This window comes from Symphalangus syndactylus, chromosome 12 (assembly GCF_028878055.3).
Source record: "Symphalangus syndactylus isolate Jambi chromosome 12, NHGRI_mSymSyn1-v2.1_pri, whole genome shotgun sequence".
NCBI lineage: Eukaryota > Metazoa > Chordata > Mammalia > Primates > Hylobatidae > Symphalangus > Symphalangus syndactylus.
The window spans coordinates 137,719,222-137,789,986 of NC_072441.2; the positions used below are offsets into that span (position 1 = coordinate 137,719,222).

The following is a 70,765-nucleotide window of genomic DNA, read 5'->3' on the forward strand; positions in this document are numbered from 1 at the left end:
CTCCGCCCGGCCACCCACCGTCTGGGAAGTGAGGAGCGCCTCTGCCCGGCCGCCCCGTCTGGGAAGTGAGGAGCGCCTCTGCCCGGCCTCCCATCGTCTGGGAGGTGAGGAGCGCCTCTGCCCGGCCGCCCCGTCCGGGAAGAAGTGAGGAGCGCCTCTGCCCGGCCGCCCCGTCTGGGAGGTGAGGAGCGCCTCTGCCCGGCCACCCACCGTCTGGGAAGTGAGGAGCGCCTCTGCCCGGCTGCCCCATCTGGGAAGTGAGGAGTGCCTCTGCCCGGTCACCCATCGTCTGGGAGGTGAGGAGCGCCTCTGCCCGGCCGCCCATCGTCTGGGAAGTGAGGAGCGCCTCTGCCCGGCCACCCATCGTCTGGGAAGTGGGGAGCGCCTCTGCCCGACCACCCATCGTCTGGGAAGTGAGGAGCGCCTCTGCCCGGCCACCTATCGTCTGGGAAGAAGTGAGGAGCGTCTCTGCCTGGCCGCCCCGTATGGGAAGTGAGGAGCCCCTCTGCCCGTCCGCCCCGTGTCTGGGTAGAAGTGAGGAGCTCCTCTGCCTGGCCGCTCCGTCTGGGAGGTCTACCACGGAGGCCAGAAGCAATGTGGGGGCTGGACGTCGTGGCTCACGCCTGTGGTCCCGGCACTCTGGGGGGCGAGGCGGGTTGATCACTTCGGGCTAGGAGTTCGAGACCAGTCTGGCCAACTTGGCAAAACATGAAGAATACAACAGACAAACCAACCAACCAACTCAATGACAACAAAACAGGTCCACCCTGGAGTCATACTCTAATTTTTTCTATTTTCCTCCCTTTCTGATCCTTTATCCCACTTTCTTTTTCTTCCTCTTCCTTCTCCCTCTTCTTTGTCAAATAGAGGATTGAGTTATTATCACTGATCCATATAAAGTCCCTCTCTCATTTATTTTAACTCCCACCCCCATTTCTATTCCCCGACTTCCCATGTGCAACCTTCCTAATATGTTTGATACGCATCTTTTTGTTTGTATGTATTTTTAGAAAATGTTTATTGTTTTTGTATGCAAAAAAAATTAATAAAAAAAAAATTAGAACATCAATAAAGCCATTCCTCATTGTAAAAAAAAAAAAAAAAAAAAAAAGGGACAGAAGCAGTATGACCTTTAAAAAAAAAAATAGCTGGGCGTGGTGGCAGGTGCCTGTAATCCCAGCTACTCGAGAGGCTGAGGCAGGAGAATCACTTGAACCAGGGAGGCAGAGGTTACAGTGAGCCAAGATTGCACCACTGCACTCTAGCCTGGGCAACAAAGTGAGACTTGTCTTAAAGGAAAAAAAAAAAAAACGCAAAAACTAAAGCATTAGAGTTTTGTGTTCAGTCATACACTCAGCACCCATGATGTGCCAGGCTCTGTTCTAAAGCCCTGGGGTACAGGCATGAATAAGGCTGACATTTGTCTGCCCTCATTGAGTTTACAGTCTGACGAGGAAGACATTAAACAAACAAAAGTATGCAAAGTGAAGAAGCAGTGTAACTCTCAGAAGACAACTTAATTTCCTTTTTCCTACTTCTTGAGGAGGGACAGCACCTCCTGGTTGCCCCCAGATATCATCTACAATGAAACCATGAGAAGAGCTGCAGGGTGGGGGCTGTGGTCTAGGTAAAAAAGGCCCATTCTCCAAACATAAATTTCCAGCCTCCCTTGAGGTCTATACCACCAATTATTCCAATAAAGTCATTTTCTGCTTACATTTGTCTAAGGTTGGTTTTTTGTTTGTTTATTTTGTTTTGTTTTTTTGTTTTGAGACAGAGTCTCACTCTGTCGCCCGGGCTGGAGTGCAGTGGCGCAATCTCGGCTCACTGCCAGCTCCGCCTCCCGGGTTCACGCCATTCTCCTGCCTCAGTCTCCGAGTAGCTGGGACTACAGGTGCCCGCCACGACACCCAGCTAATTTTCTTGTATTTTTAGTAGAGATGGGGTCTCACCGTGTTAGCCAGGATGGTCTCAATCTCCTGACCTTGTGATCCGCCCGCCTCTGCCTCCCAAAGTGCTGGGATTACAGGCGTGAGCCACTGCGCCCGGCCTAAGGTTGGTTTTTGTTATTTGTAACCAATAACCCAGACTAGTACAGCAACCATCTCAGACATCTGCGGACCAGAGAAAAGTCACTAAAAGACAATCCAATGCCTGTGCCTTGGGGCTGCAACCAAACCTGGAACCCTTCTGATTTGTGGCTTCCGTTTAGCACAAAGCAGGGCACACAAGCTGTCTCAATGAAATCTGGTTGGCTGAGTCCCTCAGTAAGTCAGTTAGTTCACAAATGTCTGCCAGAAGCTGTTCTAGGTGCAGAAATCACAAAGCAAATAGGAGCAGGTTTCTGCCTTCAAGATGTCCCACATGCAGCACAGACCCAACGTATCTAAAACGGAAGGCTGTCATTTTCCCTGCCTTCCCAACCCATGTAACAACTCACATCCGTGCCCCATGCTCCAACCACACTGAATTGCTTGCCCTTCTCACTTCCGTCTGCCACCAGTGAGTAGTTTGGTGTTCTTAGACCACAGGGGTGGGAGGGAAAGAGAGAGACAGCAGGCAATCAGGCTGGGGTAGACAGACACCAGACCTTGATGCCAGGTGGAGGAATCTAGATGCATTGGCTGCTGTCCCAAGTTACTCTCTGGCCTAAATCTCAGACTGGCCGTATAGTTTAATTTTTTCTCTTCCACCAAAGGTCATCTGTGTAGAAGATGACACAAAGGGGGACCCAGCACGGTGGCCCGTGCCTCTAATCCCTGCACTTTTGGAGGCTAAGGAGGGAGGATCATTTGAGCCCAGGAGTTCGAGGCTGCAGTGAGTCATGATCGAGCCGCTGCACTCCAGCCTTGACGCTGAGTGAGACCCTGTCTCTTAACAAAATATATTTAAAATTTAAAAAGAAGATTATACAAAGGGGTTATCTATCATCTTGGCCAGCAATGCAGGGCAAAACTTGAAACAACTTGGTCTGGCAGTATTTTCCAGATGCCAAATCCTCATTCTCTTTTCTCTGCTGTACAGCTCCCACAGTGTTTTGTGTGAGATGAGAGGGAGCATGGCGGGTCTCAGCCTGGCTTTGCCCTGGGAAAAATTCCTCATTTCTGCACCGCCTCCCCAAAGTGGGGGCTAAGCCAGCGCCGTCTGCCTCTCCGCCTAGCCCGGGCCCCTTGCCTAGATGCCCTATTTCCCTAAAGTCTCACAACAACTCCGTGAGGTAAGCATTACCATACCTTCATTTTACAGATGAAACTGAGGCTCAGGAAGGTTACGTTTCGGGCTATAAATCCCGGAATCTTCGCTTCGATGCCGTCCAGGCTTGGGCCACCGAGCTCAAGAAATGGGCCGACGGGTGACCAGACGGACGCCGGGACCAGCCCAAGTTCAGGGCTGAGGGCCGCCAGGTGGCGCGTTTCCCTCCCCCTACCCCCCGCGGCGGCTCGGGCGCACCTGAACCCAGAGGGGCGCGCCGGGAAAAGTAGGCGCGCAGGGTGGGGCAGGGAGTAGCCCTAATTCCCCAGCTCGGAGTGGGCAAGGAGCATGGTTTAGCTCAGCCGGCTGGCACCGCCAGGCGGCCGCCGGGCCGCATCACCCCTCCTCCTGTTTGAGCTCCCCAGCGTGCAATTTATTTGGGGGCTACCGGGGATAGAACGGAGCAGGCGAGCGCTGCCAGGAGGTGGGGCCGGCCCCACCTGTCGACTGCCCATAGTGGGCAGGGAGAGGGCGGGGTTTGTCCCATAGGGCCCGCCCCCTAGTCCCCGAGTCCCGGGCGCGCGACGAGATATAAGGCAGTCAGGAAACAATGCGCCAGCAGCTCGCGCTCCCGCGCCGATCCCGAGAGCGTCCGGGCCGCCGTGCGCGAGCGAGGGAGGGGGCGCGCGCGCGGGGGGCGCGCTCGTGAGTGCGGGCCGCGCTCTCGGCGGCGCGCATGTGCGTGTGTGCGGGCTGCCGGGCTGCCCCAAGCCGGCGGGGAGCCGGTCCGCTCCAGGTGGCGGGCGGCGGGAGCGAGGTGAGGCTGCGGGTGGCCAGGGCACGGGCGCGGGTCCCGCGGTGCGGGCTGGCTGCAGGCTGCCTTCTGGGCACGGCGCGCCCCCGCCCGGCCCCGCCGGGCCCCGGGAGCTGCGCTCCGGGCGGCGCTGGCAAAGTTTGCTTTGAACTCGCTGCCCACAGTCGGGTCCGCGCGCTGCGATTGGCTTCCCCTACCACTCTGACCCGGGGCCTGGCTTCCCGGGACGCGAGGACTGGGCGCAGGCTGCAAGCTGGTGGGGTTGGGGAGGAACGAGAGAGCCCGGCAGCCGGCTGTGCCGAGGGACCCGGAGACGCCTCCTTCGCCCTGCCGGCACCCGGTCAGCACGTCCCCCCTTCCCTCCCGCAGGGAGCGGACATGGACTACGACTCGTACCAGCACTATTTCTACGACTATGATTGCGGGGAGGATTTCTACCGCTCCACGGCGCCTAGCGAGGACATCTGGAAGAAATTCGAGCTGGTGCCATCGCCCCCCACGTCGCCGCCCTGGGGCTTGGGTCCCGGCGCAGGGGACCCGACCCCCGGGATTGGTCCCCCGGAGCCGTGGCCCGGAGGGTGCACCGGAGACGAAGCGGAATCCCGGGGCCACTCGAAAGGCTGGGGCAGGAACTACGCCTCCATCATCCGCCGTGACTGCATGTGGAGCGGCTTCTCGGCCCGGGAACGGCTGGAGAGAGCTGTGAGCGACCGGCTCACTGCTGGCGCGCCCCGGGGGAACCCGCCCAAGGCGTCCGCCGCCCCGGACTGCACTCCCAGCCTCGAAGCCGGCAACCCGGCGCCCGCCGCCCCCTGTCCGCTGGGCGAACCCAAGACCCAGGCCTGCTCCGGGTCCGAGAGCCCAAGCGACTCGGGTAAGGACCTCCCCGAGCCATCCAAGAGGGGGCCACCCCATGGGTGGCCAAAGCTCTGCCCCTGCCTGAGGTCAGGCATTGGCTCTTCTCAAGCTCTTGGGCCATCTCCGCCTCTCTTTGGCTGAAGCTGCCCATGTAGCCCCCAACCGTGTCTGTCTGGCACGTGGGTGTGTTGGTAAACAGTTTGGAGAAGTGGCATAGGAGCCAGCGTCCCTTTGATGATTATTGGAGCCCCAGGGGACAAGGGATATGAGGTGAGGGTTGGCGCTTAGAGAGGACAATACTGGGGTTGGACTGTAAGGGATTTCTGTCCTAAGGAGTCTGGAAGGGGGTCCCTTAAGGGACACTCCAAGCCTGAAGTTTTTTTGCTGCTGCCTCTTTCCCTAGGAAATTCACATTCCCCTAGGGGGAGAAGAAGCCGAGAGCCTTTTGTGCAAAGCCAAAGCCTTCATCCTTTTAAAAACCTAGGTTTCCAGTTGGCTTTACTTTAAAATGCCAATAATAAATGCCCTCTTCTCGTGCCTCCCCACCACCACTTACCACTTGTGCATCCCTGAGACAGGGAGGGAAGAATGAACACTCCCCATTAACAGATGGAAAAACTGAGGCTTAGAGAGAGACAATCACTACAAGTCAGCTCCAGCTTTCTGCCATCTAGCCAGCCCCTCTTCCCCAATGCTCCATCCCAACCAGGCACCTCTTCCTTGATGTTTGGGTCTTTGTGGTAGCTTATCTTAGAAGCACTACACCTTGCCTTGCTGTTTGTCCTGAGATGGAAAAGTGTCCTTCTCACTCCCCCTCAATACATCTCCAGCGTCAGCTGCTCCCTGGCATTCAACAAATATTCACTGGCCCCTACTTTGTGGCAATCTGTGGGCCACGTGCTGGGGTCAAGGCCGTAGAGCTCCAGGCCCTCCTCTCCCATCCTTGATGCAAGTGCAAACCTCGCTGAGGGCAGACTGGGGCATCCTGTGCCACTAAACTACATTGTTCTTATTCTGGCGTCTTAGACCTCCACACCGATGAGAAATACTGGAGAGGGTATTTTTGTAGAGTGTAGACTGAGGCTAGTGACAAATCAATCAGGACCAAGAAAGCTCACTGTAGCTTTTAGGAATAACTTTTACACGACCATTTGATAGGGAACTGGGGAATGGGGTATGGAAGTTTTCATACACTTGAGAGAAAAAATAGGATAACAAGAAAAATTAAAAGTCTTTTTTTTTTTTTTTCCTGGTCCACTGTGTTAAGGTCATTTTTAACCAGTTTGCTTTCTACACCAAGAGTTTATGTTCGTTTAATGGCTGGAAAGAGAATCTTGAGATCAAAAAAACCAATAAAGATGTATCTCTACAACGGCTGGTGGAGCGGTAGAGTGGAAAGAGCATTGCTTTGGAAGTTGGACATTTTAGTTTGAGGTCCAGAACGTTACAAAGGTGATATGTGGACTTGGCTGATCTGGGCCTCAGTTTCCCCATTTGCACACGATGGGGTTGGACTTGATTGTCCTGCTGAAGACATTTCCTTGTCTGGGTAGAGTAAGACACTACTCTCTGAAAGGGAGAATGGTGTCTTAAATTATTTCTTTCTTAGAATCTTCCTGAGCCACGAGGCTTAACACTGAAAATTAAAGGTTTGGGATGTAGGGAAGCCTGCTGAATCATTTTCTGACCTACCCTTTAACCTGAACCTGTTTGTGAGCTTCTAGTTCACTCACAGGCCACATGGCCTGGAACAAAATGCAACAGATTGCAAACAATGAGGCGGGGGGTGGGGAAAGTGATTGGCAGCAGAGCTCACCCAATAGGGGCTAGGGGCTGGGTAAGACAGCATTCCAAACACAGCGTAATCAGCCAATCATGGGCTTTGGGGCCAGGAGGGCTGAATGGTCAGGTTTTATTAATGGAGAAATAATGCGATTGTCCACACAATGGAAGCCTTCCTGACAAAGGGGCTCAAGCTTCCTGATATGCAAAGAAGCTGAGAACGGAGCTCTTCCGTTGCGAGGCCGAGATCCATTAAGGTGGACTTCTGTGTGGAGGCCGCAAAATGTGTGGAGGAGGAGGAGAGTTTTCTCCCAATTGCCCCTCTCCTGGTTAGGTTAACCTAAGAGACCTTCAAGCCAGTGAATAAGAAGGGCATGTCCAGGTGTCTCCAGGTCTCTGGTGTTTTGAGCCCCATATCTGGGACATTCTGCTGCCCAGTCTCTGCCTCTGGTGCAGGTAGTTTGGAAATGGTCGCTTGTACCTTTGTGAAGTTCCTGCAGCTTCGCCGACCTATGATTACAAATCTAACCAGGGAAGGAGGTGGGGCAGGGGACCTATAAATGATGGATGACTTTAGAAACCCATTGAACCCAGGAGCAAAATGCTCCTAAGGGAAACCCCTTCCCTCCCCTCTGTGGGTGAAGAGGGATGGGTTGTAGCCCTCCCTTCTCTGAATCTTCAGCTGAAAGGGATGGCAGAATAGAGAGGTGGGGGAATAATAGGATTTATAACTTGTGAAAAGTAACAATTCCCCAAGTGCAGGCTGTGCTGGGCAGGAACAAAGGGCAGCTCTGCCCACAGACCCCTCATTTACAATTCTGATGGGGCATGAAAGAGCCCGACTGGGGAAGATCTTTATAGCTAAACTTTGTCCCAGGCCGGTAGCTCTTTCTCTCCATCCCCTCTGTGGGGGAGGGGAGAGCCTTTGCAGACTGGGGGCCATTGGCTTGGGTCTGCCTTTTGTTCTTATCTAAGCCTTGCTGTGCAAAAGGAAATTGGAGAATATTTTCCTTCTTGCTAATGTCCCCTCCTTTCCTTCACTGTGCCCTTACCCCATTACAAATGAATCAGCTTTCTGCTCACCTCAATTTGTATATATCTAAATTGGAAAAATGTCACCTACCTTCCCAAGCACCAGCGTAGACAGCTAAAGCTGTAGGGTCTATGTTTGTGTTTCTCATGGGATGTGTTTCTTCTCTTGATCTCTTTTCTTGGACAGAGAATGAAGAAATCGATGTTGTGACAGTAGAAAAGAGGCAGTCCCTGGGTATTCGGAAGCCGGTCACCATCACGGTGCGAGCAGACCCCCTGGATCCCTGCATGAAGCATTTCCACATCTCCATCCATCAGCAACAGCACAACTATGCTGCCCGTTTTCCTCCAGAAAGCTGCTCCCAAGAAGAGGCTTCAGAGAGGGGTCCTCAAGAAGAGGTTCTGGAGAGAGATGCTGCAGGGGAAAAGGAAGATGAGGAGGATGAAGAGATTGTGAGCCCCCCACCTGTAGAAAGTGAGGCTGCCCAGTCCTGCCACCCCAAACCTGTCAGTTCTGATACTGAGGATGTGACCAAGAGGAAGAATCACAACTTCCTGGAGCGCAAGAGGCGGAATGACCTGCGTTCGCGATTCTTGGCCCTGAGGGACCAGGTGCCCACCCTGGCCAGCTGCTCCAAGGCCCCCAAAGTAGTGATCCTAAGCAAGGCCTTGGAATACTTGCAAGCCCTGGTGGGGGCTGAGAAGAGGATGGCTACAGAGAAAAGGCAGCTCCGATGCCGGCAGCAGCAATTGCAGAAAAGAATTGCATACCTCAGTGGCTACTAACTGACCAAAAAGCCTGACAGTTCTGTCTTACAAAGACACAAGTTTATTTTTTAACCTCCCTCTCCCCTTTAGTAATTTGCACATTTTGGTTATGGTGGGACAGTCTGGACAGTAGATCCCAGAATGCATTGCAGCCGGTGCACACACAATAAAGGCTTGCATTCTTGGATACCTTGAAACCCAGCTCTCCCTCTTCCCTGACTCATGGGAGTGCTGTATGTTCTCTGGCGCCTTTGGCTTCCCAGCAGGCAGCTGACTGAGGAGCCTTGGGGTCTGCCTAGCTCACTAGCTCCGAAGAAAAGGCTGACAGATGCTATGCAACAGGTGGTGGATGTTGTCAGGGGCTCCAGCCTGCATGAAATCTCACACTGCATGAGCTTTAGGCTAGGAAAGGATGCTCCCAACTGGTGTCTCTGGGGTGATGCAAGGACAGCTGGGCCTGGATGCTCTCCCTGAGGCTCCTTTTTCCAGAAGACACACGAGCTGTCTTGGGTGAAGACAAGCTCGCAGACTTGATCAACATTGACCATTACCTCACTGTCAGACACTTTACAGTTAGCCAAGGAGTTGGAAACCTTTATATATTATGATGTTAGCTGACCCCCTTCCTCCCACTCCCAATGCTGCGACCCCGGGAACATTTAAAAAGCTTGGCCTCTAGATTCTTTGTCTCAGAGCCCTCTGGGCTCTCTCCTCTGAAGGAGGGACCTTTCTTTCCTCACAAGGGACTTTTTTGTTCCATTATGCCTTTGTTATGCAATGGGCTCTACAGTACCCTTTCCCACAGGTCAGAAATATTTCCCTAAGACACAGGGAAATGGGTCCTAGCCTGGGGCCTGGAGATAGCTTGGAGTCCTGGCCCATGAACTTGATCCCTGCCCAGGTGTTTTCTGAGGGGCACTTGAGGCCCAATCTTTTCTCAAGGCAGGTGTAAGACACCTCAGAGGGAGAACTGTACTGCTGCCTCTTTCCTACCTGCCTCTCATCTCAATCCTTGAGCGGCGAGTTTGAAGTTCTGGAACCATGCAAATCTGTCCTCCTCATGCAATTCCAAGGAGTTTGCTGGCTCTGCAGACACCCTTGGGCCCCTTCCAGCCTGCCATGAATTAGATCTCTTTCCTAGAATCTGGGCCTTTCTGAAGTTTTGGGGAGAGCTGTTGGGACTCATCCAGTGCTCCAGAAGGTGGACTTGCTTCTGGTGGGTTTTAAAGGAGCCTCCAGGAGATATGCTTAGCCAACCATGATGGATTTTACCCCAGCTGGACTCGGCAGCTCCAAGTGGAATCCACGTGCAGCCTCCAGTCTGGGAAAGTCACCCGACCTAGCAGTTGTCATGTGGGTAACCTCAGGCACCTCTAAGCCTGTCCTGGAAGAAGGACCAGCAGCCCCTCCAGAACTCTGCCCAGGACAGCAGGTGCCTGCTGGCTCTGGGTTTGGAAGTTGGGGTGGGTAGGGGGTGGTAAGTACTATATATGGCTCTGGAAAACCAGCTGCTACTTCCAAATCTATTGTCCATAATGGTTTCTTTCTGAGGTTGCTTCTTGGCCTCAGAGGACCCCAGGGGATGTTTGGAAATAGCCTCTCTACCCTTCTGGAGCATGGTTTACAAAAGCCAGCTGACTTCTGGAACTGTCTACGGAGGACAGTTTGGGTGTAGGTTACTGATGTCTCAACTGAATAGCTTGTGTTTTATAAGCTGCTGTTGGGTATTACGCTGGGGGGAGTCTTTTTTTTTATATTGTATTTTTGTATGCCTTTTGCAAAGTGGTATTAACTGTTTTTGTACAAGAAAAAAAAACTCTTGGGCAATTCTCCTGTTGCAAGGGTCTGATTTATTTTGAAAGGCAAGTTCACCTGAAATTTTGTATTTAGTTGTGATTACTGATTGCCTGATTTTAAAATGTTGCCTTCTGGGACATCTTCTAATAAAAGATTTCTCAAACATGTCAGAGTGGGGGCAGCTTATGCCACCTGAGTCCTCCTCAACCACAGAAAACTATTTCAGGGTAGCCACAAGTGATCCAGAGGGCTGCACTTCTCTAACCATGTTGCTAACCTGGTCATTCCACTCTGGGTTCCTGAAATGCCATTTCAGACATGTTGAAACAATGTAGGCTCAGTACTCAGTGAACACGGAATTCTCTTGTGAATTGCAAAGAGTGCTGAATTTGTACTTTAGAAGGCTTGAAATCCTGGCTCCACCACTTCTGCAGCCTTTAGCTTTATCTTTCTGAGTCCTAGTTTCCTTATCGGTAAAATGGGGATAAATGCTACTTCACTGGGTTCTTGCAGGTATTAAATGAAGTGGTAGACTTTAAGCTGCTTTCTAAACTATAAAGCCTTATACTCTTTAGGATGGTGTTATCTTAGTGGTATGATGACCTTCTGCAAGATGTCTTTTAAAATTTTTTTGAGAATTTATGTTGCAATGTACTTTTTTCTTACAGAAAGATAGTTTTAAAATTCTTTCTCCTGGCTGGGTGCAGTGGCTTATGCCTGTAATCCCATCACTTTTCGAGGCTGAGGCAGGCAGACTGCTTGAGCTCAGGAGTTCGAGACCAGCCTGGGCAAAATGGCAAAAACCCATGTCTACAAAAAATACAAAAATTAGCCAGGCATGGTGGTACACGCCTATAGTCCCAACCACTCAGGAGGCTGAGGTGGGAGGATGGCTTGAGCCTGGGAGGCAGAGGTTGCAGTGAGCCAAGATTGTGCCACTGCACTCCAGCCTGGGCAAGAGAGCCAGACCCTGTCTCAAAAAAAAATTCTTCCTCAATTAATGAAAGAAAGTTTAAGCTTCATTTTCTTCCCATAGTTCTCATAAACTTGCTGTAAATGCAAGACAGGGGAATTCAGTAATAGCTGTTCCTCATAGGGCACTGCTTATGTCTGAACACTCTGCCATATCAACCATGTGTCAGGGCTACAGATGAAGAAACTGAGGTTCTAAGAGTAAACAAAGCTATGCAAATTCACAAGCGTGTAATTCAGTTGTGATTTGAAACCAGCTCTGCCTATCTCCAGAGCAGGGGGTCTTAGTCACTACATTATGATGATTAGCTTGTTTGTTAGCACGGGGTATGTGGAGAAGGTAAACGTGGAATTCCATCATTTAACTGCTCGTTGGAACCTCTCTCTTTGGGGCTATTGTGCCTGCCACTTATTGGGATGAAATGGAGCAAATGTCCCATGATCAGCAACTCTGAGGCATATGTGTGCTGGGTGGGATAGTGTTGCTGCAAAGGGGCCCCATCTGGGACTGAAAAGAAATCAGTTGCTGTTCAGGATGGTCATGAGCATCCTGGTGAAAGAAGCCTCCACTAACTCCTCCTTACAGATGGGACTTAGGTTGGTATTGCCCACCCGGATTCCTATGGAGCCTCAGTAAGGTCAAAAAGCTCCTCTTAATTCCTCACATTTACAAAATGACCCTCTCGTGACCCTCCAACCTGGTAAGTAAGCAATATCTGCCTGATGGTACTAGAGCCCAGAGAGTTTCCTTGCTCAAAATCACATAGCAAAATCAGGATTCCAAACCCAGTCTCCTATCAGGTAAGCTTTTTCCACTTGTCCCCCACTGCACATAGGTAACACACTTAGAACCTAAGAAGCTGTTTGGTAAAACTGACATGGATTATTGGAACTCTTTTCTTAAAACTCCCAGTGTATTTTTCTCCCTTTTTTGAGGCCATTAGTCAAGGGTCTGGTTTGTAGGACGTATCTCCCTTTACTGGACCTTGAAAGAATTCAATAAAAATTTTTGAAAGCACTTAGTACAATAGTATGGACCCATGGGTACAGGCATGAATGTTAGTAGTTTTGCATATCTTAATTCTTACAATAACTTGGAGAGCAGGATGCTGTCAGCCCCATTTCACAGATAAGCCAACTGAAGCTCAGACATTTAAGTCGTTTGCCTAAGCCCACACACCTAGTACCAGCTGCCTGACTCCAAGCTTCAGCTCTTTTGAGTCAACTCTGCTGAGAAAGGAGTGGGAATAAAGCCATCTCCTGGGGGAAGGGAGGGTGTTTCTGGAATGCGAAGTATTTTAAGCTCCTTCCTAGCTCATTTCTACAGACTCCTACCTCTATCTTTGTCTGAAAATAGTCAGGAGTTTATTCCTGGATTTCAGAGGACAACTTCTACAAATTAGGTTTGCCTCTGAATAATGCATCTAAGGGATCACACTCCCAACTCAGGGACATAGACAATATGGGGTGACCCAGAATCCACACTTGGTGTAGCAAAGAGAGAAGGACATCATCTCCGTTAGACAATAAAAGGCTAAAGTGTATGTTTAACTTCTGCCTCTGTTGGCAGTTATTTCGGGGAACTGAGACAGGTTGAACTATCTTAGATGTGCTCAATTTGTCTACAGTGCTCTCGAGGTCAGGATATTCCAGAATATTAAAAGGGGAAAAAGAGGATGGGGATGGCTTTGCTGATCTGTGATAAGTGATAGGAGGGAGTGTGAGAGAGGTTTCTTTTCAAGGATAAGATAACCAGCTGGGAGATGATTGATGACCGGGCAACTGGGAAGGGGGAAGGAGGAGGTGTCTAAATGTGTCAGCTAGAGTTCCGTTTGTTGGTGTGTGGGCATTTCTACTGTAAGCCCAGTTGGCAGCTTTTGTTAATGTCTGTTTATTTACACCCCCTGGCCAAAGGGAGCAACTGTATTAATGTTACCATTCTCTTGGCAAGCAAATGTAAATATTTAAAAAAGAAAGTCTCTAATCAGGTGTGTTATTAAATGATTAGGCTCAGTGCCAAGGGTCCAGTAGGTGCCCAGTAAATAATGGATTTCTTTTTTTTTTTTTTTTTTTTTTTTTTTTTTTTTTTTTTTTTTTTTTTTGAGACGGAGTCTTGCTCTTTTGCCCAGGCTGGAGTGCAGTGGGGCAATCTCGGCTCACTGCAAGCTCCGCGTCCCGGGTTCACGCCATTCTCCTGCCTCAGCCTCTCCGAGTAGCTGGGACTACAGGCGCCCGCCACCACGCCCGGCTAATTTTTTGTATTTTTTAGTAGAGACGGGGTTTCACCGTGGTCTCGATCTCCTGACCTTGTGATCCGCTCGCCTCGGCCTCCCAAAGTGCTGGGATTACAAGCGTGAGCCACCGCGCCCGGCCAGTGGATTTCTTTTAAACTTGTGGGAAGCAGTATGATTAAGTGGTCACCCACACCCAACAGGTCTCAGTTCCAAATCTTGGCCCTGCATTTTCTAGCATTTTCTTGACCTTGGGCAAATTATTAACCTTTCCTAACCCTAGTTTTCTTATCTATAAAATAGGTAGAAATAATAGCATGCACTTCATTGGGTTGTCAGGGCAATAGTAAGTGCTCAGTAAATGATTAGTATTATTTAAACCATGTTAACAAGCCACACCTAGAATACAGATTAATCATATTTGAAAGATGATAGAAGGAATTGGTAAAATAATAAATCTTCCCAGAGTGCACATATTGATGCTTCAAGAGGTGGTAAATTATTAGGGAAGAAATAGCCAGGTTTGGGGAGCTTGAAATAGGCAGCAGAGGAGGGAGGGCAAAGACTGGAGCCTCAGACTGGTTCACAGCATTCACAGCCCATGGCCAGCAGAGGTTGTGCATCAGCAAAGCCATTGCACATACAAACCCTCTACTTTTCCTTACTGGGCACTGTGGTGCCTTTAAACTGAGCTAGAGTCAACTGACTCCATTTAGTCATTAATGCCTATATTATTAAGACAGTGATTCTCAAACCTGAGTGTGTCTTTTTTTTTTTTTTTTTTTTTTTTTTCTTGAGACGGAGTCTCGCTCTGTCGCCCAGGCTGGAGTGCAATGGCGCAATCTCGGCTCACTGCAAGCTCCGCCTCTCGGGTTCACGCCATTCTCCTGCCTCAGCCTCTCCGAGTAGCTGGGACTACAGGCGCCCGCCACCACGCCCGGCTAATTTTTTTTTTTGTATTTTTTTTAGTAGAGACGGGGTTTCACCGTGGTCTCGATCTCCTGACCTCGTGATCTGCCCGCCTCGGCCTCCCAAAGTGCTGGGATTACAGGCGTGAGCCACCGCGCCCGGCCCGTGAGTGTGTCTTAAGAATCTACCCACCCAGCCAGGTACGGTGGCTCACGCCTACAATCCCAGCACTTTGGGAGGCGGAGGCGGGCGGATCACGAGGTCAGGAGTTCGAGACCAGCCTGACCAACATGGGGAAACCCCGTCTCTACTAAAAACAAAAATTAGCCAGGCATGATGGCATGCGCCTGTAATCTTAGCTATTCAGGAGGCTGAGGCAGGAGAATCACTTGAACCTGGGAGGCGGAGGTTGCAGCGAGCCGAGATCGTGCCATTGCACTCCAGCTTGGGCGACAGAGTGAGACTTGGTCTCAAAAAAAAAAAAAAGAATCGGCTGGGCGCGGTGGCTCACGCCTATAATCCCAGCACTTTGGGGGGCCAAGGTAGGTGGATCACAAGGTCAGGAGATCAAGACCATCCTGGCTAACACGGTGAAACCCTGTCTCTACTAAAAATACAAAAAATTAGCTGGGCGTGGTGGCGTGTGCCTATAGTCCCAGCTCCTCGGGAGGCTGAGGCAGGAGAATGGCGTGAACCCGGGAGGCAGAGCTTGCAGTGAGCCAAGATCGTGCCACTGCACTCCAGACTGGGAGAGAGAGCGAGACTCCATCTCAAAAAAAAAAGAATCTGCCCACCCTAGGTCAGGGCCAGGAATCTGCATTGCTACCAAGCAAGCAGGGAGGTGAATTCCTGAGGCCACACTTAAAAAAACATTGATATAAGGGGTTGGAGCCCAGGTTTTGCAAAGATAAAAAGTATTCACAGAAGGTGGTGTAGATGCCATGGTTAAGAACTTGGGGCCAGGTACAGTGGCTTATGACTGTAATCCCGGCACTTTGGGAGGCAGAGGTGGGAGGATCACGTGAGTTCAGGAGCTTGAGACCAGCCTGGGCAACATAGCAAAATCCCATTTCTACTAAGAAATTAAAAAAAAAAAAAAAAAAAAAAAACGGCGGGCAAGAGGGCCTGTGCCTGCAGTCCCAGCTACTCCGGAAACTGATGCTGTGGGGGGAGGATCACTTGAGCCCAGGAGTTTGAGGAGGAGGCTGCAGTGAGCTATAATTGTGCCATTTCACTCCAGCCTGAGTGACAGAGTGAGACCCTATCTCTAAAACAACAACAACAACAACAAAAAACAAGGACTTGGGGTTACTACCTGTGTGCTGTTGGGCAAATCACTCAACCTCTCTGAGTCCTACAAGTATCCTTCTTCTGTAAAATGGAGATAATAATGATATCTATGTCACAGGACTGTTGTGAAGATTAAAGGAGTTGTTACATGTAAAGTTCTTAGAACAGTGCCACAGTGCCAGCTACATAGTGACAGCAATATGTTTGCAATGAAACGTGAAGCTATGGTTCCTTCCTTCTGGAAGTTTATGAGCATGGAAACACAATCAGAAAATATTCTGGTCTGAAGTAATATAATAATAAAAAGATAACAAACATGATCACAAACTAAGGCAATATGTGTCTCAAAGAAGTGCTATGAACCTCAGAACGGGAAGAGAACATTTTGTTTAGAGTCATCATGAAAGTTTTTGTTGGAAATTGTAACATTAACCAGAACTAGAAGTACAGGTAGTATTTGGCTAAGTGAAAAGAAGGATGTTCTAGGCTAAGAGAATAGCTTTGGGGAAGAGCAGTTAAGAAGGTTGTGTCAAATTTGGGGACAGGGGAGAAATCTGGTCTGATTTGCTGGCTGGGTAGTTTCATTTTTACAAAATAAGGAGGATTGTACTAGATTTCTAAGGGGATCCTTTCAAGAGCAAACATCCTCTTTGAAATAGGGAAGTCAGGGGAAGAAACTGATTGTGGTTTGGGACATGATGAAATTAAGGTGATGGGGTCATCCAAAATGAAGTACCCAGCAAGTTGAAAATGTGATACTGAGGCTTTAGAAAGGAATTTGAATGGAAGATACAGGCCTGAGACTCATGAGGATATAAAGATGGCAGGGTAAAGTGGCTCATGCCTATAATCCCAGCAATTTGGGAGGCTGAGGCAGAAGGATCACCTGAGGCCAGGAGTTCAAGATAAGGTTGGGCAACATAGTAAGACCCTGTCTCTGCAAAAGAAAAATAAATAAATTAAAAAGCTGTTATTATTTATTTATTTATTTATTTATTTATTTTTTGAGACGGAGTCTTGCTCTGTCACCCAGGCTGGAGTGCAGTGGCACAATCTCGGCTCATTGCAACCTCCGCCTCCTAGGTTCAAGTGATTCTCCTGCCTCAGCCTCCCAAGTAGCTGGGATTACAGACGCCCACCACCATGGCCAGCTAATTTTTGTGTTTTTAGTAGAGATGGGGTTTTACCATGTTGGCCAGGCTGGTCTTGAACTCCTGACCTCAGGTGATCCACCCACCTCAGCCTCCCAAAGTGCTGGAATTACAGGCGTTAGCTACCGTGCCCAGACCTAAAAAGCTGTTATCTTGACACTGGGAGGCTGAGGCTGGAGGATCACTTGGGGCCATGCATTTGAGACTAGCCTGGGCAACATAGTGAGACTCTGTCTCTTAAAAAAAAAAAAAAAAAAAAACGAAACCGGGCGCAGTGGCTCATGCCTGTAATCCCAGCACTTTGGGAGGCCCAGACGAGGTCAGGAGTTCGAGACCAGCCTGGCCACCATGGTGAAACCCCGTCTCCACTAAAAATACAAAAATTAGCTGGGTGTGGTGGTGCGCGCCTGTGATCCTAAGGAACAACGAAAGATTGCTGGCAACCACCAGAAGCTAGAGGAGGAAGGAAGGGATTCTTCCCTAAAGGGAAGCACGGGGGCATGGCCCTGTGGACACCTTGATTTCAGACTTCTAGCCTCCAGAACCACGAGAAAATAAATTTCCCTTTGTTTCTTGTTTGTTTGTTTTTGAGATTTAAAAAAAAAAAAAAAAAAAAAAACCAGCCTGTTGCCCAGGCTGGAGTACAGTAGTGCAATCTCTGCTCACTGCAACCTCTGCCTCTCCCGTTCAAGCGATTCTCGTGCCTCATCCCTGCCCCTGACTGAGTAGATGGGGCTATAGGAGTGCTCCACCACGCCCAGCTAATTTTTGTATTTTTCGTAGAGATGGAGTTTCACCATGTTGGCCAGGCTGGTATTGAATTCCTGGCCTCCTGCCTTGGCCTCCCAAAGTGCTAGAATTACAGGGGTGAGCCACCATGCCCTGCCAATTTCCCTTGTTTTAAGCCACCCAGTTTGTAGTAATTTATGACAGGCCTAGGAATCTAATATAGGAATCGTGTTCATCATAAAATATCTCCCACAGAAAATATTTTTTATTTGGGTAGCTAATTAGCGTGAAGATTGGGCTGCAAAGGCATCTTAGGTTGTACCAAAAAGCTAGTGTTGGCCGGGTGCTGTGGCTCACACCTGTAATCCTAGCTCTTTGTGAGTCTGAGGTGGGCAGATTAGTTGAGGCCAGGAGTTCAAGACCAGCCTGGCCAACATGGCGAAACTTCATCTCTATTATAAACTTGTATAAATAAATTTTTAAAAAGGCTACTGTTGGTCTTTGACCCAACTCTTCTTCCTTACCTTGGAGACAGATGCTTCAGGCCTCCCATAGCATGTTCCTTTTTCTGTCCTAAATGTCACCACATACTCTAAAATTCCATCTGGAACCTTTTGGATGATCTGCTTTAAACGGCCCTTTTACTGTAATGACTACATCTTTTGCCTTCTCCCTGTAAATTTCTTTCTTTTATTTTTTGAGACGGAGTTTCGCTCTTGTTGCCCAGGCTGGAGTGCAATGGCACGATCTCAGCTCACCGCAACCTCCGCCTCCCAGGTTCAAGCAATTCTCCTGCCTCGGCCTCCCGAGTAGCTGTGATTACAGGCATGCGCCATCACACCTGGCTAATTTTGTATTTTTAGTAGAGATGGGGTTTCTCCATGTTGAGGCTGGTCTCGAACTCTTGACCTGAGGTGATCCGCCCGCCTCGGCCTCCCAAAATGCTGGGGTTACAGGCGTGAGCCACCGCACCCGGCCAAATGTCTTTCTTTTTTAAAAGAGATTTTGAATGAGTTATTAAAGTATACAGAGGATAGGAAATACTACTGAATAAACACTCATGGGTCATCACTGAGATTTTCCTCCCTATCTTTTTGCACCCCCCCCAACATTCTCCTTTTCTACCATCTTTCTGTGCCCATCCCACCCTATGTATTGCTTTCAATTTCCTAAAGAAGGTGAGGTAGGTGCAGAACTCCTAACTATATATCTGCCCTTGGGGTATGACACACACAGTGGGGGTGAGAATTAAATGACTGACTGTGGGCTTTCAGTAGGGCAGGCAAGGAATTATTATTCTCCGAGTAATCTGAGTATCCCTGGTACCTCATTTCTGCATTTTAGATATGCTCTTCCAGACTGAACTTATCCTGGCATATTTGCCTTTAAAACCAGGATTTCTTTGCCCATAATAATCTGTAATGCATGGAGCATTTTGGAGATGGGATTCTGCATCCATCACCTCTAGACATATACATACATTTTAAGTGAGAGACTCTCTTTCGGTTTGAGCCTCCCTTCCAGAACACAGTGAGCTACTTCCCCTCTGGCCTCACAGAAAGGGGAGGCGAGTCAGAGCCAATACCTAGGCATGAGTACAACTAGCTTCCCTGACTCCCTATTGCCTTCTTTTGTCTCTTTTTAACCCTGCAAAGCTTCCCATTAGAGGGTTTTATGTAGTTTTTTTAAAGAAATACTTATTATCTCTTGGTCATAGACTTCAATTTCCCAATTTTCCCTTGAATTTAATGTCTCCAATTAGGATTTCAAGTTACAGAATATCTTTCAGGACCTATTTTTAGTATAATTTAGAGTTCAGAAGATCACTAGGGAGACAAACAAAGCTACAAATAAAATAGCCTAAAGTATTTTAAAAAATATGTTCCCATTCTCTTTTGGTAGGACTAATAGAATTACGATGAATGGAAATGATACTTTTTTTTTTTTTTCACTTCGCATTTGTTTTGGACCACAGGCTCCATTCTGATTTAGGAGTCTCTCCTGCTCAGCATTTTGGTGATAATTCTCCCCATGGTCTATAGGATCCCTGTTCTCTTTGTTTCTATAGCAACAGCCCTGTGTTGCTTGGCTAGAAGCAATTTTCTGCTGCTATGGTGAAGCTCCATTTTTCCATTCCTTTCTCCCTAGTTGCCTTGGTAACGAGTCTCTTCATCTTCTGGTCTCTTGGTGGTAAATTCCACCCCCATCTTTTTTTCTCTTTCTAGTAATAGTCACCTGGTTCCTGACTTGGACAGTGCTATCCCATCTGTGAGTGAGCATACTCTGTCATGGTCAGATTGTCATCATGAAATCAGCCTCCCTTTTCCTTTAATTGCATCATTTCTCTGGCCTGCCATCTTTCTGGTGGTTGTCATGGTAACTGTACCCTCTGAAAGTCTCTAGGCAAAGGTTCTACAGTTAACAACCATCATGTGAGAGTGTCTGCCAATATGTGGCCATGCATCTCCATTTTAAACCCAGCCCCAGGCGGGTACTACAAATTGGAGAGAACAGGGCTTTTGATCAAAGCAGGCTGGATTGAGAAAAGGAGGGACAGGGGACCCAGAACTGGGAACTGGTATTCTCCAAACAATGTACGTGGCAACAAGGTTTAGGCTGGATTTGCAAGAGTGGTCATTATGCCAATGGGGATTCAAGTGATTGATAAATGTATTAGCAGTCATTCCAGCAGGCCTGTCAAATGCTTGAAACTTGCAGGGGTCACTCCTTTGGCCCAGGGGATCCTGGTGATATGACCTGAGAGTTAGAGCCAATCTCAGTGAAAAAGCAATTATAATTCTTTTTTTTTTTTTTTGAGACAGAGTCTCGCTCTGTCGCCCAGGCTGGAGTGCAGTGGCGTGATCTCAGCTCACTGCAAGCTGTGCCTCCCGGGTTCATGCCATCCTCCTGCCTCAGCCTCCCGAGTAGCTGGGACTATAGGTGCATGCCACCAAGCCTGGCTAGTTTTTTGCATTTTTTTTTAGTAGAGATGGGGTTTCACCTTGTTAGCCAGGATGGTCTCGATCTCCTGACCTTGTGATCCACCTGTCTTGGCCTCCCAAAGTGCTGGGATTACAGGCGTGAGCCACCGCGCCCGGCCTAGAACTCTTAAATTGGCTAACAAGGGGTTAGTAGAATAGGTATTTAGGCACCTTTACACATTACTGAAAATTTCTCTGCCCTTAGGCTGCTGCTTTTACCTCTTTAGAGAGGCAGATGGGGTGTTACCATTATAATAATACAAAGTGTTCAACAAATAGTGGGTGTTATGTGCCAGGGCATTGTAGCAGGCACTCTTCAGATATTACTTCATTTTCTCCTCATGGCAATCTTGAGAGGAATTTAAAGATAAGAACACTGAGGTTAAGAGGTAAATTTAGGCCAGAAGTGCTGGCTCACTTCTGTAATCCCAGCAGTTTAGGAGGCCCAGGCAGGAGGATCACTTGAGCCCAGGAGTTGGTCACCAGCGTGGGCAACATAGCAATACTTCATCTCTCAAAAAGAAAAAAAAAAAAAATAGTGGGCGTGTTGGTATGGGTCTGCAGTCCCAGCTGGGGTGGGGTGATGGGGTGCTGAGGTGGGAGGATTGTTTGAGCTCAGGAGGTCAAGGCTGCAGTGAGCTGTGATTGATTGTACCACTGCACTGCAGCCTGGGCAACAGAGCAAGATCCTGTCTCAAAAAAAAAAAAAAAAAGAGGTGAAGTTAACGAAGCTCACAGAGCTGATAAATGGCAGAGCTGGGATTTGAACCCAACTCTATATGACTCCAAAGGCCTTTCTTAAAATGGTGTGGTCTCTGGAATTTTGGTCCTCTCTGATCCTAATTTTTTCCACCTCCATTTTAACCTCAGGGTTGCTACAACTTTAATCCTTTCTTTTTTTTTGCTTTCTTTTTTCTTTTTTGAGACTGAGTCTTGCTGTGTTGCCCAGGCTGGAGTGCAGTGGCTGATCTCGACTTACTGCAACCTCCGCCTTCCGGTTGCAAGCAATTCTCCTGCTTCCTGCGTAGCTGGGATTACAGGCACGTGCCACCATGTCTGGCTAATTTTTCTATTTTTAGTACAGACGGGGTTTCACCATTTTGGCCAGGCTGGTCTTGAACTCCTGACCTTGTGATCCACATGCCTCGGCCTTCCAAAGTGCTGGGATTACAGGTGTGAGCCACCACGCCTGGCTATTTCTTTCTTTCTTTAAGAAGGAATTTAGTTCTTGTTGCCCAGGCTAGAGTGCAATGGTGTGATCTTGGCTCACTGCAACTTACACCTCCCGGTTCAAGCGATTCTCCTGTCTCAGCCTCCCAAGTAGCTGGGATTACAGGTGTGCACCACCATGCCCACCTAATTTTGTATTTTTAGTAGAGACAGGGTTTCACCATGTTGGCCAGGCTGGTCTCAAACTCCTGACCTCAGGTGATCCACCCGCCTCGGCCTCCCAAAGTGCTGGGATTACAGGCGTGAGCCACAGCTCCCGGCCAACTTTAATCCTTTCTACCTGCCTTCCTTTTCCCTTTCCTATTTTGCAGATTGTAGTTTACTTGCTTGTTTTTCTCTGTTCTCACTCCACCCGTGGCATTCTTTGGCCAAGGAGACGAAAAGGTTTGTCTTCTGTTTTTTTTTTGTTTTGTTTGGGACGGAGTTCTCCCCTTGTTACCCAGGTTGGAGTGCAATGGCGTAACCTCGGCTCACTGCAACCTATGCTTCCCGGGTTCTCATGCCTCAGCCTCCCAAGTAGCTGGGATTAAAGGCATGCGCCACCACGCCCGGCTAATTTTTGTATTTTTAGTAGAGACGGGGTTTTACCATGTTAGTCAGGCTGGTCTTGAACACCTAACCTCAGGTGATCCACCAGCCTCGGCCTCCCAATATGCTGGGATTACAAGCGTGAGCCACTGTGCCGGGCCAAAGGTTTGCTTTGTGATTGAGTATGAGGTTGTACTACCGGATGAAAATATTAGAGCAGCTGCCCTGGCCTGAGAACTGGGCAGACCTCATTCTGGAGAATGCCACACCTCTGAGCTTACTGCCCTGGGCGCTAGACCGGCAAGTCATTCTCCTCTTCGTTTAACAAGTATTGGGTGTCTCTTGGGTACCAGGTACTGTGCTAGACACTGGAGATACAGCAATGATCTAGGCAGAATTTGTCCCAATAAGTCAGACAAAAAAACAAGAGACCTATTTATAATTTTATATTGTAATAAGTACTGTGAAGAAAAATAACTTGAGTGCTGTGAAAGAATAATAGGGACGGATCTATTTAGATAGGGTTGCCATCTACCATTTAAGACGACAGGTGGCCCGGCGCAGTAGGGCACGCCTGTAATCCCAGCACTTTGGGAGGCCGAGGCGGGTGGACTGCCTGAGCTCAGGAGTTCGAGACCACCCTGGGCAACATGGTGAAACCTCGTCTCTACTAAAATACAAAACATTAGCCTGGCATGGTTGCGGGCGCCTGTAGTCCCAGCTACTCGGGAGACTGACGCAGGAGAATCTCTTGAACCCAGAAGGCGGAGGTTGCAGTCAGCCGAGATCGCGCCACTGCACTCCAGGCCGGGCGACAGAGGGAGACCCCGTCTCCAAATAAGAAGAAGAAAAGAAAAAGACGGCGGGTAGTCTGACACCAGTTAGTTGACTGCAGTCATGTCGCCTGGGTCCTGCCGCTCCCTCCTCCTTAAGCAACCTCACTACAAAGCCCGAGATCTGCGCAGGAGCATAGACGGTTGCCATGGGGACAGCTGCTCCGGCGCAAGCGCAGACTGCCATAAGATGGCGTCCGCGGCGGCTGCACGAGCAGTTCCTGTGGGCAGTGGGCTCAGGGGCCTGCAACGGACCCTACCTCTTGTAGTGGTTCTTGGGGCCACGGGCACCGGCAAATCCACGCTGGCGTTGCAGCTAGGCCAGCGGCTCGGCGGTGAGATCGTCAGCGCTGACTCCATGCAGGTATGGCAGTGCGGCTGGCCCGGGCGCCTGGGAACCCGGGAGGCCGCGTGGACACCCTGTGGCAAAGGTCTTAAAGGGTGAACCCCGAGGCTTGTAGGGGCGGAGGGGGTAGGTAAAGGGAGCCCATACTTACTAACACCCGCCGCATGCCAGACACAGTGCCAGATGTTTCCCTTATCATCGTCTCATCAACTTCTCACGACGTTACTCCTTGGTAGATACTATTATCTCCTTTTATGGAGAAGGGAATTGGGGCTTAGGGAGGGGAAACGGCTTTTTCCATGTCACATAGCGAATAAGTGGAAGACATGGTATTTGAACCTACAAGGTCGACAGATAGGTATCCAGCAAATATCTTTTGAATAAAAATTATTCCAGAGCTTTTGTTGTAACTCTAACCCTAACCCAGCGAGATCAGGATAAATTGGATACCACCTGCGGTGTCTGCTGGGGGAGTGGAATAGGGTTGACAGTCAGGAGACCTGGATTCTAGTCCTGAATCTGCCATTGGCCATGTGACTTCGGATCAACAATGTCGTTTATTTGGACGTTATTTTTTGTGTCTGTGAAGGGAGGAAAATGTCACCTACCGCACAAGGTTATAGTGCTTAATAAATGGGATCATGAGCGTTAGAACGAAGAACAGAGTGCCCTGTCCGGAATAAGGCCAGACTCGTGGCAAATGCTTTTTTAAGCAGAGGTTTTAAGTCATAATGGCTGATTTAAAGTTGAAGGGGCTTTGTCCTCTTCTTCGAACTGGGAGGCCCAGAAGGGGTGTACATCACATCTGGGAGCATTTTGCTCCATTAAGAGTGGGTAGTGGGTGACATTTTGGGTAAATCTCTGATGGAGGAACTACAGCAGCTATTTGTTGAAGAGAATTTACAGTTATGAGCCTTCACAGAGTAAATGAGATGTTGAACATGAAATGCCTGGCAGTGAACATAGCACCTGATGAGTACTCAGCAAAGAAGGGCAGTTCCTTTCCCCAACTCACCCAGAAGCCAGTGGGCATAGTTTCTGCTTTCATTAGTTTATTTGGCATGACAAGACCATCAGCACACATGAAACGATCAGATAATTCAACAAATAATTTGTTTGCAGTCTACTTTGTGCCAGCTTCAGAAGACAATTTACCTCAAATCCCAGCTGTCTTTTCCAAGATATGCAGCTATAGCCTAACCTCTTCATGCCTTTGTTTCTTCTTCTGTAAAGTAGGAAGAATAATATCAATAACACAACATTATTGTGATGAGTAAATGAGATAAAGTATGTGCAGTATTTAATACAATATATGGCACATAATAAGAGCTAAAAATACAGTAGCTGCTATCTTCTGCAAGGCCCTAATGGAGAGACAAAATCATAATTTCTGCCCTTGAGTTTTAGTCCAGCTGAACATAAAACAAGGCGGAGCTAATAAATGTTTGGACAGAGATATTAATGGATTTGCAAGATGTTGGGAGGAGAGAGACTACAAATGTAGATTTTATGACAAGTATTATAGAATTTCTGAGACAGGAGAAATTATCGAAGGCTGGCTTAGTACGGAAAGCCCTCTGAAAAAGGGCTTGAAAAATAGGTCAAGTTTGGATAGGTAAGAAAGAAGAAAAAGCTTATTAAAGGGAAGAACATGAAGCTGGTCCAAAGGTATTGAGTTGTCTCAGTTGATTGTTCACAGTCAGTTACAGATGGAACTCCTTTTTCTACTCTTTGGCCCTTTCTCACTACTGTACATGACTAGTCTTAAAAAAAAAAAGGAACATGAATGAAGATGAAGATTTAGAAGGTGAAATGGCCATAGTGTGTAGGTAGGATAGTAAAAGGAGACTGTTCAGTTGTAGATATGGAATGTGAGATGAGTAACATGATGAAGGCAGTGTGTAAGGAACATTCATTTGTGAGCAGTACGTATGGTACTTGGATAAAAAATATCCAAGAATGGTATAATAGTAGACCTTTGGTCTGATACCTCAGAGACTTAAGTAATAAGAGTTTCAGTAAGATGGAATTACACTGATGACATCTAAGGTCCATGCCAATATTTATGTTCTATCATTTCTTTTTTTTTGGAGACAGAGTTTTGCTCTTGTCGCCCAGGCTGGAGTGCAGTGGCGCGATCTTGGCTCACTGCAACCTCTGCCTCCTGGGTTCAAGGATTCTCCTGCCTCAGCCTCCCAAGTAGCTGGGATTACAGGCACCTGTCCCACACCCAGCTAAGTTTTGTATTTTTAGTAGAGACGGAGTTTCGCCATGTTGGCCAGACTGGTCTCGAACTCCTGACCTCAGGTGATCCACCCACTCCAGCCTCCCAAAGTGCTAGGATTACAGGCGTGAGGCACTGCACCCGGCCTTACATCTATTTTTAAGTAGGTTACCTGGTTCTGGCAGTGAGGGTTGGATATAGCTCTATAGTAGCTATTATGTCTCGTTACTCATAGCTGTGTACCATAGAAATGTTTCTATCTTTTTTCTTTTCTTTTTTTTTTCGAAACGGAGTCTTGCTCTGTCGCCCAGGCTGGAGTGCAGTGGCGCAATCTCTGCTCACTGCACCCTCCGCCTCCCAGGTTCAAGCAATTCTGCCTCAGCCTCCCGAGTAGCTGGAATTACAGACGCCCGCCACCATGCTCGGCTAATTTTTGTATTCTTAGTAGAGATAGGGTTTCACCATGATGGCCAGGCTGGTCTCAAACTCTTGACCTCGTGATCCGCCCGCCTTGGCCTGCCAAAGTGCTGGGATTACAGGCATGAGCCACCGCGCCTGGCCCAACTTGTGTTTTTAACCAGTGAAAGGAAATGCTGCTTTCAGTGACTTGAGGTTGACTCAGAAGTATTTGGTAAACATGTAAACAAAATGATATTGTTGATGTTGAATCACCACCTACTTGAAATAACATTTTCAATTTCAAGTAACTCCACAGGCAAAGCAATAATAAATATCAACAACTCAAATGTGCAAAGCACTGTTTACCAAATGTTTACAGTTTCTTCTTTTTCTTCTTTTTTTTGATTTGAGGTCTTGCTCTATTGCCCCGGCTGGAATGCGGTGGTGTGATCATAGCTCACTGCTATAACTTTGTTTTTGTTGTTGTTGTTTTTTTTTTTTTGAGATGGAGTATTGCTCTGACACTGGAGTACAGTGGCACTGTCTTAGCTCACTGCAACCTCCGCCTCCAGGATTCCAGTGATTGTCCTGCCTCAGCCTCCCGAGCAGCTGGGACTACAGGCACGCGCCACCAGGCCCAGCTAATTTTTGTATTTTTAGTAGAGATGGGGTTTCACCATGTTGGCCACGATGGTCTCAACCTCTTGACCTAGTGATCCCCCCACCTCGACCTCCCAAAGTGCCGGGATTACAGGCGTGAGTCACCACGCCCAGCCTTTTTTTTTTTTGAGATGGAGTTTCACTATTGTGGCCCAGGCTGGAGTGCAATGACACCATCCTGGCTCACTGCAACCTCCACTTCCCAGGTTAAGTGATTTTCCTGCCTCAGCCTCCCTAGTAGCTGGGACTACAGACATGTACCACTGCGCCCGGCTAATTTTGTATTTTTAGTAGAGATGGGGATTCACCATGTTGGCCAGGCTGGTCTGGAACTTCTGACCTCAGGTGATCCGCCTGCCTTGGCCTCCCAAAGTGCTGGGATTACAGGGGTGAGACACTGCGCCTGGCACTGCTATAACTTTGAACTCCTGAGTTCAAGCAGTCCTCCTGTCTCAAGTAGCTGGGACTATAGGCATGGAACACTGTGCTGGTGATATATATATATTTTTAAAATCCTCACAGTAGCCTCATAAAATGGATATTATCACTTCACAGTTAAGAAAACAGGCCTAAGGTCTTAGAATAAGTAGCAGACCTGGAGTCTGAACATGAAAGTTTCTGCTTTCCATGCTCAGTGGCATATCTGCTACACAAAGCCATTTCCTTTAAGATGACCAGGGGCTGTGGGGTTCCATCAGTAGGGAGTTTTTTGTTTGTTTGTTTGTTTGTTTTTTTGTTTTTGTTTTTGTTTTTGTTTTTGAGACGGAGTCTCGCTGTGTCTCCCAGGCTGGAGTGCAGTGGCGCAATCTCGGCTCACTGCAAGCTCCACCTCCCGGGTTCACGCCATTCTCCTGCCTCAGCCTCCCGCCTAGCTGGGACTACAGGTGCCCGCCACCTCGCCCGGGTAATTTTCTGTATTTTTTTTTAGTAGAGACGGGGTTTCACTGTGTTAGCCAGGATGGTCTCCATCTCCTGACCTTGTGATCCGCCCGCCTCGGCCTCCCAAAGTGCTGGGATTACAGGCGTGAGCCACCACGCCCGGCCTGTTTGTTTGTTTTAAGATGGAGTCTCGCTCTGTCACCCAGGCTCATGATCTCGGCTCACTGCAACCTCTGCCTCCCATGTTCAAGCGATTCTCCTGCCTCAGCCTCCTGAGTACCTGGGACTATAAGCGTGTGCCACCATGCCTGGCTAATTTTTTGTATTTTTAATAGAGACGGGGTTTCACTGTGTTAGCCAGGATGGTCTCGATCTCTTGACCTCGTGATCCGCCAGCCTCGGCCTCCCAAAATGCTGAGATTACAGGCATGAGCCACCGCGCCCGGCCGGGAGTTTTTAACTTGTATGCCAATCATCCTTCTTAGGAGTGTGCAACATTTTGATCAGGAAGAAGATGTATTTTAGGATTCATATTGTAAATCACAGTGTTAATTCATGGTGATATCTGTCAAATGGAGTGTTGAGCTGACTGGAAGCCACCTGATATACGCTGGGGATAAAATTTGCTGCAGCTAAGAGATATTAATAGAATCTAATATCAGGTTCGTATCAAAGACAGATAGTGTTTATTGGAACAAAGGGTGAACTTGGATTTGTGGAGAGCCTAGACAGAACAATAAACTTCTTTGTTGTAACACACCAGTGACCAAATAGAAAGTGTGATCACTAGAAAGTTTTTTCAAGTTTCCAAATTGGGTTTTTTAAAACCAATATTTGCATTTTAATAATTCCTTTTGGTGTGCTGCTGAAAATTTTCTATTCAGAAGTGTACCAGTAACTCAAAAACTATTGTACAACGCTATCTTAGATGTTAAATTGTCTCATACCTCATACTGCTTTTGTCACCCCTTTGTCCTGCTTTAAACTGTAGGGTCATCTAAGGCAACACCTACCCAAGGTCAACCCTACAGCACCTACAGGGCAGTTCCTATCCAGAGAAAGTATTTGTTTTTGTAAATATTGAATAAATACTTTAAGCTTTGAGGTAAAACTACGATGGGGTTGTTAAAGGTATTGTGTCTGTAGTGATAATTTATTCATGTAGCCTGATATGCAGTGACTTGCTTCTGTAGCCATCTAGCATCTGAAGGTCCTGCCTGTCCTCTTTCTTCCCAGTGTTCTTTTTTCTTTTTCTTTTTTTTCCTATGACACAGCCCCAAGAGGTCCTGAGAACACATGCCCTTCCATGATTCTTATGCAAGGTAGTTGTGTTGGGAAGTCGGAACTACTTTCTGAGGGGTTTACCTTCTTTGGGATTTCTCTTGGGTTTTGCTGAGGATTTCTACATGGCCATTCTGACGGAAGTGAGAAACAACATTTGTGCTTTCTGAGTCTTCTGAATGCTGGTTGTTTCACAAATTATAGAAATAAAAATATTCTCTTTCAGTAGTAAGAGTCTGAATTCAAGGAGGGACAGGTAATACAATCCCTGTTTTCCAGGATGGAAAAACTGGAGCTACAGAAAGATTAAAGAGCTGTCTAGAGATCACACTGCAAGACACTGGGAATTGGATCTGGGTCTTCTAACTCATTTGTAGAGTCTGATATATTTCAGGAAGATGATACCGAAGGTCTTCTTTTCAGTCTGAGTCTTTTTCTTGGCTTGTAAATTCAAGGTACAATGCCGGGCCTTCAGTGACTGGATGAAACATTGTACTGAGAAAATTGAAGGCCCTTGCCAAACATGTACAATGATGGCCTGGAAATACAAACTACCAACTATATGCTAAGAGAAAAGAAACAAAGGGTTCTGTTTGGGTTTATAGAGAGGAAGTGTCTCTAATGCCTCCTTTTTCAAGTCCTGTGGTGAAGCAGTAGCCGTACATAGGAGCACAGTTCCTTTTGTGTTTGTTTAAACCTATAAGAGGAGAAACAAATGATTTTTGGCAGTCTGACTAGTAAGCAAGCAGAATATGTGTCATCTTGTCATCTAATAGACGTGGAGCTCTTTGTTCTTTTTTTTTTTTTTTTTTTTTTTTTAACAGAAACGCTATGTTGCCCAGGCTGGTCTTGAACTCTTGGCCCCAAGTGATCCTCCTGCATTGGCCTCCCAAAGTGCTAGGATTACAGGCATGAGCTACCCCACCTGGCCTCTGTATTCTTTTTGTCTGCTTTGGGACATACTATAGGAGCAGTGTTTGTACCAAAAGACTGTCTGATCAAGGGAGATATGGGATGCTTCGGGGAGGGATATGAAAGGAAAGATGGGATGGTAGATCACAGTGGCTTAATAAAATGTGAAAACCTGTTTTTTTTTTTTGAAGACCCATTAACCAGGAGAAATGGGGTCTATCTGGAAGCCGTTTGCCACAACTGACAAAGGCAGTCCTTTTTTTTTTTTTTGAGATGGAGTCTTGCTCTGTCAACCAGGCTGGAGTGCAGTGACTCCATCTCGGCTCGCTGCAACCTAAGCCTCCCAAGTTCTAGCCACTCTCCTGCCCCAGCCTCCTGAGTAGCTGGGACTACAGGCACCCGCCACCACACCTGGCTAATTTTTTATATTTTTAGTAGAGACGGGGTTTCACCGTGTTAGCCAGGATGGTCTCCATCTCCTGACCTCAGGTGATCCGCCAACCTCGGCCTCTCAAAGTGCTGTGATTACAAGCGTGAGCCACTGCACGCAGCCAAAGGCAGTCTTTTAGAAGGACTGAGACTTACAAGAGGCTAAAAAGGAAATCTCAAAATTTTCGACTCATCATTCATGTATATATACATATAAATAATGAGTTTCTAGGTCCCTTGGTTCACCTCCATTGTAAGTGAATTTAGTTTTCCTTTGGCTACAGTATTAAGCTGTGTATGTTGTACATATGTGGTCACGTTTTTGCACCTACAGGTAGAACTTTGGAGTCAAATCTGTGTTATATAAGGAAGGAGAAGTGACTACTAGCCAAATAGGAAACCATAGGAGAGTACAGATGAGGCTTGCAGATTCAGATTTGTGAGGATGAGTGCTATCCTGATGTTTCAGTGCCTGAGGCAGGGTGTTGAAGCAGCCCCACTTCAAAAAGAAATATATATTTGAGGAGTAAAAGTTACTTGGGGTATATAGGAATTCACATATGTGCTCCATTGTGATTTAATGGAATTGGTTTTGTTTTTCTGTGTAGTTTTGGATTCCTTAGAGACTTGAATCAGACCAGGACCCTGCTTACCTCTTGATCCCTTTGGGGCTCTGCTTGTACCTCCCTCATTGTGGCAGTCAGAGTTCAAGCCCTCACTACAGGAATGATCATAATAATTATACTACCGAAGATAATAGCAAGAATAATATATATGTCAGGCACTGTTCTAAAAGTTTGACAAATATTATCTAATATCCTCACCATAGCCTTTTGACGTGGGTGCTGTTATTGTCTCATCCCTACCAAAAATTACTTTATTAAATCCTCATCTCCATGCTGTTTTATACTTTTCCCTCTAACTCTTATTTATTTATTCATTCATCCTCCATCCCATTCTTTTCCTCTGTACCACTGTGTACATTTTATCAAGCAGAGAAGTGGGAAGAATAATATTACTGACAAAAGAACAGTAGGGGCAAAGTTAAGAAAATGCATGGTATGTTTTCAAGGAATGACCAGCAACTATCTGGCATAGAGGGTACTTGAGGGACAGTGGTAGGAGGTAAAACTAAAAATATAGACCCTGGGAACAAATTTTTGAGGCCCTGAAAAGTCATGCCATGAGGTTTGAGGTTTTAAAGAGGGAAGTGGTAGCAAATCTATTTTTTTTTTTTTTTTTTTGAGACAGTGTCTCGCTCTGTCGCCCAGGCTGGAGTGCAGTGGCGCAATCTCGGCTCACTGCAACCTCCACCTCCCGGGTTCAAGCAAGTCTCCTGCCTTAGCCTCCTGAGTAGCTGGGATTACAGACGCATGCCACCACGCCTGGCTAATTTTTGTATTTGTAGTAGAGACGGGGTTTCCCCGTGTTGGTCAGGCTGGTCTCGAACTCCTGACCTCATGATCTGCCCACCTCGGGTTCCCAAAAGGCTGGAATTACAGGCATGAGCCACTGCACCTGGCCTGTAAATCTATTTTACAAAGTAACTGGGTGGAGAGTGGGTTAGAGAAGGAAAAACAGTTTAGGATTCTGTTACATTAGCCTGGGTGAGAGGCTGGAGTTGGGCTTTGGCTGGAGAGAATAGGTAACCATTTTGATATTTTGGAAACAGAACCAACAGGATTTTGGTTATTGAATTGGAAGGACTATGAAAAAAATGAGAACAAAGCATTTTTGTGTTCAGAAAAATGAGACATGCGGGGCCCGGGCATGGTGGCTCACGCCTGTAATTCCAGCACTTTGGGAGGCTGAGGCAGGCAGATCACCTGAGGTCAGGAGCTCGAGACCAGCCTGACTAACGTGGAGAAACCCTATCTCCACTAAAAATACAAAAGAATTAGTCAAGCATGGTGGTGCATGCCTGTAATCCCAGCTACTCAGGAGACTAAGGCAGGAGAATCACTTGAACCCGGGAGGCCAAGGTTGCAGTGGGCCGAGATCGCACTATTGCACTCCAGCCTGGGCAACAAGAGCGAAACTCCATCTCAAAAAAAAAGAAAAATGAGACATGCTTATTAAAAAAATCCAATAATACTGAAAAGTACAAAGACAATATAACCATAGTCTTAGCATCCTGGAGTAACGATTTTGGTTCACATCCTTCCAGACATTTGTATATATATTTAAGCACATGTGTCATGTGTGTATATGTTATTACATAAATTGACTCAGAGGTTAGATGCTATTCTATTTTCTTTTAACACTATGTTATGGATATCTTTATATGTTAATGTATATAGCTATATTAGTAGTCTCAACTTGGGGTGGTTTGGCCTCCTAGGGGACATTTGGCAATCCCTGGAGACAATTTTGGTTCTAATAACTGGGGAGGTGGGTTCCTGGCATCTAATGGGTAGAAGCCAGAGACATTGCTAACATTCTAGTAGGCACACGACAACTTCCCATAACAGAATTATTTGGCCCCAAATATTAATTGTACTAAAGTTAAGAAACTGTCCTATATTATTGTTTTTATAATTTTTTATTTATTGATTGATTGAGACAGGATCTCACTGTGTTACCCAGGCTGGTTTCAAACTCCTGGGCTCAAGCAGTCGTCCCACTTCACCTTCCAAGTAGCTGAGATTACAGGTTTAATTTTGATTTTGAAATAGTTGTAGATTTTAATTTTAATTTTAATTTTTTTGAGACAGAGTTTTGCTCTTGTTGCCCAGGCTGGAGTGCAGTGGTGTGATCTCGGCTCACTGCAACCTCCACCTCTTGGGTTCAAGCAATTCTCCTGCCCCTGCCTCCCGAGTAGCTGGGACTACAGGCATATGCCACCATGTCCAGCTAATTTTGTATTTTTAGTAGACATCGGGTTTCTCCATGTTGGTCAGGCTGGTCTCGAACTCCCGACCTCAGGTGATCCGTCCGTCTCGGCCTCCCAAAGTGCTGGGATTACAGGTGTGAGCCACTGCACCTGGCCTGAAATAGTTGTAGATTTACACAAGAGTTTCAAAGATAGTACCAAGAGTTCCTGTATACCCTTCATCTACCTTGTCCTAATATTAATATCTTACATCATCATGGTGCATTTATTAAAACTAAGAAATTGATATAGGTACAATACTATTAACTAAATTGTAGTCTTGGGTTTCACCAGTTTTTTCACTTATGTCCCTTTTCCATTTCAGGATTCAATTTAGGATACCATACTGCAGTTAGTCATCATGTATCCTTAGTGTCCTCCAATCTTTGACAGTTTTCAGTCTTCCCTTGTCTTTTACGACCTTGATACTTTTGAAGGGTAGTGATCAGCTCTTTTGTAGATGTCTCTCCATTTGGGTTTTGGTTTCTCATGATTAGACTTGGCATTATGGATTTTGGGAAAGTATACCACAGAAGTGAAGTACCCTTCTCATTGGATCACATCAAAGTATGATATCAACATAGTATTAGCATGGCTTATTACTGGTGTTGGTAACTGATCATTTGGTTGAGATTGTTATACACGTTTCTCCACTGAAAAAGTCACGATTTTTCCCTTTTCATGTTATTTTTCTTTTCCATTTCCGTTAAATGACAGTACCTAGTCATATTTGTTGGAAATCATTTGCCAAGTCTGGCCCACACTGAATAGAAGGAGAATTAAGCTTCATTTCCAGGATGAAAGCTTATCAAATAATTTGTAGACATATGTTAAAAGCACCACAGTAATTAATAAATATTTTAGGGGAGCTACTCTCAGGCTATGCAGATGTCCTATTTCTCCTTAAAGTTTCACCCTCTGATTTTAGCATTCATCAGAGTCTTTCTTTTCTTTCTTTCTTTTTGTTTTCTTCCTTTCTTCCTTTTCCTTCCCCTCCCTCCCTTCTTCCCTCCCTCCCTTCCTTCCTTCCTTCCTTCCTTCCTTCCTTCCTTCCTTCCTTCCTCTCTCTTTTTCTCTCTCTCTCTCTCTCTCTCTCTGTGTGTGTGTGTGTGTGTGTGTGTGTGTGTGTGTGTGTGTGTGTGTGTTTAGTACTTCTGTCTGGTACTACAAGATGCTTCTAGTCCCTTTCAGTGGAAAGAGCTAGGAAATGTATGTATGTATATTAATCTATATATACACACATCTATATTTCTCTATCTGTATGTATATTAAAATAAGTATGGGTTTGTACTGGTATCTCTGACTAATCCAGCACCACAAGATTCATTCTAGTCTTCCTCGCTTGCTTATTTGTGACTTCTTTCTCAGAGTAAGAAATTTAGCACTCATTCCCTATAGTATATTTACTTATTTGTGTAACCTGTAGTTTCAGTGATTACTCCTGTGAGAAATTTACCAACTAGAGTACAATGTTTGCCTACAGTTTGTTTGTTTTTGTCCTTACAGTATCAAGTAGTAACATTGTTTTATGAAGTTACTTAGATCAGCTCCTTTTGTCTTCCTCCCTGAGGTTATATCAGACGTTTGTAATGCAGTTAGATTTCGTTTGTTACAGTCTGTAGTCTATCCTGGGTTCCCAGATATTCTGGTTATTTTAAAAAATTTGCATACAGTGGCCAGCTGCAGTGGTTCACACCTCTAATCCAAGCACTTTGGAATGCCAAGGAGGGAAGATTGCTTGAGGCTAGAAGTTTGAGATCAGCTTGGGTAACATAGTGAGAGCCCATCTCTACAAAAAAAAAAAAAAAAAAAAATTAGTCAGGCCTGGTAGCACATACCTGTAGTCCCAATTTCTCCTGGCTCAAGCAGGAGCATGGCTTGAGCCAGGGAGGTCAAGGCTGCAGTGAGTCATGATGGTGCCACTGCACTCTAGCCTGGACAACAAAGCGAGACTCTGTCTCAAAAAAACATTTTTTTAAATTTTTTGCATACATATAGTAAAGTGTACTCTTTATGATGTTTAGTTCTATGGGTTTTGACAGATGCATAGAGTCAGATATATACCCCACAGTACCATACTGAACAGTTCTGTCACCCTAAAAAATCCCTCACAGTGGCCCCGTTGTAGTCAACCATCCATCTCCCCCAGTCTCTGGCAACAACTTACCTGTTTTCCATCCCTGTTGTTTTGCCTTTTCCAGAATGTCTTAACATGGAATCATACAATATGTAGCCTTTGAGGTTTGGCTTTTTTCACTTAGCAAAATACATTTTTTTTAAGGTTGATTGATTGATTGATTGATTGGAGACAGGGTCTCACTCTGTTGCCCAGGGTGGGGTGCAGTGGCACCATCTTGGCTCACTGCAGGCTCAACTTCCTAGGCTCAAGCAATCCTCCCACCTCAGTCCCCCAAGTAGCTGGGACTATAGGCGTATGCCACCACACCTGGCTCATTTTTGTATTTTTTGTAGAGACGGTTTCACCACATTGCCCAGGCTGGTCTGGAACTCCTGAGCTCAAGCAATCCACGTGCCTCAGGCTCCGATTATAGGCTTGAGCCACTGCACCTGGCCAGCAAAATATGTTTAAAATTCTTCCGTGTTGTTGCATGCGTCCAGTGCTCTTTATTGCTGAGTAGTATTCCATTGTTTGGATGTACCATAGTTTGTCTAGTCACCTTTTTTTTTTATGAGACGGAGTTTCTCCCTTGTTGCCCAGGCTGGAGTGCAGTGGTGCGATCTTGGCTTACTGCAACCTCCGCCTCCCGGGTTCAAATGATTCTCCTGCCTCAGCCTCCCGAATAGCTGAGATTACAGGCATGTGCAACCACGCCCAGCTAATTTTGTATTTTTAGTAGAGACAGGGTTTCTCCATATTGGTCAGGCTGGTCTTGAACTCCTGATCTCAGGTGATCTGCCCACCTCAGCCTCCTAAAGTGCCGGGATTACAGGCGTGAGCTACCGCGCCTGGTGTCTATTCATCTATTAAAGGACATGTGGGTTTCTAGTTTTTGGTGATTATAAAGAAAGCTGTGGTAAACATTCATGTACAGGTTTTAGTGTGAACATTTCATTTGAGTGAATACCTAAGAGTGGGATTGCTAGGCTGTTTGGTAACTTTGTGGTTTAACTTTATAGGAGACTACCAAACTGTTTTCTAAAATGACTGTACCATTTTGTATTTCTCCCAGTAGTGAATGAGAATTCTTCTTCCTCTGTATCTCTATATTATTTCCAGCATTTGGTATTGCCAGGCTTTTTTTTTCTCTTTTAATTTCAGCAGTTCTAATACATATGTACTGGTATCTCATTGTTGTTAATTTACATTTCCCTAAAGACCAATGATGTTGAGCTTCTTTTCTTTTTCTTTTTTTTTTTTTTTTTTGAGACGGAGTTATGCTCTTGTTGTCCAGGCTGAAGTGCAGTGGCAGGATCTCGGCTCACTGCAACCTCTGCCTCCTGGGTTCAAGCAATTCTCCTGCCTCAGCCTCCCGACTAGCTGGGATTACACGTGCCTGCCACCACGCCCGGCTAATTTTTGGTATTTTTAGTAGAGATGGGGTTTCACCGTGTTAGCCAGGATGGTCTCGATCTCCTGACCTCGTGATCCACCTGCCTCAGCCTCCCAAAGTGCTGGGATTACAGGCGTGAGCCATCGCGCCTGGCCTGGGGCCGGATAATTCTTTGTGTTTGGGGCTGATGGCTAGACCAGAGTGCATCATTGGATGTGTAGCAGCATCCTTGGCCTCTACCCTCTAAATGCTAGTAGCACCCCCAGCCCTGCAGTTGTGACAATCAAAAATGTTTCTGTCTGGGTATAGTGGTTCATACCTGTAATCCCATCACTCTGGGAGACGGAGGCTGGCGGATCACCTGAGGTCAGGAGTTCGAGACCAGCCTAGCCAACATAGCAAAACCCCGTCTCTACTACAAGCACTAGCCAGGCGTGGTGGCAGGCACCTGTAATCCCTGCTACTTGGGAGGCTGAGGCAGGAGAATTGCTTGAACCTGGGAGGTGGAGGTTGCCGTGAGCTGAGATCACACCACTGCACCCCAGCCTGGACATTGCCAGATGTCTCCCAGTGAACAAAATCACTTGAGTTGAGAACCATGGCTCTGGATTCTGCTGGTTTTCTTCTTCTAGGTCTCTGTTGTGGATTTCTTTTTTTGTTTTTTGTTTTTTCCATATCTTTTGTTGTTGTTGTTGTTGTTTATAGTTTTTTTCATATCTCCTTTTTTTTTCTCTGTTGTAGATTTCTTTTACCTTCATTAGTTCCTCCAGGCATTTCAGCTCTGTTGATTTGGAGAGTTCAGGTTATTTCAGCGCTGTACCATTTTTATAAATTTTTTTTTTCAGTCTGGAAATAAACCATCAATAGAGGTGCAACAAAGTGGTATATTTTTCTATAATGCCCAATTTAATGCCCAGAACATTAAATGTTTAGTGGTTATACACTCTTAAATCATGTATCTTCTTTAATTACAGCTATTTGTGTCTAACTTGGACTCTTTGAGGACTAGGACTCTTTTTTTTTAAGAGACAGGGTCTTGCTCTGTTGCCCAGGCTGGAGCGCAGGGGCACCTTTTTAGCTCACTACGGCCTTGGACTCCTGGGCCCAAGCGGTCCTCCTGCCTCAGCCTCCCAAGTAGCCGGGAGGCACGTGCCACCACACCTGACTAATTTTTAAATTTTTGGTAGAGATGGAATCTCACTGTGTTGGCCAGGCTGGTCTTGAACTCCTGGTCTCAAGTGATCCTCCTACTCAGCCTTCTAAAGTGCTGGGATTATAGGTGTGAGCCACGATGCCCGCCCATGGGACTTTCTTAATCTTCTTTTCATAACTAACATGTTGCAGTATACCTAACACATAGTAGACGCTTAGTAAATGTTTGTAGAGATAAGTCAATTATGTTAGATAATTGATGAAGTGGATTAAACCTGGAATTTTTTAGAATATTTCAGTCATCAGGCCTTACAAAGAAGCCAGTAGTCCCTTAGTATTGTCAAAATATGGTTTGTGCAGAGAAAAGCATTTTATTCCAAATCATTTCCGTGTACACAGATCACAAATATCCTTTGGGAGAAGGGGAAATGGAGCAGAGTGGCATGCTGTCTTTGAAAGATAACACAGATCCTCTTGGCTCTTCCCAGCATTCAGGCTGATTGTAGGTAGAATGATGCTGAAACTGTAATTGAAGCTGAAAAATAGGGGAAGTGTAAGGCATTCAGCTACAAATCTCACATGTGAATGTTTTCTAGGCTGGTAATAAAATAATAAGCCTGATTGTGGCATTTAGAGCATGGATGTGACCTAAACCTCTGGACCAAATGTGATATTTACAAAATTGATTGATTTCTAAGTTTGTTTGGATATTTATGCTTGGTACAAATGTGAAAAATGTTGTGTTTTTGCTTCTTAACTGTGCAGTATGATTTTATTTGATAAAGGATGCCCATAAAAACACATAATTAATAACTGTACAGCTCAATACATTATCAAAAAGTTAAAATACCTGTGTAACCACAACTCAACTGAATTTCAATTCAAGAAATAGAGTATCACAAGAAATAGAACATTACCAGCTCTCAATAATTTTGAAAATTTTATTTCATTGCTGCTATTCAGTTTCTTATTGTGCCTAAAAGCTATCATCCAAGTCTTTTTTTTTTTTAATTGTGATATAACATTGACCATTAACCATTTTGTTGGCCATTTTAGCCATTTCAGTATTTCAGTGGTATTAAGTACAATCGCATTGTTCTGCAGCCATTACTACCTTCCATCTCCAATAGGTTTTTATCTTCTTAAAATGAAACTGTGTACCAGTTAAACAATAACTATTCTCCCCTCTCCCCAGCTCCTTGTAACTAATATTCTACTTTGTCTCTATGAATTTGACTACTCTAGGTACTTCATATACATGAGATCGTACAGTGTTTGTCCTTTTGTGATTGGCTTATTTAACTTAGCATAGGATGTTCAAGGTTATCCATGCTGTAGGTGTCATAATTTCATGCCTTTCTTTTTTTCTTTTCTTTTTTTTTTTTTTTTTTTTTTTTTGAGACAGAGCCTGGCTCTCTTGCCCAGGCTGGAGTGCAGTGGTGTGATCTCGGCTCACTGCAACCTCTGCCTCCTAGGTTCAAGCAATTCTTCTGTCTCAGCCTCCTGAGTAGGTGGGATTACAGGTGCCTGCTACCACGCCTGGCTAATTTTTATATTTTTAGTAGAGATAGGGTTTCACCATATTGGTCAGGCTGGTCCTAAACTCCTGACCTCAGGTGATCCATCCACCTCAGCCTCCCAAAGTGCTGGGATTATAGGCATGACCCACCGCCCAGCCAATTTCCTGCCTTTCTTAAGGCTGAATAATACTCATTTGTATACATAGACCACATTTTGTTTGTCCATTTATCTGTGGATGGATACTTGGATTACTTCACCTTTTGGCTATTGTGAATAATGCTGCTGTGAACATGGATGTGTAAATATCTCTTCAACACTCTGCTTTCAATGCTTTTGGGTATATACCTGAAGTGGAATTGCTAAGTTTATGTTAATTCTGTTTTATTTTTTAAGGAACTGCCATATTGTTTTTCTTTCAGTTTTTGTTGTTGTTGTTTTTAAGTTCTAGAGATGGGGTCTCGTTATGTTGCCTAGGTTGATCTTGAACTCCTGGGTCTGCCTCAGTCTTCCAAAATGTTGGGATTACAGGCATGAGCCACCTTGCCCTTCCCGAAACTGCCATATTGTTTTCCATTATAGCTGCACCATCTTACATGCCCCTCGGCAATGCACAGGGGTTCCAGTTTCTCTACATCCTTGCCAACATTTGCTATTTTCTGTTTCTTTTTTTCTTTTTCTAATAGCCATTATAATGAGTGCAAAGTACATCCATGTCTTTTTTGAGACAGAGTCTCACTCTGTCGCCCAGGCTGGAGTGCAGTGGCACCATCTCAGCTCACTGCAACCTCTGCCCTCCGGGTTCAAGCGATTCTTCTGCCTCAGCCCCTGAGTAGCTGAGATTACAGGCGCGCGCCACCACGCCTGGCTAATTTTTGTATTTTTAGTAGAGACGGGGTTTCACCATGTTGATCAGGCTGGTCTTGAACTCCTGATCTCATGATCTGCCTGCCTCGGCCTCCCAGAGTGCTGGAATTACAGGTGTGAGCCACCGCACCCGGCCATCTTTTTTTAAATAAACTTTTTGTAATGGAAATTTCCCAACATATAAAGAAAGTAGGGCAAATAATGAAATGAACTATCCATATATCCATCATCTAGAGTTGATAATTATGAACACTTGGCCAATCTTGTTTCACTTAGAGTCTGTCTCTCCTTTTCCTATTGTTGCAATGCAGGTCACAGTCATATACTTTCATTTATTGTACTTTAATATACTGTGATACAGGTTGAGTATCCATTATGCAAAATGCTTGGGACCAGAAGTGTTTTGGTTTCCTAGTTTTTTCTGATTTTGGAATATTTGCATTATATACCAGTTGAGCATCCCAAATCTGAAAATCGAAAATCCAAAATACTCCAGGGAGCATTTCCTCTGAGTTGTGTGTTTGGTGCTCAGAAGTTTTCAGTTTTAGATTTAGTTAACAACTATAAAACATACCCATAAAACCATATTATATGTACATCAGATGTCTAGTCTATATCACCCACATCTTTATGACCCATTTCTTTTAATCTGAATGTATAAGAGGCAAAGAGTTAACAGATCACCCAAAGATGACAATTTATTTTAGTAACCAAGATTTAGTACTTTTATGAGTTAAAGTTTTTGTTAACTATGAGTAAGAGCTCTGCTTTCTTTAAACCATTAATACTCTTTTCTTCTTCCTGATATTTGGTGGCATTTGTGTTATCTATCATAAGCAGTACAATAGGCCACTTCCTTTAGTAAATAAGGTGAGCTAGCTCTGGGTTACCTTCTGTCTGAATTATATTTATGTGTCCATTTGTTTAAGCTCACCATTTTAAGGGCCTCTAGAAGATACACCTAAAGGCAGATTACAGGAAGAAATTTTACCTAGCCTTCTAGGGTTTCTGATAGAAGGTGCTGGTAGAGATATTTACATTTTGACCTTGTTGGAGGTGTGGGTAATTGTACATTTGCAGCTATGCATTTGACACTGATTAACATTAATCTCAGTGTAAAAACTTAGAATCCTTTTTACTGTAACATACTTAACAGGATTTAGAAATCCTCTACTAGCCAAATCAAGTTGTTGCTACGTGAGCTCTTTAAAATGGGATCTTTTGGAATTCTAAGCTACAGCAGAACCAACCAAGGGCGTGGGAAAAAGAGAGAGAGAGAGGAATAAACAGTTATTATTAACTTTTTCCTCCCTTTAGTTTTCTTTCTTTCTTTCTTTTTTTTGAGACAAAGTCTGGCTCTATTGCCCAGGCTGGAGTGTAGTGGTGTGATCTCGGCTCGCTGCAACCTCCGCCTTCCAGGCACAAGGATCCTCCCACCTCAGCCTCCCCAGTAGCGGAACTACAGGTGCGTGTCACCACACCTGGCTAATTTTTGCATTTTTTGTAGAGCCGCAGTTTAGCCATTTGCCCAGGCTGGTCTTGAACTCATGAGCTCAAGTGATCCACCTGCCTCAGCCTCCCAAAGTGCTGGGATTACAGATGTGAGCCTCTGCGCCTGGCCTCTTTCTTTTTTTTTTTTTCTTTTGAGACGGAGTCGAGTCTTGCTCTGTTGCCCAGGCTGGAATGCAATGGCGTGATCTTGGCTCACTACAACCTCCGCCTCCTGGGTTCAAGCGATTCTCCTGCCTCAGCCTCTTGAGTATAGCTGGGATTATAGGCACACGCCACCACACCCAGCTAATTTTTTGTGTATTTTTAGTAGAGATGGGGTTTCATCATGTTGGTCAGGCTGGTCTCGAACTCCTGACATCGTGATCCACCTGCCTTGGCCTTTCAAAGTGCTGGGATTATAGGCATGAACCACTGCGTCTGGCCTCCGCTTTAGTTTTCTTAATTTGCACAGAAGACACCAGTGTATAATAACCATATGACCTTGTATAACATTAGAAGGAAGTCTTGTTCAAGATACACAGAAAAGAATACTCTATGATTTATGATTCCATTAATTTTCACGTATGAGAATGTGAGTCTGCTGTCAGGCACAAATTAAATGAGTTAAAAAGGCAGAGTTGATACTTTCCTTATGGCTCTTATTTACATTATTTTTTATTTATATGCTGTTTTACTGTTTACCGATTTTATTTCACTGAAGATCGCTTATATCCTTGCTTGGTAAATGACCTCAGTCACTAAGAGCATAGAGGCTTCTAAGTATTAAACAGTAACACTAAAATTATTTCCCTTTCTCCTTTAGTTATTGTGATAATAGTGGTGATAATGATAGCAATTAGGTAGTAGTGACCCTCAATGTGGCCCTTAAAATGTGCCAGGCAAAAACTAAGTGCTTTTTAGTAGTAACTCATTTAATCCCCACAACAACCCTATGAGATAGATATTATTATTTTCATTTTACTGATGAGGGATTGAGGCCCAGAGAGGTTAGCAACTGACTTCTCCAACTACGAATAACTAGTAAGTGGCAGAGCTAGGAAATGAGCTGAGGCAGCCTGGCGCCAGAGTCTTTCCTCCTAACCATTACACTGTACTGTACTTATTTGACACCCATGTAAGTAAAGGGAAACGTGAGATAAAAATGCTTTTAACATCTTTGTGGGCTCTACAGAACTTATTATTTGCTCATTCAGTGCTCCATGTAGAATCAGTGATTACAGAGAACATTTAATCTCAAAGTATTCATCCCTATTTTCAAACTGGTATTTTCAGATCTGTTCTTGGAGACCTTCATTTACAAAAAGTACACTTGAACTTTTTAGTCGAATTGGCAGATCAAGAGCTCACAGACAGGATATTGCCTTTGAGTATTTAGATTGTCCTTGCTGACCCCTGAAGCAGTAATTTTGATAGATCACAATGTTTCCACTAGAGTACAGCAGTATTAGGGGTTCTGACTTCAAAGTGTGTATGTGTATGTTTTATATGTATTTTTGTAGACTCCTTCTCCATAAATGGAACCAATCTTATACAAATTCTGAAAACCTTTTAGAGCCATTTAAATCCAAGAAATACCTAAGCATTTTGAAGTAGAACTATGAGCAATGAATGCAAAATGTTACCTTTCTGGAGTCTTGTGATAAGTAAAATAAATAAAACAACCTGCCCAATTTTCAGTGCTTTAAAGTTCTGGCCATGCAGAATTAGTATTTACATATCCTTCTTACCTTTAAATCTGAGCTAATAGCTAGCTACTATTTGGTAAGAAAACCAATGCTGTATTTTCTTCTTTCTTTGTTTTGGGTTTCGTGGATCTAGCTGTGCTGTTTGTTAGAATACATCTACCCTGGTGCTTTGGGTCAGTGAAGTGTTTGGCAGGAGGGAGAAATAGATCAAAATTTCTATTCATAAGTATGCATTTTTTATGGAGGTGGTTGACTTTCTCATGTTAATTTTCTTTCCCCTAGGTCTATGAAGGCCTAGACATCATCACCAACAAGGTTTCTGCCCAAGAGCAGAGAATCTGCCGGCACCATATGATCAGCTTTGTGGATCCTCTTGTGACCAATTACACAGTGGTGGACTTCAGAAATAGAGCAACTGCTCTGATATCCTTAGGAAAGGCAGCAGCTGGGTTTGGTGGATGAAAGCAGCCCAAGCCAAGAGAGAAGTTTTCTTTCTAGTGGCAATTTCTTCTCAGAAGGGGCACCGAAGGCCTAACTACTGATAGATGCCATCCCCATCAGACTATGGACTGAAAGATACAGTGTCTTTGTCACTCAAATTCTTGTCCTTAGACTGTGGCATCATCATTCTCTGGGAACTTGTTAGAAATGCTGATTCTTGGGCCCCACTCCAGACCTACTGAATTAGAATCTGCATTATAACAGGAGTCCCCAGTGATTCATATGCACATTAAAATTTGAGAAGCACTGTTTTAGTGATAAGAACACCAATTTAAAAATCAGAAAATTTGTGTTACAGTCCTAGAACTGCCTTTTTTACCATGTGAATTTTACTGGGTAAAGCATTTCTGTAACCCCACTGAGCTTCGGTTTTCTATCCTTTAAATGGATATACGAAGTTAATCTATAAATATAATGGAGTTATAGTTAGAATTTCAAAGAGATTGTTAGATAGGAGAGGACTGGAAAATATAGTTCTAGGTAAAACCAAGCAATTTTTGCAAAAAGAATAATATAAGGGGGATTGCCCTTATGTCTTAACATGCAGACTGCCTTTAGTATCTGGATTGCTATATATTAAAAGATTGAAAAGTCATAATAATTATAATAGCATGGAACTTATTTAGTACTAGATATATTTGTGGCACAGAATAGAAAACCCAGATATAGATTCAAATGGAAGTGTGTAAATTTTTTTTTTTTTTTTTCTCCTAGAGACAGTCTCACTCTGTTGCCTAGGTTGGAGTGCAGTGGCACTGTCATGGCTCATTGCTGCCTTGACCTCCTGGGCTCAGGTGATCCTTCCACCTCAGCCTCCCAAATATCTGGGACTACAGGTGCTTACCACCACACCCAGCTAATTATTTTTATTTTATTATTATTATTTTTTGAGACGGAGTCTCGCTCTGTCACCCAGGCTGGAGTGCAATAGCACGATCTTGGCTCACTGCAATCTCCGCCTCCCGGGTTTAAGTGATTCCCCTGCCTCATCCTCCCGAGTAGCTGGGACTACAGGCACATGCCACCACACCCGGCTAATTTTTTGTATCTTTGGTAGAGACAGGGTTTCACCATGTTGGCCAGGCTGGTCTCGAACTCCTGACCTCAGGTAATCCATCTGCCTCGGCCTTCCAAAGTGCTGGGATAACGGGCATGAGCCACCGCGCCTGGCTATTTTATTTTTTGTAGAGATGGATTTCGCTATGTTGCCAAGCTGGTCTTGAACCCCTGGGCTCAAGTGGTCCTCCTGCCTCGGCCTCCCAAAGTGCTGGAATTACAAGTGTGAGCCACCACACCTGGCCCCAATCAGCCTTCTTGATTCGACAGGTGAAGGTACTAGATACTGAGGCCCAAAGAGTAGAAGGGTGTTTGCTCAATATCACAGTCATTTCATGGCTTGCACAAGTAAGTTAAACCTTTTCCTGTGAAGTATGTCCTGTCCCACCTTCTTTCCTCTTTCCACTCTCTCCTCTTCTGGAATCTTAACATTTTTCCCTTCCCTTTTTCATTTCTTTGCTCACTTTCCCTTTGTTAATCATACTACAGGTTGAACATCTGAAAATCTAAAATCCAAAATACTCCAAAATCTGAAACTTTTGGAGTGCTGAGATGATGCTCAAAGGAAATGCTCATTGGAGCATTTCAGTTTTCAGATTTTCAGGTTTGGGATGCTCAACCAGTAAGTATAATGCAAATAATTCAAAATCTGAAACATTTCCTTGGTCCCAGGTATTTTGGATAAGGGATATTTAACTTGTATATAATTGAATTTTATCTTACTGTGGAAATTGTATGCTCCCTATTCTTAATTTAAAGAGGGAAATAGAGAATTTGTTTTCTCTTTTTAAAACAAACAATGTTTTTTCTTTATGATCCTTGATTGGTAACATCTTTCTTCCCACCCCGCCTTAGCCACTTAAGGGTTAGTGGGATTCTAGTAGAAAAGAGGTGGTCTGTCTCTATGCCTGCAGATTGGCTGGCAAGGAGAAATGTGTAAATGATATTTACCTGGATATTGAAAGTCTTTTAAAAAAAATTATTTTGGCCAGGCACAGTGGCTCACGCCTGTAACCTCAGCACTTTGGGATGCTGCAGTAGGTGGATTGCTTGAGCTCAGGAGTTCAAGATCAGCCTGGGCAAGCAACATGGTGAAACCTTACCTCTACAAAAAATACAAAAATTAGCCAGATGTGGTGGCGTGTGCTTGTAGTCTCAGCTACTTGGTGGTGGGAGCTGAGGTGAGAGGATGGCTCGAGCCCTGGGAGGTCGAGGCTGCGGTGAACTGTTTTCGCGCCGCTATACTCCAGCCTTGGTGACAGAGTGAGACCCTGTTTCAAAAAAAAAAAATTGTTCTCAGGAGCAAAGGCCTTCTTAAAGCAGATAATTATCTGTTCAACGGAGACTCTAAAGAGAAAAATTTAAAGTAGCAGAGATGTAAAAACGATAGTGGCTAAATTGAGGGCTTACTATTTTTTAGGCATTGTGGTAGGGGATTTCTGTGCATTGTCACATTTAAGGCTTATGGGGATTTTTACAGGTGAGAAAACTGAAGCTCAGACAGGCTGAGTAACTTGCTCAAGAGCTGAACCTGGAAATTGAAGTCTATTTATCTGCAGAACCTGTGCGTCTCACTTAATTTGGTGAAGCCTCAAGTGGCAAAAATGTGATAGTCTCTCCATGATGGTAGAGACTGACTGAGTCTAAGAACCTTAGAGAAACCAGCTTGTGTTTTGCCTTAGAAGGCAAAGTCATGCAATGGATGTCACCTCGATGGCCTCCTGAGCATCTGACACTTGGTTCTGTGAGAGTCCCTGGGCTTGTGCTTGTTGAACTGATTTGGAATACTAATAAAACTTTGACTTTTAGCAGCAAGACCTAGAAAGTTCTAGAGCTGGAAGGAATTACCACTATGCATTTGTCTCTGGTTTCTGCAAGTCCCTCCAGAACTGATTGGACATGATTCTGGAAATTTGTTGGAAACATTGAGGGCTGGTATCAATGCATTTTGGTTCCCACCCTTTCTCCTCTGCTCTGCAGATAAATGAATGTGGTTTCTTGCTAATAGTGTCCTTCCAAAGTGAGTCAGGATTCTCTTGATATCGTGATATCTTTCTTAATGTTCACATTGAAGATATATTTGCCCGAGACAAAATTCCTATTGTTGTGGGAGGAACCAATTATTACATTGAATCTCTGCTCTGGAAAGTTCTTGTCAATACCAAGGTAAGTTTAGTTCACTCGTAACTCACTGAGGAAATGGATGGCTCTTTCTTGCTGGCTAGTTTTAGTGGGAGAAAGGTTGACTCTTGCCTATTTCTTATACTCAGTAACTATAATTTTCCTACTTAATATTCTCAAGCAAATGCCACCTCCATATGTGAAGTGTGTTCCTCCAGGCTTGTCTATGGGAAGGGGCTGTGTGTGGGAAAAACGTTGCTGTGTGGATTAATTAGCATCTCCATATAAATTAACAGTGCATTAGGCCGGGCGTGGTGGCTCACACTTGTAATCCCAGCACTTTGGGAGGCCAAGGTGGGTGGCTCACCTGAGGTCAGGAGTTTGAGACCAGCCTGGCCAACATGGTGAAACCCCGTCTCTACTAAAAATACAAAAATTAGCCAGGCGTGGTGGCGCGTGCCTGTAATCCCAGCTACTAGGGAGGCTGAGGTGGGAGGATCACTTGAGGCTTGAGGCGGAGGTTTCAGTGAGCTGAGATCGCGCCACTGTACTCCAGCTTGGGCAACAGAGCGAGACCCTGTCTCAAAAAGAAAAAAAAAAGAGAGAGGTGCGATTCAAGAAAAAAATATGTATAATTCTTTAGAAAAATTATATTTAAAAAAAACCAGTACGTTAGCCATTAGCCTGATTCAGTATTTCCTGGCTGGCAGCACAGTATGTATATCAGGGAGATGTCCAACACTGACCTTATTTACGTGGGTGCTACTATGTAGGGTAAGACTGTGTAAACTGTAATTTACTGGCAATCCTGGTCTCCTTGTTCACCCTTGCTAAGAAGACTAGACTTCTGGATATGTTAAAATAGACATATTGGCCCTGGTACTTGTTTGAACTTCTGACGAGGAAGCAAATAGCCAAGTGTTTCCCTATGCTATAAGTCTTCTGTCTCTTTTGTTTGCTGTGGCTTCATAGCACTTACCACAGCATATTGGAATTTTCTGTTTATGATCTCCCACTATATGGCAAGATCTTCTGATTATTCTGTATTCCTGACAGTTAGCAAAGTGCCTGGCACATACACTGTCTCAGTGTTGGTTGAATTAAATTTACTTCTGAACCATCATTTAATAGCCCCAGGAGATGGGCACTGAGAAAGTGATTGACCGAAAAGTGGAGCTTGAAAAGGAGGATGGTCTTGTACTTCACAAACGCCTAAGCCAGGTGGACCCAGAAATGGCCGCCAAGCTGCATCCACATGACAAACGCAAAGTGGCCAGGTAAGAAAGCCTGGCCCGCCGACCCCAAATTCCTTTACAGCTAGGGAGCAGTCAGTTCTTCGGTTTGCCCAGGTGATGAGAGAGATTTGGTAATAGCAGTTAGTGGAGATTGATGTGTTGTTCTAGCTCAGCAGGTTGGGAGGCCCTGAATTCAGTTCAACTCCCTCAATAAATAATTGCAGCCTACTTTGTTACATTTTAAATGCATAGTACAATATCGTTTTCCCCTAGGGCCTATATAATGTTGCTTCATTTTCTATTTGATCTTTGCTTGTATAACAGTTTTCATATACGTTTTTTCTGGCATGCAGTGTGTTTACATTGTGATTTGGGTTTCATAATTGATTCTGCAATGCCGTGTTCTGCCCCAGCAGCTTTCCCAGTGGGAGGTGGATTTTATAAACTGTCTCACAGATCAGCTCACCTTTGCACATGGAGACTATCTGGTAGGGGAGAGAGGTAGTGAATGAACTCACAGGGTCAGGTTTTTTTAGGTTGTTTTGAAATTGCAGCCTCATGTTAGGTTTATTTTTCTGCAGTATTAGGAGTGATACCACTTCTGGCATAGTAGAACATCTAAAGAAGGACCTGTTCTATTGATGGTTATACAGATTAAATATTAAAGTAACATGTCATATTCATAGGGGTTGTGAAGTATTCCACTCAAATGAATTTGATATTTTTCCTCCTAATTTTACCCCCCTCAGTGAAACTTAATGTTAGAATATAGGATTTAAAACATTCATTATTATTATTACTTTTTTTCTTTCTTTTTTTTCTTTTTTTTTTAAAGAGAGAGAGTCTTACTTTGTTGCCCAAGCTGGAGTACAGTGGCACAATCATGGCTCACTGCAGCCTTGACCTTCTGGGCTCAGGTGTCCTCCTGCCTCGGCCTCCTGAGTAGCTGGGACTACAGGTGTGCACTACTATACCTGGCTAGTTTTTTAAATTTTTAATTTTTTGTAGAGATGTTTTGCTGTGTTGCCCAGGCTGGTTCCAAACTCCTAGGCTCAAGCAATCCTGCCTCAGCCTACCAAAGTACTGGGATTATAGTCATGAGCCGCAATACTCAGCCAAGAAAAGGATTTCTTCAGGTAGGGTTGTCCTTTGCAGGGGTATGGGGCACAAATTGTAATATCTAAGTTTTTTCACCTCCTTAAAGGCGATATAACCCCATTAAGAATGCATGTTTTAGATTAATGAAGTTTATACTTTTCAGTATCTAAACATTTTAAACACTTTAATAGAAAACATTCAATTTTTTTTTAACCTAGGAACATTATGATAAACATTTGTTTTTAGATTGTTTTATTACATGATTCTAGAGCTTGGTGTTTATTATTCTCTCCTTTTACTAATCAGTTCTTTCTTATCACCTCTCCTCATTTTGCTGCGTCTAAACGAGTAATGAGTTTGAGAATTTTTTCTTAGTAAGAGTCAATAGGTTCTAAGCAAGAGCTCTAGAGTCTCATTTAGAGAATGAGGACTTTTTTTTTTTAAATCTTTCTTTTGGCTTGAGGCTGTATTTTAACTCCAGATAAGTGAGATATCTATTACTACATTTTTTCTCATAGATCTTCTTTGAGAAACCAGTGATACTGAAACACAAGGGGGTCTACACTCTTGCGTTAGGGTTTCAGGAAGTAGAATTGGGTCAGGAAGAGAAAGATCACTTTCAGGCTGATAAGTTGCAATCACCCAGAGTGGTAGAGTATAGATTTGGGAGTTAAATTACCTAGTGCTGCATAACATAATAGATACAGACAGAAGTGGATGGTGGCTTAAGAATAAGTATGTGAGTTCTTTTCTCAGTGATCTTTGTGCCAGTAGAGCACTGGATTAGCCAGGAGCATTCTTCATTAATTTGACATATTTAAAAAGAAAGCTGATGAGCTGGATGTACAACATGCTTTTATACTGTGGGAAAGGCACGCCAGCCAGACCAGACTTGTTGGCTTGTTACAGAGTGTCCCAAACAAGCTCTTTTACTGTTTATCTGAAAGTGAGTGAGTACCATTCTGTTTGTATAGAAGAAACCTGTTGTTTCTGAACCTATTTAACTGATTTCAGAATAATTTATGTATTTTTAGAAAAATAGTATTATTTCTTACTTTACCTAAAGTTTTCTTTAGTACCCTTTTCTGAATAGCTGTAGGACTGGAGTAACCCTAGACCTTCATGTCTTCTGGAACTTAATGCTGAGAAAATGAGAATAAGCCTTTCTGCGTCCCCCCTTTTTGAAGAGACAGGGTCTGTTGCTGCTTAGGTTGGTCTTGAACTCCTGAGCTCAAGGAGTCCTCCCAGTTTGGCCTCCTGAGTAGCTGGGACTACAGACGCGCACACTGTCATGACTGGCTTTCAAGAATGAGGCTTTCTGTAATAAACAGCCTTTCTCCTTGTTTTACTTGAGAATGAATATTTTCTATTGGTTTTTATGGGTGTGCCCCCTCCCTCCCCTTTTAAATTACTTAGGAGCTTGCAAGTTTTTGAAGAAACAGGAATCTCTCATAGTGAATTTCTCCGTCGTCAACATACAGAAGAAGGTGGTGGTCCCCTTGGAGGTCCTCTGAAGTTCTCTAACCCTTGCATCCTTTGGCTTCATGCTGACCAGGCAGGTAACAGCCCTTTGATGCCCTAGAGTCCATCTGTGATGGAACTTAGAGTAATAAGTTACTGTATAGAAAATGCTTAGAACCACGGGTGGCTCATAATAAACACTGAACAAGTATTAGTTATTAATTTTATTATCATTATCATTATTTGTTGACTTAGGCATAGTGCCATTCCCCTAGATATCTGTTAGGAAAGGGAGAAAGGATAGCCCTGGCATTAGGAGAAGACATCACAGGTAGAGTGGGATGGGATGGATGGAATGGGAAAGAGACTGCCATACAGGGAAGGTCCAAAGGAGAAAAAGAAGGCAGTCTCTTGTGGAAGGTTGGCTGGAGACTAGAATGTTCTAGAAGCAGTATGCCTTATAATTAGCTTGCTAGCCTGATGGTGCTTTGTTGCTAAAGTATAATTATGTCCTGTGATAGTAGTAACTTATTCATCCAGCAAACATTCAGTAAGCATTCAGTGAAGTGCTGGGTATTCTGTGTGGTACTTCGGTTTCAGAGTTGAAGAGACAGTGCCTTTTCTTAAGGAATTCCCAGTCTAGTGGGACAACAGACAAGGAGATAGATACTATCTGTCTGTCTATTATTTATGTGATAAATGCTGGGCTAGATATATTTTCAGAGTGCTGTAGGGCCACAGAGAAGGGATGACGAACATTATCTTGGGGGGAGTCAGAGACCAGTTTGCAAAGGTAGCCTATGATAGGCCTGGAAAGATGACATCATTATGTGGACAAACAGTAGAGTGTAGCACTGAAGAGCACAGGCTCTTTTTTGTTTTTTTGAGACGGAGTCTTGCTATGTCGCCCAGGCTGGAGTGCAGTGGTGCAATCTCGGTTCACTGCAAGCTCCGCCTCCCAGGTTCACGCCATTCTCCTGCCTCAGCCTCCCGAGTAGCTGGGACTACAGGCGCCCGCCACCACGCCCAGCTAATTTTTTGTATTTTTAGTAGAGACGGGGTTTCACTGTGTTAGCCAGGATGGTCTCAATCTCCTGACCTCATGATCTGCCCGCCTCTGCCTCCCAAAGTGCTGGGATTACAGGCGTGAGCCACCGCACCCGGCGAGCACAGGCTCTTGAGGCAGACTGTCTAATAGCAAATTCCTGCTCCACTAGCTTCTAGTTATGTGAATTATAAGACAAATTAGTTTACCTTTCTGTGTCCCAATTCTCCTGTAAAATAGAGATAATAGTAATAACACATATTTCATAGCTTCATTAAGGATTAGATGAATTAATACATATATAGTTCTCAGAATGTGCCTGACACATGATGGGTCCTCAATAAATGCAAACTTTCTAGGAAGGTTACTGTTGCTGTAGGCCAGTAAATCACAATGGTAGAGATGCAGAAGAACATAATTAAAATGGTGACAATCTGTTGTTAAATTAATCTACCATAAATTGATAAAAGTAATTTTTCAATAATGAAATTTTATAAACAAAAACTTTTACTCTACAGTTCAGCATAAAATAATGGTATCTGATTCATAATAAAGTACAACCTCTCATTCTTTGTTGCTTTGCTTGGCTCAGTAGTTTAGAATGTATCTAGGATGTCTTTTTTTTTTTTTTGAGACGGAGTCTTGCCCTGTTGCCCAGGCTGGAATGCAGTGGTGTGATCTCGGCTCACTGCAACGTTCGCCTCCTGGGTTCTCCTGCCCCAGCCTCCCAAGTAGTTGGGATTACAGGCACGCGCCACTGCACCCAGCTAATTTTTGTATTTTTAGTAGAGACGGATTTCACTGTGTTGGTCTGGCTGGCCTCAAACTCTTGACCTCGTGATCCACCCACCTCGGCCTCCCAAAGTGCTGGGAGTACAAGCGTGAGCCACTGCGCCCAGCCGTATCTAGGATGTCTTTGGATTAAAGTTCCATGTTCTTATCCAAGGTGTCATCTAGGGGTTCTTAAACATAAAGTAACACTAAGTTACAGTATAATGACACATTAAATTAAAAATAAGAAAGGTAAACCAGGGGATCCTCAGCCACCTCTAAAACACATTGGGATATACATTCCATATGAGAATAAAATATTTCTCCTTCACAATTGCTGTAATTGTATGCTTTCTCTACATAATGAGGAGGCATGTGCTTCATTCTGACTGTTTTTATTTGGAGTTACAAAGTCTTAAATGTTAGTAAAGTATGAATTATTATAATAATCTTTGGAATCTGAATTCTTTCTTCCATTTGGACAAATTCTCATTTTTTGTGACCGCGTGTTCACTCGTCATGTAAGTATATAGTAGGTACCTACAACTTGCTTGCTGGTTGATGGGCTAATTTGATTCAAGTTCTAGATGAGCGCTTGGATAAGAGGGTGGATGACATGCTTGCTGCTGGGCTCCTGGAGGAACTAAGAGATTTTCACAGACGCTATAATCAGAAGAATGTTTCGGAAAATAGGTGAGGATTTGGCCGTTATTCTGACCTACTGTCCATATTTTGCAGACAATCAAAAGACCATAACGCTGATACTGGTTTTGGGTCTACTTGTTTATCAGCCTTCATTGCAGATGCAGTTTTTTAATCTTTCAGACAGTCCCAGGAGTTAACATTTCAAGAAAGTAACCTGGTGGGTAGGGGAGGGGAAAATTTCAGAGAATCAGTAACTTCTCAGGATCTCAATTTCCTTATCTGACAGATGAAATGGCTCAACTAGGTCCATTTCCAAAGCCCCTGCTAGCTTTTAGGAGCAATGGCTCATCTGCTGATACCCTCCTGTTCCCAGCCAGGACTATCAACATGGTATCTTCCAATCAATTGGCTTCAAGGAATTTCACGAGTACCTGATCACTGAGGGAAAATGCACACTGGAGACTAGTAACCAGCTTCTAAAGAAAGGTGTGAATTCTTCCATCTAATCTAGTCTTGGACATCTTTGGGTGGCAGGGTACTCTGCTGGTATGGTCTGAGAAAGAGCCAAGGCTCAAAGCGTCCCAAATAGCCTTCAGCTCAGAACCGAGATTTTTGTCCACCAAGTCTGACATTATACTGCCGTGGCTGACTTTTTCCTGCTGGGCTGGGAGGGCCTGCCTCTCTGCAGGGTAAGGAGTGCTTACCTAGATGTTCTTAAATCTATTGTATCTTTCAGGTATTGAGGCTCTGAAACAAGTAACTAAGAGATATGCCCGGAAACAAAACCGATGGGTTAAAAACCGTTTTTTGAGCAGTAAGTCTCATGTTTTTCCTTATCCTATGGGTCTGTTTTCAATAGAATATAGATGTCCTCAGCTCACCCAGAAAATGAATTTTAGATTCTGGGCCTGTTCTAAGATTTTGGATCTGACCTAAGGGAAGTTCTATAACATAAATGATTATCCAGGGATATTTTCTTGTGATGTCTCAGAAAAAAAAATTGTTTGCATTGAGGAGTCTGCCTTCTGCCTTGAACAGATGGATACTGGCTGCAAACAGCTAAGAACAACAGCAGCACCTTGTTTGGAGAGTTGGTGTTCAGGGCTGATTTTTAGCTTCAGTTTTGTACCTGAAGAGCAGTCAGATTTCTGTAGGGAAGATTTCCTAATTACAATGTTTTCTGGGGGCCAGATGAGTAGTATAAAAAGACACCTTCACCATTTCTCCCAGCATCTCCACATGGTGCTTCAGATTGCTTCAAATGAAACTTTAGTTGAACAGCATTTTTACGGGAAAAGAAAGGAAAGTCTTATTGATTTGGCTCTGTACTGTGTCTTTGGCACTAAATTTGGTGTTATACATATATTATTGAGTCTTCAAGGTAGGTGTTATTCTTTTCTTTTTACAGATAAGAAAATGAAGGCCTAGTGAAGTTAAAATCACCCAGCTAGTCAGCAGTAGATAACTGAATGCAGGCCTGACAGAGTCCACACTCCTTTATACTACTCTTACTTCCTTTAGCTGTAACTTTAGCAAGACAGCATTAGTATTGGACCGTGGGTAAAAACTATGTGGTTATGAGCTAAAGGAGATTAAGCATAAGTGAAACTTCAGTTTTATCTTGTGGACACGTTTCAAATGTGCTTCTGAATCATCCTGTGTTTACCTTTTGCTGGTAGACTTCTGCTCTCAACTACAGACAGGGCCAGCTGAAGCCTCTGCCCCACTCGGTGCCTCTGAAAATACATACCTTGATCCCTGCTGTTGACCACTAAACTGCTAACATTCTTTCTCCCAGCTCCCACTCTCTGCCTGAGCTCTCCAGTGGAGTTCTGGTGTGGAGAGGCTCGTTGGGCTTTCTTCTGCTTACCCTGTTTTCTCTGCGTGTCCTGGTAGATAGAAGTCTTAGTGTCATCTGAAGTTGAAGCTCAGTGCTGTACTACAAATTTCTAATGCAGCTTCTCTTATCCCCATGTCTGACAATAAGCTTTAACAGAAGACTTTTTGGTAATAATTTAGAACTTCTTCCTGTAGTAAAACCACAATAATTCCTCCATCTCTGTGGCAGGAGGAGTTGATGGCACAGTGTGTGTCATATGCCTGTTCCTCATTCGTGTGTATGCCGGCATCGTCCTGGTGCTGGAGTGAAAGACACAGCTGCCCTGTAAATCAGGAGCTGTGTGTGATTGGCCAGGGCTGGTCTGCTGGGATATGGTTCTGGCAGGAAGCCAGGGGGACTTCCCTACCCCAGCTTGGCCTTGGACCCAAGCCAGAAATAGCAGCTGGGAGCCGAGAACTTGTTGAAAGGTGCTTAGACAGGGCACAGAAGCCCAACAAAGGGCTTAGAGGAGAAAGGAAAATGTAGAGTGGCCTGGAAACAGGTGCAGAGCTTAGCCAAGGCCAGGTGTGCTGTGGATGCTGCCTGCACCCTCCTAGTCTCACCTTTCCGTGTGGTGGCAGGTGCAGCCCAGTCCAATTTATGAAGAATCTTATTTGGGGTTGGCACAATCAAAAGGCCAGCACCTGCCAGTCGTTGGCATCCCAAGGCCTTTGATGTTTTTGCCCATGGGCGATGCTCCTTTGCCTTTAGGCAACTGACTTAACCTAGCTGTGGAGGGCAATTTAGTGTGTACATAGGCAGGGAAGCTAACCACAGAGACTAAACTCTTGCAACATGGTTGGCTCAGGTGGGTGAAATACCTGTTGCTGCACTCTTTGCTACCTTCAGTCTCATCTTCATTCAGAAGTGTCTACCAGGGGGTGTTTCTTGAATACCCTCTAGATCAGGTTTTTAAAAGAAGCTGCTCAACTACATCAATTCTAAGACTTCTTTCTGGTTCGCAGATTCTGTGGCTTATTGGCTGATATGATTCTGTTCCCAGCCCATGCTGTCAGAGCATTTCATGAGTCCCAGGCCGCTGAGGGAATATATGCAAACCCGAGACTAGTATCTGCTCCTAAAGAAAGCTGTGAATTCTCTTGCCACAGATCGCCATCATTGTAAGATGATATGGAACTTAGAATAGGCACTTACTTAAAGCTGTTAGTTTATTTCTTCTTACGATGTGCTGTCTTTGTCTTGTAGCTCACACAATGGTCACTCGAGCTGTCAACTCTATTCTGGTTTCCTGGCTCATCTGGAAGATCCTGCACCCATGTATCCAGATTATGTAGCTAGTCTTATTGGCTGCAGAGCAGTTAAACCTCTAGATCTTTCTTGGATTGTGGTTCATGTTTAGTTAGAATTAATAGCATGGTCAGTATGTTTACTCCTTTGGCTCTATGTATTTCCCTGGAGGATTTCAGAGTCCTGGGTGCAGAATAGATTGGGTTTGAGGCTGACCTCTCACAACCTTTCTTTGTCATCATTAGGACCTGGTCCCATTGTCCCCCCTGTCTATGGCTTAGAGGTATCTGATGTCTCGAAGTGGGAGGAGTCTGTTCTTGAACCTGCTCTTGAAATTGTGCAAAGTTTCATCCAGGTAATTGTGAATCATGATACATTCTATTGTCTGGTTTTCAGAGCACTTTCATTAGCTGACACCTTTGTTGCTATATTGAAGAACCAGGCCTTCTTTTCCATAGAATAAAGAAGAAGGGCTGGCTGCTTTTTAATACCTGGAGACTGCTTTTCTACTTTTACATTCAGAAAGGTTGCTGCTAAAATCTGTATACAGCCCATCTGCTCTCTGGGTTGAGAAAAAGGAATCTTAGGAAAATCCCATTTCCCTTAATAGAGAATTATATCCAGATCTCTTTGAATTGAATACTCCCTTCCACCCTTGTTCTTTTAGGGCCGCAAGCCTACAGCCACTCCAATAAAGATGCCATACAATGAAGCCGAGAACAAGAGAAGTTATCACATGTGTGACCTCTGTGATCGAATCATCATTGGGGATCGCGAATGGGCAGGTAGAGTATGGGGAGGGGCATGAAGAAATCTATAAGGGTGGGTTCACATTGACTTCATGAAATTTAGGGTCTTTGGCAGATTGAACCTGGAGTCTATTTATTTGTAAAGGGACAGCTAGATTCCTCTAAGAGCCTGTGCTCAAATTCCTTGGAGGCTTCCCCCAACTGGGGAGTTGTCTCTGTATTCTGAGATTCAGAGGAAGATCAAATGCTCTCCATCTTCCGCTGGAATTAATATTTTATACTAAGAGATCTGCAGCTAACTTTCTAGAGCTCCCTTGACTTTGTGGTCCTGCCTTGGAGGAGTTTCTTGGCCTTTCATGTTTATAATTCAGTGGGGGTGGGATCAAGAAGTAAGGGTGTAAGGGAAGCCAGGCAGCTCATCCAGGAGACTGGAAGCGGAAGCATAGCTGGGAGGGGGCAGGAAGTACAGTTACTCCTCCAGAGTGTGGTTTTTAAAAGTGGTATCTCTTCAGTAACTTTTGAGATAATTGTTGACATAGTGGTAGTTGCCAAAACTATGATAAAAAGACGTTAAGGGAAACTGTGTGAAAGTAAGCCTGTCACACACGTATAAAGAAGGTTAGTTCCCCACCATCTCAGGGCCAGCCCCACCCTAAGGCTCTATCCCTGCATTAGAGCCTGGATCTGCCTCTGCCACAGAGTCACACTGCACACACATCATTGGATTTTCAGATTTCTGTAGTCATCCAGTCAAAGCCCAGGACTTCTTCCCCAAGCCTTGAGTTTACATGGTATTTAGAAATAGGTGTAAGGTTTGCTGCTTTCAGGCACAGTGGGGCTTGTCGTTTACTCAGCGGCTGGGATCCTTCTGTTCAGAGTACTGTTTTGCATGGGATTCTCAGAGAAGTAGATTTTTCTCCCCAAAGCAACCAATAGGATGATTAGGTCTATTAACTGGTAACTGGCAAAATGAACTCCATTGTCAGAGACTGGGGACGGCTGTGATTGCCCAACCAGCAGAAGAAGCCTCGATTGTCGTTGGTTTATAATGATGAAAGGGGAAGAGAAAGAGAGTGTCTGATTGTTTTTTTCTAAAGGAAACTTAGTGGTTCGATTTGTTGAATGTCCTTCAGGGATAGCCTTAGAGAAGCAACATGTGTGAGCCTTTGTGAGCTTAGCTTGTGTAAGCCCTTCTGTAGTGCCATCTGTCAAGTCCTTGCTCGCATCTCCTGCTGCCATGGAGAGCCAGCCCAGAAGCCCATTTTTTGCCTTAGGCTCTAGCTGGAGAACAAAGCTGACTTCTTTCCCCAAGTAAGCTTTTCTCTTAATTCTAACCTCTACCTTACTTATTCTTGCTTCTAAACATTTAAAAATGATGATTTAATATGTATAAAAGAGAATTTAAACTAGTTGTCTATCTCTTTCCGTGTTCCCAGATGAGATTTCCTTGAAAAAAGAACAGGATAGTGAAAATAAACCTGTATGAGTTAGTCAGAAGGTGGGAACTGTCTTAGGGGTGACAGGTCAGCAGTTGATAGCAGGCAACAGTGGCCCTTTAGCTTGACTTCCTTCTTGGACCCTCAGAAGAGAAATGCACCTTCCTGTCTCCCTGGAGCAGTGTGTGCCTAGAGAATAGGAATCTTGCCAGAGAGTCGTTCACATGACCTTTTTGACCCAGGCACAGGGATGCCAGACCAGGAAGGACAACAGGCAATGCCCTGCAATACAGATGAGGATTTGAATTTCTAACTTTTCAACCTTACAAGTTAAAAATGCATCTATAACAGGAAGCCGCATACTACAGAAACCGGATTCTGGAAAGTGGGATCTCTTTTTGGAGCTATATAGGTCTAAGTAGAAGAGTTTACCTGCTGTGTGACCTTGGGCATTTTGCAAGACCTCTCTGAACTTCAGTTTCCTTTGTATAAAATGGGCAGAATAGTACTATCTTACAAGACTGCCATGAGGATTGGTGATGTAAAGTACCTAGCAGGGAGCACTTGATATGTGGTAGCTCACTCTATTTTGCTAGCTGGCTGGCCATATAATTTATTCTTCCCTTAAAAATGCTAAGCAGCTATACTAGTACATGTGTTGATCTTGCTGTTTATTGTTGAAGAAAAGCATTGTATAGTTAATTTTACTTGCTTCTAGGATTAATTCTAGAAAATTCTAATGAGTTTTTTTGTTTGTTTGGTTTGATTTTGTCTTATCAGCGCATATAAAATCCAAATCCCACTTGAACCAACTGAAGAAAAGAAGAAGATTGGACTCAGATGCTGTCAACACCATAGAAAGTCAGAGTATTTCCCCAGACCATGACAAAGAACCTAAAGAGAAGGGATCCCCAGGGCAGAATGATCAAGAGCTGAAATGCAGCGTTTAAGAGACATGTCCAGTGGCCTTTGGAAAGGTGGTGGGAATCCAATTCAGGAGGGAGGGATATGTTTGTCTCCCGGTCTGGGCAGAGGAGTGCTATGCAGAATTTTCTGCATAGCAGAAAAGCTCCCACCATTTTCTTTTGATGTGGTTTTAAAGTCTCATGTTCTCTATAATAGAAACAGCAGGTCTTGTCAGCTCGTTGTGTGGCTGATGTGTCTGGAAATGATGTAGTTCAGAAAAGCATTTTTTTTTCTTTGAACCTTAAAGTTTCTATTATTAAAAGCGGCACAGATTCCACATTTTTATACATGAGGATCTTTTTTGTGGTGAATACCAGGATTGACTGCATCCCTTTAAAGAAGTTTTATGTCCCTGACTCTGGCTAAAATTATCTAACTTCCAGATGCTTTTGTAGATGACTGAAGTATTTGTGAGCCACATATTGGGAGTTCTAGATTTGAGTGAATGGCAGGAAAGGGCCATCTCCATTGAGATGATTAAGTGAACCAAACTAGTTCTTGGAATTCTACAGAGAAGGAGGGAATCAGACTGAGGAAGCTGTGACATGGGACTTGAAGACCAAAGACTTCGAAATTTGCGAGCTGCTCATGTGTGAGTTATTATCACTGCTGTCTTTCTGTTGAGTTACAAATCTATATTTTTATTGAAGTTTAAATAAAAAATTTACAAGAGCCTCTTTGATCCTTAAAAAGATATGCAAGTCCATGTCTAGTTTATACACAGTATGCTCTGTTATCAACATGATAGCTTTTTCTCAAATTTGACATTTTTCGTAGATCATGCTGTCTGTTCATTTATGTAGCAGGTGTTTATTTAACACATTATAGTCCTTGAAGACATCTAGAGAGGGTCTTTTATTGGAGATCTATTACTTCCAATTGAAACCCTCTTTCTGGAGTGACCTGAGCTGCCAGCAATGTTAAGTAGATACTTATTTATATATAACATCAAATATAGCATTTTTAGGGTATAATTCAGCAGCATTAACTACATTCACAATGTTGTGCAATCATTCCCACTATTTCCAAAACGTTTTTGTCACTCCAGACAAACTTTCTGCCCTTTAAGCGTTAACTCCCCATTCAAATACATTTTGTTTGTGCAGAATCTACTATATGAGAGGCCCTGAATTAGGCTAAAGGGAATGCAGAGACGAGATGTGGTTCTTGCCTTCAGGGAGCTTATAAATAATTGCATGTGTACCCAAATACCAATCCAGGCAAGAGAGTATCAAAGGCCATAAGAGCTGTGTAGAATTTCAGTTTAGAAGGAAGGGAAGGGATCATGGAAGGAGGAGCATTTCTGCTGGACCTTGAAAAGCAATTCTTGGTAAATGTTTTGTTTCCTATGCATATAAGACTTCATAGAGGATAAGGTAGAGTAAAAAAACTATCTAACTTGATTGACCTTTTTAAACAGTGCTGAATTCCAGAGCCTCACCCACCTTTAACTAATTTGAATCTCAAAAATAAATTTATTCTCTGGGCAAAGAAGTTTATTAAATACTTTAGGACCTAACAAGGTGGGAAACCACATCTTCCCGGTGGGAGTGGAGATGAGTACTTACTGTGAGCCAAGCAGTGCCAAGTCCTTTTTATACGTTATCTTCTCACACAGCCCTGGGAGGGAGATGCTGTTTCCTTTGCCGTTAACCAGGGAGGAAACTAAGGCTCAGCAATGGAGTACAGCTAGCAAGCGGTAGAGCTGGAATTGAGGTGAGGCTGGTAGACTCAAGCTATTAAGCACTGTGTTAAGCTGGCAGTTTGTAGGGAAGAACCTTTAGTTTCTCTGAAATATTCTTCGTTCAAGTTGCTAAGTATGTTTTAAAGCCTAAAAATGTTTCAGTAGACAAGCAGGAAAAACTAGTTTTAATAATTGTACGTTAAAAAGCTTTTAATCCTTCCATCTGAAATACCTGGAGCAGTAACTTCTCATTGAACTCATTGTTATCTCTATGGCAATTGGAAATCAGGACTTTTTTACAAAAAAAAAATCAAAGTGTCTAATATTTATGAAGCACTTACTAAGTGTAAGGCACTGTGGTTGAGCCCACTGTTCATATTCTTAGAAATTGTAAATTCAGCCAAATGAAATTCCTTTATCAGCAGCAAAGAGCCTGGGAGAGGCAGAACACTCCCTAGAAATCTGCCTGGTGCTCTGGTCTGAAGCATTGCCCTGAGTAGATTTCCCCTTTTGTGCGTGCTCCCCTGTGAATGACTTCGCTGTCGAGTGTAGGGAAGGAAAGTAGTTTGTCTTGTGATGGTCGTAAATGTAGAGATGCAAGAATTCTTTATCTCTTGTATGGATGGGGAAACTGAGGCCTAAAACATGGATGTTCCAGTCACAGAGCAAGGCAAAGCCGGGACAAACCTTAGATCACCTTTCTTACTTCTATTACTAAATCTCATACCAAATCTCATTTGAGAGCTGAAAAGTACCATAGAGCTTTGGGCTATTTGCTCAGCCTGGAGTGAGAATGAGGAATCTGGCCACAGAAATCCCAAGGCAAGCAGAGCCTCCAGTCCAGGTATCCAGAGCCTCCAGTCCATCACACCAGCAGTGCTATCTAAATGGCTTTGGCAATTAATTCCAATACTCAGTGAGCTATTAGGTTCATTTGCTTCTGTCAGTAAAAGTCTTGATTAGGCTTTAGATACTTCTTACAGTTCAGGCAGTGCTGTTGTAAGTGGGTAGAAAGTACTTTGATTCTGAAGAGAGATCTAGACTTGAAAATACTTTGCTTGATTCTTAGGGCTAAGCAAGAGAACAGCTCATCTGTATTCCAGGAATATGGCTTTATCCTTACTAACTCTCGGTAATTTTTTATACTCTCTTAGCTCTCTTTAGTTCCAAAGAGGATTTTTTTGCTTAAAACAAAACACCCAGTATAACATTAAAAAAAAAACAGTCTGGGAGTGGTGGCTCACGGCTGTAATCCCAACGCTTTGGGGAACTGAGGCAGAAGGATCACTCAAGAGGAGTTTGAGACCAGCCTAGGCAACTTAGTGAGACCCAGTCTGCACAAATATATATATATATATATTCCAGGTATGGTGGGTCGTGCCTGCAGTCCCAGCTATGTGGAAGGCTCAGGCTCAGGTAGGAGGATGGCTTGGGCCTGGGAGATTGAGGCTACAGTGAAACATGATCATGCCACTGCATTCCAGCCTGGGTGGCAGAGCAAGACCGTGTTGCTCAAAAAGAAAATAAAATCAACAACCCCCTCCCCCAAACACACATGCATGAAATCAACCTTTTATGAATGCAGTGACTTGTCAATATCCCTAGCACCTAGACACAGTCAAATATTTGTTGAATCAATTGCATGAAAGCATGAAAACTAAGTAGGTCTCTACATAAGTGATCTGCTTCAATTGTTAAATACTCTTTAACCAGGATGAAGAAATTTTGGGATAGCCACTGGCAGGAATTTCAGTATTTGATTATCACCTACTTGGGCAGTTAAGGCTGTTTTCTAAAATGATGGCTAACTGGTTATTTGTAAAGCTACTCTGAATGCTTACAAAGGAAGCTGCATGTTTGTATTAGTTCAGGTAAAAGGCTAAGTTGCTATAACCAAGAGACTCAACAATACAGTGGCTTAAAGAACAAAGAAGTTTATTCTTTCTCACATAACAGCTCTGAAGGCAATTAACCTATCTGAAGTGAGTGATCCAGGTCATTGGGGCAGCTCTGCACCAAATGGTCATTCAGGGACACAGATTCCTCGTATCATGTTGCTTCTCCATCCTCTGGAGCATTGTCCTCATCTGCTGCATGCTTGAAGCTGGGTCATCACTGGTCCCAGCTGATGGGAAGGGGAAAAGGAACAGGAAGGAGGCAGACCCACTGCCTGAAGGCCTGGACCTTGCAGTGGCACAGATACTTCTGCCTACATTCTCACTTTCCATTGGCAAGGACTTAGCCCGATGGCCACACCTACCTGCCAGGAAGGCTGAGAAACGTAGTCAAGCCATGTGCCAAGAAGGAATGGGAGGACAGGTTTTGGTGGGCAACTTACAGTCCCCACTAGATTGGTATCATGGAAGGAGTACTCAATTCCAGGCTTATTTAACTAATTAATTAACTCTGTTAGTTTGCTAGGGGCAAACCTCTCTATTTCTCCATCTGTGAAATTAGTGAGTTGTATTGAGCTGACCTCTGAAATATTTCAAAAAGTAAAGCTTGAGAAAATCCTGGCTGGTAGGACTTTAAGATGAGAATAAGAAAGCATTATAGGGAATGGGAGACTGTATAAACCTCAGGGCCAGTGGCTCATACTGTAAAGATGGTTGGGAGGAAAGATGGAAGGTGTTTTGGTGGCATTGTTGAATAACTGAACTAATGACTTAACTGCCTACCTTCAGACTTCGTTTTATGTGGCAGGGAGGGGACGGGGGAGAAAGAAACCACTATTTGTATTTGCAGCTGAACACTTTACTTTCTAATATACTATCCGTGTGATCTTGGGAATATTGCTTAAAAGCCTGTTTCCCCATGTATAAAATGAAGTTATCTGTATTCCACGGGACATGGTAAAGATTAAGTGAGGTCCTTTTGTAAATAGCATACTGTTTTGGCACTGTAGTGCCCATTGAATGGTAAGTATAAATTGGATTTATTTGCTTCACTGGGGAAACATTGTTAATGCTACTAAAATGTTGGTTTATGATATGGTATCTTTTCTTGGAAGTTATCAGGGCAAGCTCTGACTTAAGACTGACTAGTTTGGTGGACTGTAGTACTGATGGCCAGAAATGGTGCCTCAGGCTTCAGCTGCCACCCACCTAGGCTTCAGCTGTTAAGTTTTGTTTGTTTGAATGCATATGATTTCTTCCATGGGTCAGTTCATTTGCTTGAACTGTTTTCTTCCCATGAAATGTCCTTTCCCCCGCTCTTTACCTAGTGAACTCCTGCACATCCTTCAAGGCCCAGATCTGATGTCCTCTCCTTAGAAAAAGCTTCTTCGACTCCTCTAGGGGGACTTAATTTCTCCTCCTAGCAGTTAATACGTAATAGTGCTAATATTAGCTGGTGCTTAGGTAGTCCTATGAGCTAGGCACTGCTTTAAGCACTTTTACACATATTAACTCATTTAATCCTCACAAAGCCCTATGAGGTAGTTTTGTCATTGTTCTTATTAGCTCTGTCTTACAACTGAGGAAACTGAGTAGAGCAGTTAGGTGACTTTCCCAAGGGCAAGCTGGGATTTGAAAATAGGTGGGTGGCTCCAGAGTCTGTTCTGCCTCATTATTTTGCTACAGCTCATAGCACCTGTTATTTATCTCTTGTTCCCACTGGAAAGTAAATTCTGCCAGGATCTGAGTACTATTTTAAGATGATTGTGGAACATATAGGGGCCACCCAATGTATACTGAGGCTAGTTTCTGCAAGGCACACCTCCCTGTCTAAACGCAGACATAGCTTCTCTTTATTGAGTGCTTTCTGTGTGTCAGGCATTATATCAAGCACATGCATACGTTATAATGATTCCTTAAAACAAACGGACAAGATAATTTGTTATCACCATTTTATAAACACAGCTTAATGAACAGTGGTTGGCACAGAGTAAACATGCCAATATTTGCCAAGTACCAGAGATAAAACTTGGTGAGGGTAGCGATTTTTGTCTGTTGCTCACTGCTTTATCCCTGGCACCTACAAGGGCCTGCTGCTTAAAAGCACTTATTTGTGTTTTTGTTTTTTTACTTGAAGTCAGCCTTTTATTTTTATCCAGATTTATTGAGATATAATTGACAGATAAAATTATATATATTTAAACTATATAAAGTGATGATTTTATATATGTATATATATGTGTGTGTATATCTATCTATCTATCTATCTATCTATCTATCTATCTATCTATCCATCCATCTATCTATACCACCATCAAGTTAGTTAACACATCCCATAAACACTTGTTGAGCTAGGATTTGAAGCCAGTTTGGGCTGACTCCAAACTCATGCTCTAACCACAACCCTCTACTTCTGCAAGGGCATTTCTTTAGGGTTTTTGAATGTACAAATTATTTATATCCCATCTACTTCTAAGAAAGAATCAAAGGAAGAAAAGGTAAAAAAAAAAAAAAAAAAAAAAAGAAAGAAAAGACTGAAGAACTAACTCTTGTACAAAGATGTTTATGGCCAGAATCATGGTTACAAATGAAACAACTCAAACTAACTTAAGTAAAAAGGTGGATTTATGATTGGGTTAATGAGGTGTCTCATCAAATTCAAGGGCAAGAAAGTATCTAGGCTCCAGGCACAACTTGTACTACCCCATCTGAGGCTTTAGAGACTTTCTCTTTTCTCTGCAAATCAGCTCACTCCTCTCACTGTAAACAGCAGACAGGGCTGCTAGTAGCGCCTGTGTTTCACCTCTTATGGCCTTGACAACTGGAGACAGATTGTGCGGATGTTTTCTCTAGTTCTAAGTTCAAAAGCCCTAGGACACCCCGTACCCATTAGAATGGCTGCTATAAAACAAAACAAAACAAATAAACCCAGAAGATAACAAGTGTTGGCAAGAATGTGAAAAAATTGGAACCCTTTGCACTGTTGGTGAGTATGTAAAATAGTGCAGCTGCTGTGGAAAATGGTATGGCAGTTCCTCAGAAAATTAAAAAGGGAACCACCATATGATCCAGCAGTCCCCCCTCTGGGGATATATCCCAAAGACCTGAAAGCAGGGTCTCAGAGAGATACACCCTTGTTCTGCATAGCAGCGTTCTTTACGGTAGCCAAGGGGTAGAAGCAGCCCGGTTGTCCATCAAGAGTGAATCTAGGCCGGGTGCAGTGGTGCACACCTGTAATCCCAGCACTTTGGGAGGCTGAGGCAGGTGGATCACCTGGGGTCAGGAGTTCGAGACCAGTCTGGCCAACATAGTGAAACCCTGTCTCTACTAGAAATACAAAAATCAGCTGGATGTGGTGGCACAGGCCTGTAATCCCAGCTACTTGGGAGGCTGAGGCAGGAGAATCACTTGAACCCAGGAGGTGGAGGTTGCAGTGAACTGAGATCACGCCACTGTGCTCCAGCCTGGGTGACAGAGTGAGACTACATCTCAAAAAAAAAAAAAAAAAAAAAAGTGAATCTAAGGGCTGCACATGGTGGCTTGTGCCTGTTATCCCAGCACTTTGGGAGGCCAAGGCAGGAGGATCACTTGAGCCCAGAAGTTCAAGACCAGCCTGGGCAACATAGTGAGACCCCATCTCTACAAAAAATAAACAGATTAGCTGGGTGTGGTGGTGTGTGCCTGTAGTCCCAACTACTTAAGAGGCTGATGTGGGAGGATCACTTAAGCCCAAGAGGTCAAGGCTGCAGTGAGCTGTGATTGTGTCACTGCACTCCAGATCCTGGGTGACAGAATGAGACAGACCCTATCTCAAAAATAAGTAAGAGTGAGTGGATAAACAAAATGTAAGTACATATGATGGAATATTCACCCTTAGCAAGGAAGGAAGTTCTGACGCATGCTACAACTTTGAGGACATTATGCTGAATGAAAGCCAGTCAGGCTGGGTGCAGTGGCTTATGCCACTTTGGGAGACTGAGGTGGGCGGATTGCTTGAGCCTGGAGTTTTGAGACCTCAGCCTGGGCAACAGAATGAGACTCCACCTCTACAAAAATGGAAGAATTATTACCCAGCACTCGGGGATGAGAGGTGAGAGGATTGCTTGAGCCTGGGAGGGCAAGGCTGCAGTGAACCTTGGCGCCACTGCACTCCAGCGTGGGGAGCAAAGCAAAAAAAAAAAAAAAAAAAGCCAGTCACCAAAAGACAAATATGGTATAGTTCCACTTACATGAGGTATCTAGAATAGTCAAATTCATAGAAACAGTATGGTGGTGGCTGGGGGTGGAGGGGAAGGGTAAATGGAGAAGTTTAATGGGATAGAGTTTCAGTTTTGTAAGATGAAAAAGTTCTGGAAATTAGTTGCACAACAATGTGAATATGCTTAACACTACTGAACTATGTGCTTAAAACTACTTAATCCACTTAAAACTACTTTAATACACTTTCATACTTTAATACACATAACATTACTGAACTATATGCTTAAAAGTGAATTTTACCACCATTTTTTTAAAAAAGTAAAAGTCCCAGGAAAGGGATCCTTTATCCCAGCTTGAGTCTAGTGCTTATCCTGAGGCCCATGAGCCAGTCTGGAGATGGATTCCTGAAAGGATAGGACAGTTCCCATGGAAAGGATGGAGTGGAGGTGGAGTGATTCCCAGAGGAAGGGTGAGCGGGTTGGTGGGAGGGGAGGGCACCTGGGCAGACAAGCATTGGTGTCCACTGTGGAGTTGCTGTCTGCTAGTCAGTAAGACACTTGGTTTTCTAGCAGCAGGGCTGAGCCTAACTAAGTCCATATACCTTCTGGGTGGTACTTGCCATTATCTTCATCATGAGATATCTGTAGTAGTCGTTCCTTAGAAATGTACGGCCCAGTATGGTTTTAAGAAAACTACATGTCTTGTTAGTACTTGCCAAAAACATTTGAGGTCGTTTCTACAAATGAAGAAACAGACTCACAGTATTTCAGTGACTTAATACAGGGTTGGTGTTAGTTCAGTTGTAAGGGACTAAAAGTCAGTTTAAACTAATTTAGGTATAAAAGAGGATTTGTTGGCTTATGGAATCTAAAAGTCAAACAACTGAGCTTCTCCTGAAAGGACAGGCAAGGTGCAGCTGGGCCTCAGGGACAATTGCTCCCAAGGACTCGGACACTACCAGCACTGCCTCATCTCTTCTCAGCATGCCGATTTCACGTTTTTCTCCATGCAAACCAGCTTTCTTCACGTGGTCATTGGAAGCTGCCACACCTCACATCTTACAGCTTTTCTTCACTGCAAAGAAGTGGACCAAATCCCAAGTTTAAAAGCCCCAGGAAAAGACACAATTGAGTAGAGCTGAATTCTGTTGTCTGCCCTTGGATTAAGCAGGACAGCACACCATCTAAGAACATGGCCCTCCCTGTAGAACAGTATGATAGAATGAAGCCAGGGAGCACGAGAGTTTTCAGGAAGAGGGCAGGGATGGGATTGGTGCTGAGTAGACCAAATAATAGGTGTCCATAGCAGTGACACAGAGTAGGTGGCAGATCAGGAGAGAAGTCCAGGTCCTCTGACTACAACCCTGACTGGCGCACAGTAACTACCGAGTACTTCGCATGCAGAAGGAAGACCCTATCTCTGCAAGACCTCTGGATGGTACATTATCAAGTGTGAGACTGGGGTCAGACTCTGAGTCACCAGAAGTGAAGTGACAGATGACCTGAAAGCAAGGCATAAAGGAAAACCGTTTAAGTCTGTGCCTTCTGCCTAAGCCTCCTTGTTAATATGAAGGGGATTGAGGTATAAAGACTTTCTATATTTTTGAGACAGGGTCTCACTCTGTCACCCAGGTTGGAGTGCAGTGGCACTCCTGGGTGCAGGTGATCCTCCCACCTCAGCCTAGGGAGGTTGGGACCACAGGCACCTGCCACCATGCCCAGCTAATTTTGTATTTTTTGTAGAATTGAGGTTTCACCATGTTGCCCAGGCTGGTCTTGACCTCCTGGTCTCAAGCGATGCTCCCGTCTTGACCTCCCAAAGTGCTGGGATTACAGGTGTGAGCCACTGTGTCCGGCTCCAAGGTATAAAGACTTATATAGATGTTACTTGTGGATTCAAAAATATCTCTGTGTCTTGCTGGGTCTGCATAATGAAGTCAAGTTGCTCGGAGACTGATGGGTTCCTGATGGCAGACAAAAGTACCAGCTTACTCTCTCTGAACTTTGGCAGTCAGACTCTTCAAGTGCTTTTTAGAAACTACCTTCTTTTCTTTTTTTTTTTTTTTTTGAGATGGAGTCTCTCTCTGTCACCCAGGCTGGAGTGCAATAGCGCGATCTCGGTTCACTGCAACCTCCGGCTAATTTTTGTACTTTTAGTAGAGACGGGGTTTCGCCATGTTGGCCAGGCTGGTTTCGAACTCCTGAAATCTCAGGTAATCCACCCGTCTTGGCCTCCCAAAGTGCTGGAATTATAGGCGTGAGCCACCGTGCCCGGCAAAACGACCTTCTTACTACATTCGTGGCTTTCTGTTGTTTTAAATGTCAGCAGGTAAAGGGTGCAGAGAATTCGTGATCATGTTTCAGTTGTTTTCAAACTTGTTTTTAGCTGTGGATCCTTTTTTTTTTCCTTCTCCCAAGTCATACATGAATTCCAATATATAATACATACCAAACTAGAATGGCTTTGGGTCTGGGTGGGGTGCAGTCTTCTGGTCCCTCTGATTTAGCGCCCCACCCCCACCCCACTGTGGGACACACTTTGAAAATCTCTGATCCAGATTAGCCACATTATTGAGCAGACAGAGAAAGTGAGTCCCAGAGAGGTTAAGTAAGTCACCAACAGCAACACAAAGAGTTAGTAAGTAGCAGAGCTGTGCCTGGAACCCTGGTCTCCTGGTTTAGCAGTAGTGTTCTTTTTACTGGATTATGCCACTTCTAGTTATTTTGAATTAAAAAGTAGTTGTACTTTTCATCAGGTACATGGTAAGTTGAACCAGTTCTGGACTAATATTAAGGCAAGTAGAGGACTTTAGGAGTCAAACAGCTTTATAATTAGGAATACCTGTTAATTCAACAGACTTAAATGAGTGCTTGTCATTCACTATTCTAGGTGCTAGAGATACATCAGTGAACAAGACAGTTCCTGTCTTCAGAGAGCTGGAGTCTTGCATGCTATCCCAGTGAATATGATAAATGCCATAATAGAGTCATTGAAGGAATACACAAGATTTTACCTGACTCATTCTAGAAGAGTCTGGGAAGGCTTTCCTGAGGAAATGGCATCTGAAAAAACGAGAGGCCGGGCACCACGGCTAACGCCTGTAATCCCAGCACTTTGGGAGGCTGAGGCGAGGGGATCGTTTGAGGTCAGGAGTTTGAGACCAGGCATGTGCCTGTAGTCCCAGCAACTCACGAGGCTGAGGCATGGAGATTGCTTGAGTCCAGGAGGCAGAGGTTGCAGTCAGCCAAAATCAGCCACTGCACTCCAGCTTGGGCAACAGAGTGAGACTCCATCTCAAACAAACAAACAAACAAAAGACCTGAGAATAATGGGCAGGAGCCAGGTAGGAGAGTGTTAGGGGAAAAGGCAGGAGGGGTCTGCAGGACCAAGGTCATAGAGGACCCTGTAAACCATGAATCCCGAGAAAACA

General features: G+C 44.5%; 2 protein-coding genes across 14 annotated transcripts; both read left to right on the top strand.

The window, feature by feature from the left end:
* The first annotated feature begins 3,785 nt into the window (after positions 1–3,785).
* MYCL (MYCL proto-oncogene, bHLH transcription factor) lies at positions 3,786–10,408 on the top strand. 2 transcript variants are annotated; one of them, XM_055255163.2, is made up of 3 exons: positions 3,786–4,009; positions 4,376–4,880; positions 7,866–10,408. In XM_055255163.2, the coding sequence occupies exons 1-3, from the start codon at positions 3,929–3,931 to the stop codon at positions 8,462–8,464; spliced, it is 1,185 nt and encodes a 394-aa protein (XP_055111138.1). In that variant the 5' UTR covers positions 3,786–3,928; the 3' UTR covers positions 8,465–10,408. The 2 variants fall into 2 exon arrangements, with proteins under 2 accessions (XP_055111138.1, XP_055111137.1); XM_055255162.2 differs by having other exon boundaries at positions 3,804–4,880.
* Positions 10,409–23,233: 12,825 nt separating this feature from the next.
* On the top strand, positions 23,234–60,248 carry TRIT1 (tRNA isopentenyltransferase 1). 12 transcript variants are annotated; one of them, XM_063627838.1, is made up of 12 exons: positions 23,243–23,461; positions 43,628–43,768; positions 46,970–47,068; positions 48,155–48,300; positions 50,773–50,915; positions 53,215–53,326; positions 53,652–53,764; positions 54,015–54,092; positions 56,651–56,760; positions 57,073–57,190; positions 59,371–59,567; positions 60,069–60,248. In XM_063627838.1, the coding sequence occupies exons 1-11, from the start codon at positions 23,288–23,290 to the stop codon at positions 59,538–59,540; spliced, it is 1,404 nt and encodes a 467-aa protein (XP_063483908.1). In that variant the 5' UTR covers positions 23,243–23,287; the 3' UTR covers positions 59,541–59,567; positions 60,069–60,248. The 12 variants fall into 12 exon arrangements, 9 of the variants coding, with proteins under 9 accessions (XP_055111172.1, XP_063483908.1, XP_063483910.1 ...); XM_063627840.1 differs by having other exon boundaries at positions 23,255–23,461; positions 53,221–53,326; XM_055255197.2 differs by having other exon boundaries at positions 23,234–23,461; positions 59,371–60,248.
* Positions 60,249–70,765: the final 10,517 nt, after the last annotated feature.

Bases quoted from the DNA above. Each gene is read 5' to 3' on its own strand.
- MYCL (XM_055255162.2), top strand. From the start codon at position 3,929: ATGTGCGTGTGTGCGGGCTGCCGGGCTGCCCCAAGCCGGCGGGGAGCC. The intron at 4,881-7,865 runs GTAAGGACCTCC...TTTCTTGGACAG, and splicing joins CGAGAGCCCAAGCGACTCGG to AGAATGAAGAAATCGATGTT.
- TRIT1 (XM_055255197.2), top strand. From the start codon at position 23,288: ATGGCGTCCGCGGCGGCTGCACGAGCAGTTCCTGTGGGCAGTGGGCTC. The intron at 53,327-53,651 runs GTGAGGATTTGG...TCCTGTTCCCAG, and splicing joins AAGAATGTTTCGGAAAATAG to CCAGGACTATCAACATGGTA. The intron at 57,191-59,370 runs GTAGAGTATGGG...TTGTCTTATCAG, and splicing joins TGGGGATCGCGAATGGGCAG to CGCATATAAAATCCAAATCC.